The following is a 72089-nucleotide window of genomic DNA, read 5'->3' on the forward strand; positions in this document are numbered from 1 at the left end:
TTGCTCCGCGCGGAAGTTATTCAATTTCAAGTATATTATCTTCACCCTCGAATCCATTTATGAGCCAGTCTCTTCGTTCACCTGAAATCACATTCGGCCTTGCAACTGTGCGCGTGTCCCTATGACGTAAGAGCAGAATAAGGCCAATCGGCCCACCGAATCCGCTCCGCCACACAATTAGATCATGGCTGCTCTGACAATCCTCGCTTTCACTCTCCTGCTATACCCTGGCTCTCTTATTGCTTAAACATCTCTCTAATCTCGGCCTTGAATATAGTTAAGGACTCAGCCTCGACAACCCTTTTCAACTGGAAAATTATAGCTTTGTCACCCTCTTAGAAAGAAAACGCCACACATCCATCTTAAGTGTTTGAGTCCTTACACTGAAATTATGCCCTCAGGTCCCAGACATTCACATAAGGAAAAACAGCCTCCGTGCATCTACCCTGTCCAGCCACCTAAGCATCTTATATGTTTCAATAAGGTATCGTCATATTCTTCATGTACATTCTCCTAAATGCCAATGGTCACAAAGCCAAACTGCTCACCCTGTCCTCATACCTCCATATCTAGATCAACCTAGTGAACTGCTTCCAAAGCCAGCACATATTATCTTTGATAACAAGATGAGAATTTATTCACCCTTGTTGTTGACCCTTCAATTGAGGGAAACAGCTCCTTTCTATCCACCCTCTCCAAGTCCCTCATAATCAAATACATTTCCCCACTCAACGTTCCCTGCTCACAGAAAACAAGCCATGCTTATTCAACCCCTTTCAAAACTGAAATGTTCCAACTCAGGCAACATTCTGGTGAATCTACTCTGCACACCCTCCCCAAAGCAATCAAATCTGTTCTAATATGTGGTGGCCAGGACTGAAAACATTAGTCCAGCTGTGGCCTAACCAAACTCCTGTATAGCTCCAAGTTAAATTCTTTGGTTTTAGAATCTATGCCTTGACTGATAGAGGCAAGTGTTCCCTCGGCCTTCTTAACGACCCTATTAGGCTGGCCTGCCACCTTTTGGGATCTGAGGACAAGTACCCCAAGACCAAGAACACTCTGTTCCTCTGAGCTGCTTAGTGTCCTGCCATTCATTGCATTCTCAATATTCCTTCTTCCAAAGTACATCACCTCACACATATCAGTGTAAATTCCATTTGCCATCTATCTGCCCACTTGGCCAATCTGTCAGTACCCTCATATAGTCATATCATAGAAACAGGCTTTTTGGTCTGCCATGTCTGTGCCAACCAACAAACTCAAAACTTCACTAATCCCTTTTACCTGCACTAGGCCATAGTCTACTAATCTCCAGCATTTTTGATGCTTATCCAGATGCTTCTTAAATGTCGTGAGCATACCTGCTCCTATCACCCTCTCAGCAGAGTGTTCCATATTTTAAGTAACTTCTGAATGAAAAATAAACCTTTCCTCAGATCTCCTCAAAACCACTAACCCTTCACGAATGTATGCCTTCTGGTCTTAGATTCGTCTACTACAAGGAGAATATTCTCACAGTCCACCTTGTCTCCATCTTACATAATGTTGTTTACCTCAATCATATCCTGCCCTCTACCTCCTCTGCTCCAAGGAAAATAAACCGAATCTAGCCAGTCTGTTCTCTAACGAGTCTTTCCAACCCAGGCAACACCATGGTCAATCTCCTCTGCACCTTGTCCAGTGAAATTCATGTCCTTTCAACAGTGTGGCGACCAAAACTGCTCACAGTATTCCATCTGCTAAGAAAGTTGAAACAAAAGTTCTTGCTTTTATGTTCTATACTTGTTAACGAAGGTAAGCATCCAGTGTGCCTTCTTCACCACCCTGTTTCTCTGCACTGACACCTTCATGGATCTAAGGTCTTGTACACCAAGGTCGCTTTGCTTCTCAGTATTCCCTAAGGACTATTGTGTAGATTCTTCCCTTATTAGATGTCCTACTGTGCATCAACTCACATTTATAGAGTCACGGAGTCACACAGCAAGGATACAAACCTTTTGGTGCAACTCATCTGCGTTGACCAGACATCACACTATGACATCATAGAATTTGTCAGCATTTTGCCCATATTTCCTCTAAACTATCCCGCTTCTTTTTTATATACCCATCCAGATCCCTCTTAAATGTTGTAATTGTCCCAGCCTCCAACACTTCCTTTGGAGCTCATTCCTTGTGCTCACCACTCTCTGTGTGAAAAGATTACCCCTCAGGTACTTTTTAAATCCTTCCCCTCTCACCTTCAGCCTATGCCCTCTGGTTTTGGACTCACTAACCCTATAAAAATGACCTTGGCTATTCAGTCTATCCATGCCCCTCATAATTTTATAAACTGTTATAAAGTCACCCCTCAGCCTCTGACACTACAGAGAAAAAGGCTCCAGTCTATTCAGCCTCTTCATATAACTCAAACTGCCATCAACATCAGACAGACTACTGTGACAATCCTCCTCACTATCAACAACACCACTAATTTTTGTGTCATCTGTAAAATTAATAGCTACACCATTTTGGAAATGCTGGGACGAAGGGCTGAAAGTTAATGATGAAATTTGACATCTGCATGTGAAAATAGATTGTACAGGATTGGAAAATAGGCTGGAAAAGTTTAGAATAATATTTGACAAGCTGCATGTCCTGGAATGAGTCCTGTGAACATTCCTTTATGAGCCAAAGATGACACCTGTACTTGTTTTCTATACCAGCCAGCAATTTTGTCTTTCTGTATCTGCTTTCTTTGTGCTGGCTGTTTGTCATACCGTATAAGAGAGAGACAGTTTTCATTCCAAACTGCTGCTGCTGCTGTGGGACTTCACCTCAGCTCAGAATCACGAATGGTCCTAGGAATGAACCTGAGCCAATGGACCAGCCATCAATCAAGGGGCTCCTGATGGGAAGAAGGGCGTGAGACCTTTTGCTTTTCTAGAAGGGCGTGGGGCTTGTTGCTTTTACTCTTTTCTCTTCCATTTATTATTGCCACTATAATTGTTTGTTATTCCATTATAACCATTATTATTACTTCATAAACTTTCATATTTAAGCAAATTGCTGTGGTCAAGCCTTCCCTTAATTATATTTACCCGAGTCTGGAAAGAGCCACTTAGATACATATTGTGATCCAAGAAATTTTTAGGCGAAAAGGATGGGAATCAGGAAAATATTTAAGAAAGTGGAAAGGCAACCTTATTTTCTGGAAGCCTTCTGCATTCCAGGATAGAATATGGTAGACTCTGAATTTGTAGATCTGTAGCTAACATGTTGCCACAAACAGGGCATCCGAAAGAGTAGGGGGCAGTTATAACTGGAAAAAAAAGAAATAAGTAGAGGCCATGTTTCTGCACTGAGCAAGTACCCTGAACCCTTGTAGAAGTGTTAACTCTTTGTTGTGGTCTGGTTTGAATGCATCTTTGTTTATTGGTTGCTAAATGTTATCTTGTACAATTTGTCTCTTTTTACTCCCTGGAGGTCAAGATCTGGGGATACTTCAAAGTTTTAGCTTGCATTTTGGGAATGTTTGGTGATTTGAAAGTGTGGTGTGTGCCTGTATTCGCGTGGGACATGTATGATTAATATAACCTTCTTTTAAGATATCATCAGAGGTTGTGTAAGGCAAAAAAAATCTGCAAAACATTGATTCAAAAATTTGGTTTGTAAAGCTTGGTAAAAATTTACCTTTTGGAATTGGCTCCATGTTGTGTTTGGACTTGGGTAAATTTTAATTCCAGAAATTACCATACATCTGGAATTTCATTTTCCAGTCAGAGTGAACTTCCAAATAATGTTTTAACATGAGTTAATCTTTAAGTCCCAATAATAAGATTAATTCATTGCTAATATCCAAGTGATAGGGATATTGGAATGTTAAAAAAAATACGACTCCCTGTTGCAAAGAGCTTTGGAAAGGCAAATTTAACAAAGGGGCGGACTTTACCTTCTTTCAAGGAGGAGGGGAGACAGATGATGTAATTACATACAGGAGTTTACACCCATCCCCTATATTGAATACGTACTAGCTTAACACTAATTAACCCATTTCTGCTTGATGTGGAATAAGTGGGGCTTGTTCGTCTTTTTTTTAGAAATTGGAGACACTAAAGTCTGATCCCATTTGCAGAACCTCAATGTTGCAATACAATGATGAATGGGGCACCCTCAACCCATCAAGCCATCCATCAATGACGCATTTCAGTGCTGGGGATGTACTGTGGAAACATCAATTGTAGTGAGTGTCAGAAATCTCAAAAAACCGCTGAGCCCAGGTACACTTAAGTGTATAATGACAAAAACTGAGTTAAGATTCACATGCCCTGGTATTCTAAAACATTTAAATGGAATAGTTACCAGAAAATTTGAAGGGATTCTGGGAAATGGTAAAAAGCATTAACACAATCTCAATGATTTCAATACATAAAAATGGTTAGCGACTTTAAGGGAGTAAACAGAATATTGAATTTGGACAAATTTACACAGAGATATATCATGTATCTAGAATGAGTTGTCAAGTAACTTTTAAAAATGTGCGTCATCTTAGAGAACAAACAAAGTATCTTGTGCCTGAATCAAACAGAAATGTTTGACTTCTGTTTTAAAATATTACAGGATTATGTTCCATGGTCTACAAAATGCTACAGATCTCTGGAATTAGATATGGTGGTAATAGTTAATTCACGGAATTGGATGAGATGAAGTAACATGGGGTGGAGACTACTGGCAGAAGACAAAAAGAAAGTAGAATAATGGGTTGAAGCAGCAACTCAGGTTAAAATGCTACAGGTGTGAAAAGGAGGTTTGGATGAGAGCACAAAACGGATTTGTCTTGGTGATTTTCGTGTCCTTGTCTTTTCTTCTAAGAGAATTGAATTGGTGATCAAGCTAACACCGAAGGCATCAGGACCATACATAGAGAGACAAGCAAAACCTCACAGATCAATTGATTAGATCATGTGGGAGTCATGAATGTGGGACAGGTCTTGAGATACCAACATAAGTGCACAAAAGTGAATATTGCCTGAGAGGTAACAAATATGAGACTGCACTGAAGAATGGGTCTCAGACATAGACACTAGTCGAAAGGATTAGTGTGGCTTGGAAGACCACAAAACATAGTTTAAATGATAAGACACTGACATGAAATCCACAGAGAAACTGACCTTAAAACAATGAAAGTGGTATTACTGAAAGGGATATAAAAGAAATGACAATCAAAATAAAAGGTGTGATTGGCTATTATATCAAAATTTTGCAGAAATGAAAGAATATGGATTCTTGGAGGAGTAATAGTGGACTGAGTGAAAGGGCTCATTGGATGACATACACATACCCCATCTTGAGTGTTTATATTATGCATGCACTCCAGTACTTACCATGTATATTGTAGTTCAAAATGGGGTATCTGCATTTGGAGGTTGTTACCTCGCAATGATACAATCATTCATAAAATTGGCGAGAAGGGAAACATATTGAAGAAGTGTCCTCAAATCAGATACAAATAAAGAGAGCTGGAGAAACTTTGAGCCCATGTCTGATGTTATTTTACTGTTATTGGGTGAGGTGATTGGTGAATAGGAAACTGGAGAATAAAAACAAAACAGAATTTAAAAAACCTGAATCTGAATCATACTGAATTTTAGTGCACAGCATGTAAATCTATTAACTGAAAAGAATGTAGACAATATTCTGGTCACCCCAATTAGGAGGCATGACTTGCTGGTTCCATCACGGCCTTGATCATTTGTCAAGGATGGTATATATATATTTAGGGTGCAGTCCCCAAAGACCGGTGCGCTCATTAATTTGATGATACACATTATTGATATTTTATTTGTATTGATGATAGGTATTTTCATAGTAGCTTGAATGTTTTGGTGCAGATTACATACTCTTATTATACATTCCCATTCAGCTATTGCTGATTTGCATCTGCATTTGCAAGTGTAACATGCTATCAAATATCATCAGGGGAGAAATGTATAGGATGGGCTGAAGGGCTAAATGTTAATGAATATATTCGACAGCTGCATGAAAAAATAGATTACACAGAATGGGAAAATAGGCTGGGAAAGTTTAGAATACTACTTGACAAGCTTCATGACCTTGAATGAGTCCTGTGATCATTCCTTTATGAGCCAAAGATGACACCTGTACTTGTTTTCCCGTCCTTTGTTTTCTGTACCAGCCAGCAGTTTTGTCTTTCTGTATCTGCTTTCTTCGTGCTGGCTGTTTGTCACACTATATAAGAGAGAGAGAGAGTTTTCATTCTGAGCTGCTGCTGCTGCAGGACTTTGCCTCAGCTCAGTATCATGAACAGTCCAGGAATGAACCTAAGCCTATGGACCAACCATCGATCAAGGGGACTCCTGATGGGCAGAAAGACATGAGACTTGTTGCTTTTTCTAGAAGGACATGAGGCATGTCGCTTTTTCTCTTTTCCCTTCCTTTTATCTTATTATCACTATAATTGTGTATTATTACCATTATTATTATTACCATTATTATTACCTAATAAACATTCACATTTAAGCAAATTGCTGTGGTTAAGCCTTCTCTTCTGGAAAGAACCGTTTGTATACTCGCTGTGTTCCAAGACACATCTACATTCACATCCAACTTGTTAGTGTACATAACAAACACTGCTCCTATGATGCTGCTTGGCCTGCTGTGTTAATCCAGCTCTACACCTCGTTATCTAAGTAAGGGTATAAGCACTGATCCAATAGGTCCACCACAGGTCAAAGACTTCCAGTCACAAAAGCAACCCTCAAATCCAGTTTACCATCTTCTGGACCAGCCTTCCATGTGGGACATTGTCAAAGGACTTACTGAAATCCATGTAAACAATATCAACTGCACTACCCTCATAAATACATTAAATTATTTTTTTCAATAAACTCAATTAATTTAATCAAGCAGGACCTTTCTGTAGCAGATCTGTGCTGACTATGCCTGATCAATCCCTGCCTTTCCAAGAACTGAATAATCTTGCCCCTCAGAAGTTTTTCCAATAATTTTCCTATCACTGATGCCAGACTAACAGGTCTGTAATTACATGGCCTGTCTTTGTTTTCCTGATTTCTTTCTTGAGAACACTCTGCATTTTCTTTTCTTTTGAAGGGTCTGCCCTGTCTTTAATGTTCTGTGCCTAACATGTGTTTCCTCCTCAAAAAGTTCTGAAGAAGGGTTACTTGCCTCTCCCAGTTTAGACTTTTACCCTCTACATTACCTCCATCATTTTTCATCATAATTTTGCAACTTACAGAATTACAGTAATTATCCCCAAAATGCTTGACCAATAAAATCTCAATCACTTGACTGGCTTCATTCCCTAAGATTAGGTACAGCACTGTACCGTCTCTAGTAAGACTATCTCTGTACAAGCACAAAAAGCTCTCCTGGATCCAGTTTTTAAAATTTAGCCTGTCGAATCCTTTCATGATAAGACAATCCCAGATGATGTTTACGTAGCTACAATTATAACCATATTCCACTCACACCTTTCTGTGATTTGTCTACGTATCTGCTCCTCTATCTCCTTCTGAACGTTGAAAGGCATGTAATATAATGCCAGTTAAGTGACCACCCCTTTTTTCATTTCTGAGTTCAACCCAGATGGACTCATTTGAAGAACCTTATGAGATATCTCCCTCATTTCTGCAGTGTTTGTTTTCTTTATCAATAAGGCAAGGTCCCCATCTTTCTTATATTCCCCGCTATCACAATTAAAACTTCTATAGCCCTGAATGTTGAGGTACAAGTGCTGCTCTTCCTTGAATCATGTCTCAGTGAGAACAGCAATATCATATTCCTACATGCTGATCAATGTTCTAAGTTCATCCGCCTGACCAGTCAAGCATATTACATTAAAATTAGTTTAATTTAGCTTTCCAGACTTCCCATATTCTTTATCATGCCAGGTCTTCTCCACATGTTTGACTGTCTTAAAATTATTTCAGCATCTGATTGGAACTTGCTCCTAATTTTACATTTATGCTGTGACCCATCCCCCTGCCAACTTATTGAAAACCTCCCCTACAGCACAAGAAAATCTCCCAGCAAGGATAGTCGACCGGTTCTGTTTCAAGTGAAACCTGTTCAGCTTGGACAGGTGGCACCAACAACAGAAACTGTCTCAATTATCCAAAAATCTAAAACACTCCCTCCTAAACTATCCCTTTAACTGAGTGTTCATCTGACTTATCTTCCTATTCCTATACTCAACAGCATTTGGCACTGGAAGTAATCCAGAGATGCCAGCTCTATTTGACCTCTTCTTTAATCTGCCACCCAACTCTCTAAATTCCTGTTGCAGGACCTTATTTCACTTTTTAACCTATTTCATTGACACTGACATATACCACAACTACTGGCTGTACATCCACTTCCTTCAGAGTGCTCTGCAGTTGCTCTGTGACATCCCTGACCCTAGTTCCAAGGAGGCAACATAACATTTCTGACTCTTGTTTGCTGTCACAGTTCCTCTTACAATTGAGTCCCCAATAACTAAACTGCTCCCAGTCTTCTTCCTACTCCTCTGCAATGTAGCAGAGACAGACATGATAATGACAAACTCAATTGTTGCCACTTTGCAGACCATCCACCCCACCAGTATTGAACAAGGTTTATCCGTTTGAGTGGGAATGACCGCAGAGTACTCCTCGCTACCTGCCCATGCCTGTTAGCCTTCCTAGCAGTCACACAACAATTTCTATCTATGAGGCCTTTAATTGTGTGACCAGCTCACTAAACATGCCATCCACATTGACCTCGGCAGAGTGAATCTATCTGTAGCTTCAGCCAATAGATATCAACCAGGAACTGCGGCTCAATACATTTCATGCATACATTGTCACCATGGATTTCCCACAAATGACAGAAGGAACATTCAATGGGACCAATTTGTCCTGCCATTGTGATCATTACTAACAACAAACAATAAACTAAGAACAAATTACTCAATGTCAGCCACTATTTACCAAGGCCAAATTCTTTCTCACTCTGCCTCTCTATTTTTAACAAATTACAGTCTCTGGATTCATTGAAGGTTCACTCAGCTCTGCTTCTATTCCATTGCTGCTCTGACAGAGTATGATGTGGGCCTTGCACCTCAGGCTTTTATCTGGGAACTCCATTCACGCCTAGGTTTGCGCTATTCCACTCCTCTCCTGCTGAACAAGTTTGATCCGGATCCTGCTCCTTAGGCTTCTACTTGGAATGTTCACTGCTACATCCATCACTCAGTTCCACTTCTCTCCTGTTACTGCTCTGATAGTAACCTAAGGTCTTCTTCCTCACTGTCAACAGCCTTCCAATATGCCGCTGACACCAGCCCCACTCACAAATACATCCTTCTTATCACTACCTTCTGTCTCCTGCCACTAAGCCAATTTTGGATCTAACTTGCCAGGTTACCCTGGATTCCATGTGCCTTTATCTTATTTATGAGTTTCCAATGTTGTGCCTTGATGAAGACTTAACTGAAATCCTATATAAACTACATCAGCTGCACTACTGTCATCTATACACTTGGCCACCTTCTCGAAAATTCAACCAGATTTGTTAGGTATGACTTCCCATGGCAAAGCCATGCTGATGCTTCATGATCAAACCCTGCTTCTCTAAACTGAGGTTAAGTTTCTTCTTCAGAATGTTTTCCAAAAGTTTCCCTACTACTGAAATGAGGTTTACTGGTCTATAGTTTCCTTGTCTATCTCTACCACCAATCTTGAAAGTGAAAGCACATTGGTTATCCTCTTATCTTCCAGCACCCCACCTCAAAGGCAAGAAAAGAATTAAAAATTTGGGACAGGGCCTCTGTGATTCCTCTATTGTCTTTTCCAGGAGTCTGAGACACAAGTCATCTGGACATAGGGATATGATCCCTTTTAGACAAGCCAAAACCTTTAATGCTCTGGGTCCATGGGTCTCACCTTACCCTCCTGAGATGTGGCATGGCTGAACTCTCCTGACTAGGTTCATTTCCTAAGGTACACTTACCTAATAGTCTACCCCAAACTATGGGCTCCTATCTTATTAAGTTGCCTTATGTATAATACTATTTCTAATGCTCGTTAAAAACCAAATCTATCACACTTACTAGTTCTGCTTTACCTACACTGTTTCTTACCTCCACACAGAAAGTCAATAAATTTGACAGGCTTGAATACTCCTTCATTGCAGATTCTGATTTATAATACTCTCCTTTCTCGCACTTTCTCCAACCAAGGTGGCTAGGCCCCCAGGACCTGATGATATCTTCCTCAGGTTATTGACTGAGTAAAGAAAGGAGATTTCAAGAGCCTTGATCAAGATCTTTGTATCCTCACAAGCCACTCGAGAGATCCTGGAGTATTGGTGTGTAGTAATGTTGTTCTGCTGTTCCAGAATGGAAATAGGGACAATCCAGGGAACTATAGACCAGTGAGTCTCACATTGTGGTTGGGAAGCTATTGGAGAGAACTCTTGGGGATAGGATTTGGAAAAGCTTGGTATAATTAGCGACAGTCAGCACGGCTTTGTGCAGGCAGGTCATGTCTTACTAACTTGACTGAATTTTTCAAGGAGGTGATGAAGGTTGTCAGTAAGGGTAGAGCAGTGGATATTGACTACACAGATTTTAGTAATTCTTTCAACAAGGTCCCTCAAGGTAAGCTCATCCAGAAGATTAAGATTCATGGGATCAATGGTGACTTGGCCACATGGATTCAGAATTGACTTACATATAGAAGGCAGAGAGTTGTGACGGAGGGGTGTTTTTTTGGCTGGAGGTCCATGACTAGTGGTGTCCCGCAGGGATCCATACTGGGACCTCTGCTTTCATGATATATAAAAATGATATGGATGAAAATGTTGATGGGCATGTTTGTAAGTTATCAGACAATACAAAGATTGCGGGAGTTGTGGATAATGTTGAAGGTTGTCAAAGAATATTGCAGACTATAGATCATTTGCAGTTATGGGCAGAGAAATGGCAGATGGAGTTTAATTCAGATAAGTGCACTTTGAGGAGACCAAATGTTAAGAAAAATTATATAGTTAATGGCAGGACCCTGAACAGCATCGATGTACAGAGGGATTTTGGGTTCAACCCATTAGCCCCCTGAAAGTGGCCACTCAGCTGGATAGGATGGTAAAGAAGGTATATAGCATGCTTGGATTTTTTTTTGGTTGTGGAATTGAGCACAAGAGTCTTGTTGCAGATTTATAAGACTTTGTTTCAGCCATACTTAAGAGTATTGTGTTCATTTCTGGTCACCATTTTACAGGAAGGATGTGGAGGTTTTGGAGACGGTGCAGAAGAAGTTTATCAAGATTTTGCCTGGGTTAGAGGGCATGAGCTAAAGGAAAGGTTAGAAAAGCTCTGTTTTTTTTCTTTGGAGCAGCAGAGGCTGAGGGAAGACTACATAAAGTCTTTAAAAATTTGATGTGCATAGATAGGGTTGACATTAAGATTCTTTGTCTCTGGGCTGAAATGTCTAACACTAGAGGTCATGTGTTTAAGGTGAGAGGGGGAGGTTCAAAGGAGATGTGAAGGGCAGTTTCTTTTACACAGAGAGTGGCAGAGTCTAGAATACACTGCCAGGCGTGATGGTGAAGGCAGATATGAAAGGAGCAGTTAAGGGATTTTTAGATAAGCACATGAATACACAAGGAATGGAGAGATATGGTCCAAGGGCAGATAGAAGGGAATAGTTTAATTTGGCATCATGTTCGGCACAACATTCTAGGCTGAAGGGCCTGTTCTTGTGCTGTATTCTTACATATTCTATGTTCTAACTCTGCACTGTTGCATTTTCTCCAATGGTTATTTCTACCATTGATTACCTTTATAATTAAGAAGAACAAGCGAAGACCTCATTGAAATGAGCACAATTTTTAAGAGTCTTAACAATATGGATGCTGAGAGGACATTCTAATTTATGTGAAGCATTTAATTTTTTAAAAATAATTTATTCATGACATGTGGGTGTCAGCAATTATTGTGCATCCCTAATTACCCAGAGCAATTAAGAGTCAACCACATTGTTGTAAGTCTGGAATCTTATGTAGGCCAGAGCAGCTAAGGATAGCAACTTCCTTCCCTCGCAGTTATTGGTGAATCAAGTGTTGTTCCTTCCCTCCAGACAATTGGCATGGTCATCTTTAAAATTTTAAATCCATGTTTTTTATTCAATTTAAGTTTACCATCTACTATGGCAGAATTTGAACACAGGTCCCCAGAACATTCCCTGGGTCTCTGGATCAATGGTCTATTGATAATACCACTTGGGCTGTAGCCTCATATCAGTTTTAAATTATGTTATGCTTCAGGGAAACATATTGGATGTTTTATTATATAAGTGCAGTTCACTGTTGTGACTCAGAGTAGCTGCAGGAAGTTGCAGCTTGAGGCATGTTATCCTTGCCTTTACATCTGTCTTTCAGTGAAGAACTGACAAAAATACTTTATTGATCCTCAGGACCTGATTTACATGGTTGCTGACACCATTAAGGTATTAGAAGTCAAATTGTGAGTCATATGCCGATGTTTTGCTCAAATCAAGTATCAACATCAAGGGTCTATTCACACAGGTGAAAGCTCTCAAGGTTTTCATGCCCCACTAAGAAGTGACAGTGAATCTAGACAGGGGAAATAACTAAAGTCCTGCATTGGCAGTCTCTGAATTTTCATATCTCCTCAATGGGCAATAAAGCATTTAGGAAAAATGAGGTGGAAATATAGACAGAAGTGTAAATAGGAGATTGCAGTAGGGACAAAGACACACAGGTGGAGAATTTTTAAGGTAGTGATATGTACAAACACAGATAAATAATAGGGAGATAATTAAAGGCAAGAGAAACAGTGATATGAAAGAGGTACAGATAGGAAAACAGCAAGATGGAAATTCCAAGAAAGAGATGAAAAGAAAACCCACAAAGATTGACAGAAAGAGTAATAAGGAGAGAGATATGACTAACAGAGCTATATAGTTAGGTGGAGTGAACATTAGAATCAGAAAGGATGAGACAGTATAAATGACAGAAAAATGAAAAGGCTGTGCCTTACAGAGAAATAAAGCAAGGAAACTCATACTCACAAAGATATTTTAACAGAGGGATAGAGGCAAAGGAAACAAAAAATAGGAAGAGCAGAAGAGACATATAGAGTATAAATGAGAGAGATCTACAGGCAGGTACAAAAGTACAGAGATGAGTGGAGATACAGAAATTACTGGATATATGGAGAAAGGAACAAACTGAGACAAGGTGGAAGGGAGGGATAGACAGAGAGAAAGGAGAGAGAGATAAAGCCAAGAACTAACAGGATGGTTGTGAATGCATTATGCTTATTAATTTCATGTACACTCTACTCCAGAAGTTAAAGAATGACTTTGTCCATTGTGTGGCATTTCCTTAAACCTTCTCTTCTGTTCTGCCCCTACAAATCTGACTAGCATTCCACTTTCAAGTATTTATCCTAATCCCTTTTCAAAAACTGCTTTCAAATTTGCTTCCACCACAATATGTAGGCAGTGCTGTCAACTGGTTGTGCAATTTGAAAAAAGAAATTTCTTTTTTTCTGGTTCTTTGGTCTACTACAATAAATCTGCTCTCTCCAGCTGTAGACTGTATCAAATGCCAGTTTGAAAGACATGTTCTATGACTAACTCAATCAGTAGTGTGTACCATATAAAATGGGTTGTAGCGACTTGTTTCTGGACAGCTGAACAACATTGAAGGCCAGAAATGTTTTGGATTCTCTGGATTATCACCAGTCAAAACTTCCACCTGAAATGTTGTTGAATCCTTTTAACTAGACTGCCTGAATGGCAGCTGTGATCTCGCTAATAGTACAGTCACCATACGATTCTAGTTAAGCAGGAGACTCTCCAGTTCTTACAAACTGCCATGGATACATCCGAAAGATGTACAGATTGATAAACAAGTTGAGTTGCTTATGTTATACCCTCCCTGGCCATTAAGTCCTGAGGTAGATTTTGAATACGTATCCAAGCTTAGAGATAATGATGCTATTGTTTCTACATAAAGATCTCCCTCCTACTTTTCTGAGATATTTGATTATTTTAATAAGTTAAAATGACTATTTCTTATGAATAAGAGTTAAAATATTATTCACCAGCCAGAGCATTGAGTTTAAAAATTGGCAGTAATGTTGCAGTTTTATAGGACATTAGTTAGGCCAAATTTCAAATGTTGTGTTCAGTTCTGGTCACCACACTACCAGAAGAATGTGATGGCTTTGGAGAAGGTACAGAAAAGATTTACCAGGATATTGCCTGGTATGGAGGGTATTGGCTATGAGGAGAGGTTGGAGAAACTTGGGTTGTTCTCACTGGAACAACAGAGGTTGAGGAGCAACCTGATAGAGGTCCAGAAGATTATGAAGGGCATGGACAGAATGGACAGCCAGAAGCTTTCTCCCAGGGTGGAAGAGTCAGTTACCATGGGTTTAAGATGCAAGGGGCAAGGTTTAACGATTATGTACAAGGCAAGTTTTTTACACAGAGGGTGGTGGGTGCCCGGAACTCACTGCTGGCGGAGGTAGTGGAAGCAGATAATATACTGACTTTTAAAGGGTGCCTTGACAAATATATGAACAGGATGGAAATAGAGGGATATGGTCCCTGGAAGGGTAGGGGGTTTTCGTTGTGATGGGCAGCATGTCGGTGCAGGCTTGGAGGGCTGAATGGCCTGTTCCTCTAATGTAATTGTTCTTTGTTCTTATTATTTTATTTCTGCAAACTGAAACCTGCACTTTTGGTTTGGAACTTATGTAAAGCATACAATAAATGATCTATTCAACTTATGTATTGTGATAAACTGTAGTTTCCACTAGCTGTTCCCTTTACAAAACTATATAATTGAGTACCTCATTTGAAGATATTCACAATGTGAAATGAAGGACTAGTGAAAATGCACAATAAGGGCAGGGTCAAATAAAGCTCAAAACGTGGGAAACTCACAGCAGATGTTGGACCTAATCTTTAAGAAATCGTAGGCAATGTTTACATGATAAGAGCTTTAAAATGAGAAAGCACTAGCTGTTGGAAATTCACAGTAAATGCAAGGACTGGAAAATGCCAGAAAGCAGTGGAACCCACACAAGATAAAGGAAAATGTCAACCTGCCAACTGAACTCACTGAACCTCTTCCAACACAAGGTGCACAGTCTGTAAACAAACAATTTAAGAACTTTTAGAGCACTACTAATGAATTGCAACACCAAAATGCCATCACATTTTCATTAAAAATGATAAATGATTCACAAAAATTGCTAATAGGTCATAAGTTCAATAAGTTGGTCAAACAAGTTTAAAGGAGTTGTATCACTGAGGAAGTGACCTCCAGGTGCAGGGAGCCATCAAGAGACAATAGAAAATTGTAAAAACTGAAAGAATTGCAGATGCTGTCACCAGGAATGAAAACAGAGGTTGTTGGAAAAGCAGAGGTTGTTTAGTAGCATCTGTGAAGAAAGATCAGACATAACATTTTGGGTCCAGTGACCCAGTGGAAAGAAGTCATTGAGTAATCCAAGAGGCCAGAATTAGATGAACTCAAGAACATCAGCATTTCAGAGGTTTGTGGGCCTGGAGCTAGTTGCAGAGTCAGGGAACATTTCAAATATTTCAAAACGAGTATGAAGATTTTCAAAGATGCTGATATGTCAACAAGCTAGCTCATTTTGGTTGGATGGTTGGTTTTGTATTGCAGAGTTAAGACTACAGTGCAAATTCAATTCCCACATTGCTCAGGTAACCATGAAGATTACCATGTCATTGACGACTAGGTGGATAGAAGAATGTGACCAGATGCAAGCTAAGACTTAGATGACAGCCCATTGGAATAAGATCAAGTTTGTAGAAAGTAGAAATTAAGTGAACAACCAAGAAAAAAATGTAGGAAACACATAAAGGTTACAAGGTCAAAATAGCAAACATAAATAGGTCAAAGTATGCAAAGGAAACACATTTCTGGAGGAAGCAATAGAACTGGTACATTACCATGCTATATGAATTCAGGATTATGTAATACAAGAGACAGCACAGATAATTAATGATGGGGTGGGTGACAGCTTATCAAAGTAATTGTGGTTAAATCAATCGAATGAATGTAGGGACACAGAGCTTTGAGGGGAATGACTGAAATATATTGGACCATTTGCCTTAATGGAGAGTCTGGAGGTGAGATACAAGGTGCACACATACTTAGGTGCTAATGGTATTAGTGAATGCTTTAATTTTTCAGTCACTCTATGGGCATGTGGAAAATAGAGAATACATTGCCAATTCCATTGCTCTTGAAAAGACAATTATGATCCACCTTCCTGAGCCAAGCAATGGATCAAAAGTACAGATCTTCCTAACAGTTTTGCAGTTTTCTCTTTCATTTCTGAAAGCAACCACATAGTTGTGAGTCTGGACTCATAGACCAGACCATTTAAGGCAGGCAAGCTACCTTGTTTTAGGGACATTAATGAAGTAATAATAAAGGAAATTAACTGCTCAACAATTTAGAAGGTTAAGGGGTGATCTGGTTGAAGATTTCAAAATATTAACATGCAAATACTGGGTAGATAATGATAGCTATTTCCGTTGAGGATTATAGAACTGGGGGCCATAGTTTGAGAACTAGGGCCAGACCATTCAGGAGATATGTCAGGAAGCACATCTACACTTGAAAAGTAGTAGATGTTTGGAAGTCTCTTCCACAAACCACAATGAATCCAGGAGCAGTTGCTAATTTTAAATCTGAGATTGATAATTTTATATAGCATTACAGCTCAGCCATGACCTCATTGAATGGTGAAACAGATTCGAGGAGCTGAATGATTTCCTCCTGTTCTTATGTTCACATGAATTTTGAGATAATGTACGGAAGCTTTCCAAAATGAGTTTGTAATATCGATGCTGCATTCATTTGTACAAATTAAATTATCTGCCATGACGGTTTCTGATCTCATATCTCAAGATTATTAACTCACACATCTAGATTACTAGTCCAGTCAAATGACAACTCTGCAAACTTACCCTGTAACGTAACATTTTGTTTCATTTGCTCTGGTGGAAAAACGCAATGGCTGTGGGTTTGCTTAAGTAATCAGCATGTTAAGCCCACATACCAGGCTGACGTTCTGTTCATATTGCATCTGTTGACCTATTTAAATCTTTTGCAGCTGTTCTCTGATAAGCACACATCCTGCCTGTTTGTATTCTGTGTCTGCTTTCTGTGTAATTTGATAATGTTGCTGTATCTTACCAAAAGTTTCCAGATGAGCATTAAAAGCGAAAAGTGCATACAAGTTTGCAGGTGTTCAAGCATTAATTGAAATGATGGAGCAGATGGAAGACTGGGACTTGCTGAATTGCTCTCACCTAGTACCAGTACTGACTCAGGTTCTGAACGGTCTCCTTCTGTGTTGTAACCATTCTGTCACTTAAAGAGGCAGAGAGAGAGTGATTCTTCTGCAGCAAAAAAATTGTGTAAGATCCTTAATCATATGTTCAGGAGCTCAGAAAATTTTTTTCCTAATATTTTCTTTTGTGGCATTAGATTACTTGGAGTTTTCAAGATTTAAGGATGATCAAATGATTTGACAAGTTAAGCAGAAAACAAATAATTGTTTAGGGTGGGATATAGAATAAAGGAGAATATCTTTAAAATTAGAGAGGGCCATCCAAAATGATATTATGAGGTGCTTTTTTTCAGACAAGAGTAGAGATAAACTAGAATTTGATTCTCCTAGTAAGTTCTCGAGGCTGCACTTTATCTTGAAGACATCAAAATGAAGATGTTTTAAAGACATGGTTTCAAGTGTAACAGATGAGCGAAAGTTGAGCTAAGATGGAAGCAAACTATAATGCATGCAAATGGCAGTAGATATTCAAGGGACTGAATGTTCATTTCCTGTGATCATGACACTAGGGCAGTTGAGTGACAGTTTGGAAACCCAGCAACACAATAAGGAAATTACCTTGACATGCACTTGTCTACAGTATGCATCACTTCACATGGTTGCTCACTATTAGTCTGATAGACTGGCTGCATCATTGTATCAGGTTGTACAGCCATAATAATAGAAGTTCTGGAAAACATTCATTCATGCTCAGATGAGAAGCAAGCATGTTCTACTTGTTGCTTATTCTCCAAGTTCACAACTGCAGTCATCAAATGATACAGCACAGAATGAAGGTCATCCTAAGAGAGATTTATTCAACTAGCAAATGGCCCTGTGGGAGGATATACATATCAGATTCATCTTCCAAAGTTATTTTTCAACCTCCAAACCCCTTTCAGAAAGTGTATTTCAGACCACAACCTCAAATTATGGCATTTATTTCCTACATGCCACCTTTGGTTCCTTTACTTAAAATTTGAGATCTGTTAACTGAGCTTCTCTCTAACCTCTCCATCAAATCCACTCTTATTTCTGTAACTCCATCACATTCCTCCACCTTAACTCCTTACTTTTATCATTCTAAGAGAATAATTGCTGCCTTTCTAATCCATCCAGCAACTGAAAGACCTTCCATGCTGGTACCATTCTTACAAATGACTTCTATATTCTTGCTAAGACATTGAAGCCCTTCCTAATCTGGAAGAGCAAAGTAACTACTATGTTATATTCCTGTCAGCCCAGTACCATTCTGACAAATGGCATCAAAATTTTCTATACTAAAAGAAAAACCTCAGTTTTCCCACAATAGGAGATAAATGATGCTTCCCTGTAACCATAGGCCCCTACACCTTGCCCCAGTACCAGTTGGGCAATCTCCAATAGGTTTCTTTGTTCTGAATGACTGAATAGTAGTTTCTCCAACTGCTCTATAAAACTAAAGTCCCTTTTTAAATCAAGAATGTAGAATTAATGGAGCAACCAAGGCTGTGTGACACAGAAGACAAAGTAATCCTTTGCATAAACAGCAAAAGACAATACCAAGCATTGTCCTCGCAGGCAACTTCAGAGTAACAGTCACAACTTCTGTTCCATTTTATTTCACAGACGTGGCCAGATAATTTATATAAAACTAATAAAATACATTGATTATTAGCTGGAGACTGACAAAAACTAGCAGGTTTTCAGCACTCACTACAAATTGAATAGATCTGTACGTGTGAGTATTTCTGTACCCTGACATTGTAGTTCATGGTTAAGTCTTTGCTCTTTTTCAGGCTGCCTATCTCTCTTATTATTGCTTGGCAAATTTCAGTACCAATATCTATCTACCTAGCCCCCTTTTTACCCATGTATCTATTTGTCTGCCAAATGATCACTCTATTTATTTAGTTCCCTAACTCTTGTTGTCTCTTTCACTTTCCCTCTGTCCCATCTCTTTCTCAGGGTCTAAATTTCTCTCTGTTTTACACATAGCATATCTGAGATGACAGGAAAGCAATGCTATGAAAAGGGAGCAGAGAAATCATTATTTGAAATGTGTGTTGTTTTGTAGATGAAAGAGAAAAAAGAAAATATTAAGGGGACATTGTGAGAAAAGAAGTTACGAGGCATACTTGTCTGAATGATTTAAATGCAAGGGAGCCAAAGAAGGAAACAATGAGAAAAGAAGGAAACAGAGGCCAAAACAGCAAATGTAATGGAATGAAGGCATGAACAGAAAGCTGAAAGAAAGGCAAATAACCAGAGATAAAAATAGATATAAATATGAAAGAGAAACCAAAGGAATGAAAATAATAGGCAAATATTTGATAGAAGCAAAGTAAGGCAGAAAGGGAAAATGTGTTTTTGCAAAAGAAATTAAAAATGGAAACAAAAGAATCTGAAATGCAAGTTATGAAAACCAAAATGGACAGAAAAGGTGATTTTATGGAAATAGAGAAATGAAATTAGGAAAGTTATGATTAAACATAAAAAAGGTAACCGTGGCCTTTAGCTGGAGAAATATATCAATGACTTTTCAAAACACCTTCACATGGAGGTGGCAGGTGGAAAGGATTCATTATTCTTATCAACCGGCAGGAAAAAACAGAACACTATCTCAGTCAGTAGGCGTCCCAACAAAGAGCACCATGACTGCAGCTCACCCATTCTGTTAAACCACAGAGCAAAACTTGTGTACAATGACCTACTTTTGAAACCTCTCAGCAGAAAGCTGCACCATACCATTTAAACGCTCAGATCCCACAATTTCCGTTCAACCTGTTTATCAGCACAGCTGCGTGATGTCTTGTTTTTCTTTTCACTTGCAATTCAAGTATTATTTTGAAACAATATTCTTCAGAGATATCTGATCAACTTTGGGGATGATCATTGATATCAAATTTAAAGTCAGAAAACATGATCACTTTATCAAATTTGGCACTTAGTTGATAGCTTTTGGAAAAGTAAAATTACTCTTTAACTCTAATTATGGAATACCAGCAAACCTTCTCTAGACTCTTCCCTCTTCCACTGTTATTGCTGACATTTGTTGAACTTCATATTTCACTTGAAGAAAATATTCAGAGTGACTGGGGGAGCTGGGGCAGGTTTCAGCGGGGTGAATAAGAAGACAAGAGGGTAATAATTGGAAAAGAGAGGTTACATTATTATAAACCCAACTGAATTCATGCAAGAGAGTGTGGGGATGGTGGACAGGGAAAGGAACAGAAGTAGTAAAAGACATGTATATGCAACGAGGGATAGCAAATGAAAGGCAATGAGAGAGAGACAGAGAGAGAGAGAATGAGGTTAGATGTGGAAAGAAAGAGCCAAAACAAAAGGACAGTAAGATTCATTCAGAAACTTAGATAAGAAAATGAAATTAATGATAAACTGCACAAAAGTAGGAGATAGAAGGAGACTGAGGGCAGACATTGAAAAAGACACAGAGAGAGAGAGACATGTTGGATAGACAGAGAAAGAAAGGAAAAAGAGACAGAGAGGGAAGGTGACAGTGAAAGGAAGGCAGATAGTTAGAAACAGAAAATGGAGCAGAAGCATCCAACTCATTAACCTGTTCATGCTTTCTCCCAATATTCTTCAATCCCTTTAGCCTTGAGAACTGTATTTTGAAAGCCTTAAATATTTTGGCCACAAACGTTCCCTCTGGAAAATAATTCCACAGGTGAACCTTAACACTAACCCCTCACCCTAATCCTGAACCTATCACAGGCTTCCCATTCTTAGGGTGAAGAAATTGCTCCTCATCTCAGTGGCCTACCCTGTATGCTAAGACATTGAGCCCTGGTTCTGGACTTTCCAATAATTGGGAACTTACTGCTTTGCCACTGTAGTTCTGTTAGACTTTTATAGGTTTTTATGAGATACAACCATTATTCTTCAAAATGACATTGAATACAGTCACAATCAATCCAGTCTCTCTTCACACATCCAAAAAATTAGCCTGCTAAACCGTTAGTGCAATCACCCCATCGTTAGAACTTCCTACCTTAGATAAGAAGTCCAAAACTGTACATAATATTCCAGGGGTGTGTTCTTACCAAGGCCCAATAAAATTGTAGTTAGACATCTTGCTCCTGTACCCAAATCCTCTTGCTACGAAGGCCAAAATAACATTTGCTTCCTTCACCTGCATGCTTACTTTTAGCAACTGATGTACAAGGTTATCTTGTTATCATTGTACCTAGAGTCGTAGCTACATACAACATGGAACCATGCTGACCAAGTTTCCCAAACCAAACCTGTTCCACTTACCTGCATTTGGCCCATATCCCCCAAAACCTTTCCTATCCATATGTCTTTTAAATGTTGTAACTGTAACTGTATCTACCACCTCATCTGGCAGCTCATTCCACATACGAACCACTCTTTTTGTGTAAAAGTTGCCCCTCCAGTCCCTTTTAAATCTTTCTCTTCTCACCTTTAAAATAGGCCCCTGGTTTTGAACTCACCCACCCCAGGAAAATAACCTTTGCTATTTATCTTATCCACGCCTTTCATGATTTCATAAACCGCTATTAGATCACCACTCAACTTCCTACGCTCTCACGAAAAACACACCAGCCTATCCTTGTAACTCAACCCCACCAGTCCCAGTAACATCCTAGTAATTATTTTGGAACAATCTCCAGTTTAATAATAACCTTCCCATAGCCTCCCACTCTGTCACTCTTCAGGCAATAATCTGCCTTCATATTTTTGCTACCAAAGTGGATAACCTCACATTTATCTATATTATACTTCAAGCCTGGCACATTTACCCATTCACTCAGCTTTTCAGAAAATTACACAGCCATCTGTGCTTCCTCATTACGGTTCATCTGTCTCCTAGCTTCATTTTGTCTGAAACCATTTTAGTTTCAAATCAAAGTCATTTTCTATACATTGTAAATGTCTGGGGTTCAGCACAGACCCCTATGATGCTGTGCTCATCAATGCCTGCAACTCAAAAATATCAGTATATTCCTATTCCTAGCTGTCAACCAGTTTTCTACCCAAGTTAACACACCATCCCACATGCTCTAATTTTATACACAAACATAAACCCAATGCCTTATTTGGAAACTTATTGTGGGTATTCTGAAAGTCCAAGTAAACTGCTCACCCTTAGCAACTGTAATAATTATATCCTCACAAAAACAAACAAGATTTGTCAAACATGATTTCCCTTTCCTGAATCCATGCTGACGCTGTGCATTTCTGTCACTGTTTTCAAAACTGTTTTTCACTCTTATCTCTAGATTTTATTTTAAGAATTCAACCTTCTGCAATAGTAGAATTTCAACACAGACCCCCAGAATATTGCCTTCTTATCTAACAATAATGCCATTAGACCATCACTTCTTTTGGAAATGTGATGAAGGCAAGTTCCCTGTATATCTCTTTTCATGAGTTACCCTTTGATACTTTCATTGACAGCATTCAACAAAATATATATTGGAAAATAGATGGGAAATGAAATGCGAAGGACATGGGGTAAAATTCAAATATTGATGAAAAGTCAAATTAGTTTTCAAAACTTTCTGTTTATTTCTTAAACAATTAACAGGTAGCAATATATACAGAGATCGTGTATGACTTGTCTATACCAGATCTACTGAGGACTTTGTGACAATGCATGATTCTAATCTCTATTTTCATTGCAATCTGTAAGGTGATAGCTTTGACATTTGCATTAAAGGGGTTTTGAGTTCCAAACGCTTTCTACTGCCTCATAATATATATGGCTTTACAAAAATATGATTTGGGATGTAGAAATTTGCTTGCATAGTTGGATTAGAGAAACTGGGTTAGTTGATCTTGTAATTAATTGGAACTCATAGTTGACACTGAAAGAACAGGCACATGCATAATTGGTTGAATATCCTCCACTTGCACTCTAATCTCTCTAATTATATTTAGATTTTTTTTAGAAAGCGCTAGCATTGGATAATAAATGACAGACTGGTACAGGAATTGTGCAACTTTGAAATTTAATCTATTCAGACTACTGACAAAAGAAATTAAACAATGAAAATAATTATTCTAGTTGAAAAGGAAGATCAAGGCATATTTTTTTCTGATAATCTCAAGCAACACCATTGGAGAGTCAGGGGAAAGGTCAAATTTACACTAGTACAGCAGGAATGGACCGGATAAAGTTACCGATTGATATTCACAATACACTGGATTTGTCTCTCCTTCCTCTTTCATGTGTTCTGCCGTTATCCATCCACTAAGTTCAATGCTTTGTAACGATCAGTCATACCTTTTGCTGGAAGTGACCTATTGCCCAATAAGAAAACAGATGTATAACCATCAGGAGAATCATACAATGACTGAGCACTTAATGATGTTATTTAGTCCATTGTATCTCTACTCGTGCTTTGAATGAGCTTTCCAATTATTCTGTTCTTTCCCTATGTTCCAAATTCTGTTGCCATTCAAAACACTTCTGCTGTCATTAGGAAATTAGAAATTTATCTCCTTTCAAGCAGTACTCACCAATCACAACATTTGTCTGTTTAGTAAAATAGCTCTCATCTTTCCCATTGCTGACTGCTGATGCTAATCTTAATAAGTTTCCCAGGGACATAATTTACATGGCCCACAGCCAGGTCTGACCCATCTCCCGCACTTCAGCCCTCACCTCTTACTTGCCTTCCCTACCATCCCATCAACATCCACATTCAGAGGATCATTAGCTACCATTTCCACCACCTCCAGTGGGATACCACCACTCGACACATATTCCCCTCCCCTCTCTTCTCAGTCTTCAGTCTTCAGGACATCCCAGTCCACTTATCCTTCAGTGTCAACTCCCCCCACAGCCCCATGGTGTCTGCAACCGCAGAAAGTGCATTACCTGCCTATTTACTTCCTCCCTTCTCAGGTGAATCAGCACTTAACCCATACTCCACTCAATCTGAAGAAGGGTCACTGGGCCTGAAATATTAACTCTGATTTCTCTATAGACCTGCTGAGATTTTCCAGCAATTTCTATTTTAAACTTGTGAAGTTGGTAGGAAAGGAGGAAAGTAAAATTTTAATTAAATTTTAAGGTCCTGGAAAAACTTGGAAGTGCAAGTGATCTAACTGTCCTTGTGCAGAATTAACTAATTAACTTGCAGATAGAGCAAACAAATAGGGTTGAAAATCACATGTTGACTTTTACTTCAAGAGGATTCAAGATTAAAAGCAAAGATGCCTTGCTGAAACTCTCCAGGGAACATCTGGAATACCACAAACTATTCTGGTTTCTTTTCAGAGAAATAAAACCTGCCTTAGAAAGGCACAAGAAAAACCAAAATAAAACAGCTGAGCTGAAGGGGTAGTCCTTCCATGCAATTATGCTCCGAGGAATTTAGAAGAATGTGAGCTAGCCTTATTAAAACAAATGCAACTCTTACAAGTGAGAAGACATGATAGGTGTCTGAGTACACAGACATAATAAATTAAAGCACAGGAATTTACAGAATGAAAGTCTCAAGGATTGGACAGGATTAGCCATTATTGCATTAAATGGGAGAATGAGGATGAGGGAATCAAAATAAATTCTGTTTCTGTTTTTCATTTTCATCTCTAATGGCAAGGAGTTACTGAGGTGAAAACATAGACACCTTTATTGGTAAGGTAGACAAATGCCCAAGGGCCAAATCACTAGAAAGTTTATTTGAAATCAGAGCAGGTTAATATGGTATATGAACACCGAATAGACAAGCCAGGCCAAATGATCTGTGTTGTTCACTCTTCATAATTCTACCACCGTGCTGCGGCACGGCTCAGTGTTTAGCACAGCAGCCTCACAGCGCCAGGGACCCGGGTTCAATTCCCGCCTTGGGCAACTGTCTGTGTGGAGTTTGCACATTCTCCCTGTGTCTGCGTGGGTTTCCTCCGGGTGCTCTGGTTCCTCCCACAGTCCAAAGATGTGCGGGTTAGGTGGGTTGGCCATGCTAAATTGCCCGTAGTGTTCAGCGGCGTGTGGGTTATAGGGGGATAGGTATGGGTGGGATGCTTCAAGGGGCTGTGTGGACTTGTTGGGCCGAAGGGCCTGTTTCCACACTGTAGGGAATCTAATCTAAACCTCTGAAAAGGTGAGTTCCCACAATGACTTCGTAGACACTGCACATTCATTCCAAAACCCAATGTGGAATTTTCCAATTACTTGGAAAAATCTATAGCATGGCATAAATTATATATGTCAGCCAATGAATCTGCACCCGAGATTATATTTATATTACTTGGAATACTGCGTCCAGTTCTGGGCGCCCTATTATAGGAAAGATGTGGATGCTTTGGAGAGGGTTCAGAGGAGGTTTACCAGGATGCTGCCTGGACTGGAGGGCTTATCTTATGAAGAGAGGTTGACTGAGCTCGGTCTCTTTTCATTGGAGAAAAGGAGGAGGAGAGGGGACCTAATTGAGGTATACAAGATAATGAGAGGCATAGATAGAGTTGATAGCCAGAGACTATTTCCCAGGGCAGAAATGGCTAGCACGAGGGGTCATAGTTTTAAGCTGGTTGGTGGAAAGTATAGAGGGGATGTCAGAGGCAGGTTCTTTACGCAGAGAGTTGTGAGAGCATGGAATGCGTTGCCAGCAGCAGATGTGGAAGCAAGGTCATTGGGGTCATTTAAGAGACTGCTGGACATGTATATGGTCACAGAAATTTGAGGGTGCATACATGAGGATCAATGGTCGGCACAACATTGTGGGCTGAAGGGCCTGTTCTGTGCTGTACTGTTCTATGTTCTATGTTCTATGTTCTATTTACTGCTCTTGTCATCAAGGCAATTTTGGACTGAGGATACCACCATTATGCACTAGCAAAACTGAAGTCAATAGATATCAGGGAGAAATAAAACCTTTTGTGTTTCAAGAAGGCAGCTCATCATCAGCTTCCCGAGGGCAATAGGATTATTCAATAAATAGCCTTGTGAATACCCACATCCTATGAATAATTTTTTTTAAAAATCTGTTAAATGAAAATCATAGAATCATACAGTACATAAGAGGCTCTTTGACCTATTAAATCTATTTCACCAAAGCTACATTAAATCCAAACTAATCCCACCAGCACTGAAGGCTGAAGACTGAGAAGAGAGGGTAGGGGAATATGTGTCTGTGTTTCAAGAAGGCAGCTCATCATCAGCTTCTCTAGGGCAATAGGATTATTCAATAAATAGCCTTGTGAATACCCACATCCTATGAATAATTTTTTTTTTAAATCTGTTAAATGAAAGTCATAGAATCATACAGTACAGAAGAGGCCCTTTGACCTATTAAATCTATTTCGCCAAAGCTACATTAAACCCAAACTAATCTCACCAGCACTGGACCAACAGTCTTGAATGATATAATATTTTGAGTTCTCATTCAAGTACTTTTAAAATGTTGTGAGTGTACCCACTTTGACTACCCTCACAGGCAATGCATTCCAGATGCAACCACTCTAAATAAAACATGTTTGTTCGTTTTTAAAAATACCCAGCTTAAATATATGATGCATATTTCTAAGAATGTAAGTCAGTTCAATCTTACCTTAGCTTTCCAAGCAAGAAATGACACGAACAATGCATACAAGATGCTTTTGCAGAACAGGATCACATATGTCAATTTTGCTGCTCCCATGCTTTGGAATTTTTCTTCTGTGAAATGATTATATTAAAGTATATTTAGATTCTCTCAAACTTTGTGGATAAACTGTTCAAAAACAAAACAGATTTGAACTTCAGAAGTCTACTTTTAGCATCAATTTGTAAAAAAAAGTCAGGTCAACTTTTGGGAAATACCTCTAGGCCGACTTCCCTATGACAAGTTTATGTCAACAAGGCGGGGGGTCTCTGACACAGTGGTAGAGTCTGTACCACTGAACCAAGATACCAACATCCCATTTATTTCAGAGCTGAGTAATAACGTCTCTGAAACGTGATGATTAGAGAACATCTACTGCAACAGCACATCATATTTAATTTTGAACACACTGCTTGCTTTGGGGATCTTTGAACTAAAGCAACTTGTACCCAAAAATGTAAAAGAAAGTCTGAAATGGGAACACTGAAGTGTGCGAATTAAGAGTCATTAACATCTGTGATCCTTCGTAGGAGTAATGTTCAAACTCTTCTCAGAGAAATGAGCTTCATTAATGAGGCTAACATTCCTATTGCCAACTAAGAGGGAAAGTTGAAATTTGAAGTAGCCTCTTTTAAAGGGGAGGTATTCAAAATTGAGATCAAGTATGAATTTTAAGTGCAAGATCTTGAAGCAGTATTGATTTTTCCTCAACTATTACTCATTCATAAAACAAGATCAGCAAAAATAAAATGACATGATTATTTAAAATCTCCCGGCACAAAAGGAGACATTCAGCCCAATGAATATTCTCTGCAGAGAAACCAACTAATTCCAGTCCACTTTTCAAATAAATTTATTTCCTTCAAATGCTTCAACCTCCTTTTGAAATTATTGGCCTTCCCCATTTCCACTATAGTTTTCTGTATTACCAGACCACTACTTCATTCTGAATCATACACAGCCACACACTTCACTGCCCCTACCCTATCCTGATTATTTTAATATTAGCTCATGGAAACAGATTTTCTTTACTTGCCTTTTCAAAATCTGTAATAATTTTGTCCTACTCTGTCAAATCTCTACACACTCTCCTTTTCTTCAAGGAGAAAGGTTTCTTCTTGAACTTATTAGATAAAATCTTTCATCACTAGAACTACCATGGACTATCTCCCCTGCATCTTTTAAAGGATCCTCCCAGACTTTCTAAAATGTGTTGTCCAGGTACAGGTAAAACTAGTCAGAAACTCACCTTTACTAACACCACAGGCTCCTAAAAGAAAAAAGACACACAAGCATTTAACATCGCAATACTTTATGGGTCAATTAAGTAGATGTAGATAGGCAAAATTGTAAGTCCCAATGCCTTATCAAATCATTAAGTCTTTTAAGTGAACCTCTAATTTGATATTTACTATGACAATTGTAACCCAGGCTACATTTTTCTTGAATTATCTATTGAATTGTTTTTAATTGAATGTCTGGAACTATACAAATTCTTTGTAACTCACAGAAGATGATGATGAATTTCACTCAAGTACCTACCAATGCTGATGGTTATATTTGCACTGTGTGTCTGTTCCTTTTTTGAAGTGTAATGATTCACTTTGCACTCAATAGTTTGAGGCTCGACCAAATCAGCAGCTTGCAATCGTAACCGACTGCTGATGCTGTAGGATTTTTTCCCATCCTCTGGCTTGGAATTGAGGTCAGTCAGAATCTCTGCATCATTGTCCAGCAAAGGCTTGTTATTAATGATCCAGGTGATCTTGATATTGTCTGGGTAGAAGTTAGATATTAGGCAAACCACAGTTGCCTTCCCCTTCTCATTAATCTCTTCTGGAGAGGGCAGAAACATAGTGATTCTAGGATCTTTAACAGCGCCTTCTGTGAGGGAATTAAATAAAAATTACTACAAAGAACATGGATGAAGATGAAATTGTTATGTGAATTTTAAGAAATAGACCTTTCGATCTTACCCAGAATTGTTAAATCCTTTGCAACTTTCAAATGAAGCTTATTAATGTTAACTATTATGAAAAAATTATCTAATCATATTAGAAACAGGAACATTTTAAGTGAATTATCCAGGGATAGCAAAAGATGATAATCAGAATATTTTCTTGATCCAGTTCTTTCTGTCTCTTGCCTATGAGTTTTCCTATTAATCTGAAAATTTTTAACTAACTTCTGATCCAAAATGATATCTTATTTTTCTTATTTACTGGACTCTCATTCACTATATTTCATTGTCCAAGGAACTTACAAATACCACTTTTGTCTGTTACTTGAAATGTGACCTTAAATATAATACAACCAGCCATGGAATGATACAGCAATGAGGGAAGATATTAGACAAATTGGTGAGCTGTGGCATAGTGGTAGTGACTGGACCAACAGATTAATGTCCTGGATGGAATTTGAACTCAGCTAATAACACTGGAAGACAAATCCATTTCAGAAGTAACGACCATGAGACTATCATTGATTGCTGTGGGAAGAGAAGACAATGACTTCTCAGGATAGATACCTGCTATCTTTATCTAGGCTGGTCTACATGAGACTTCAGACCCATTGCAATGTGTTTTCATCTTAGGTTAATTCTCTGAAATGATTTAACCAGCCATTCATTTTGATAGGCAATTTGAGACAAACATAGAATACAGAATTAGACTAAAGAAAAGTAAAGAACATGATTCATTTTTGGTAAGATATTGAAATAATCACCACTCTACTGTCCTGAAAAGCCCCGCAAATGAAATTCAATCAAATGTCCATAACTTCTTTTATGGAGTTTACTTTTTCTTTATTTGTTTTGGTATGCAAGCTTCATTGACAATACCAAAAATACTACTCACCTCAAATTGCTCTCAGATGATTGAGAGTGGCTGCCAACCATTTTAAAGGACAGGTGCCAGCCAATCACATTGGTGTTAGACTGAAGTCAGAATAATTTAGACAGTGTACACATTTCAGATGCCCTTCCCTAAAGGACTGAATTGAGCAAAGTGTGTTATGAAGACAATCCTAAACTTTCAAGGTCATCATTGCTAAGTGGGACTCATATTTAATTCCAGAATTGCAACTTATTTCATTTTAAATTTCTCAGATACTGCCACGGGACCTAAAACCTTGTCTCTGAACATTTGGCCTGGCACTTCTATTTGTCCACAACTAAAGTTTGAATTTGGTCAGAATAATTGCACTGGGATCTTCCCCCTCAGATTTGCATTTCTGTTCTATGGCTGCAACTAGTATTTCTTTGAAATTTGCTCATGGGGATGTGGGTATTGCTGCCTGGGCCACAGAAGCAGGTAAGAGTCAAACACATTGGAATGGGCCTGGAATTACATGTACACCAGACCAGGATAAAGATGACGACCTTCCCTAAAAGGCAATACTGAACCAGATGGGTTTTTACGACAATCAGCAATAGTGGGCAATAGGCTAGCTTTTAGTTTAAGGTTTGGTCCTTACATGAATAAGGATGTAATTCGATGGCGGCAGTTCAGATAAAGTTCATTTCAGAAATAAAAGGCTTGTCTTACGAGGAGAGATTGAATAGTTTGTGCCTACACTCGCTGGAGTTCAGAGGAATTAGATGGGATCTAGTTGAGCTACATAAAATACTCAGGAGGTATAGACAAACTCGATGCAAAGTAATTGTTTCCCTTTGTGGGAAAATCTGGAATGAGAAGTCATGGATTTAGGCCACAGGATAGCTGTATAAAATAGTGATGAGACAGAATTTCTTCTCTCGTAGGATCATGAATCTGTGGAATTCACGATCCTAGAGTAAGGAAAACACTAGGACAGTAAACAAATTTAAGAGGGGAAGAGATAGACATATTTTAAATAGTAACAGGTTAAAGGGCTATGGAGTGCAGGCAGAAAAGTTGAGTTGAGGCCGAGATTAGCTCAGCATACTTATGTTAAATGGCGAGGCAGACTCAAGGGCCTGAACTGCCACTTCCTAGTTCTTCTGATCGTATGTTCTTATCGAGTTCAAATGCCATAATTTGCCATGGTATTCTAAATATTTGTTAGTGTTACTGCTTACTTATGTCAACACTTTATTATTGAGAGCATTATAATTGTATCAACAACTTCAATTTCTATTTCACAGTCTCTGCTTTGAAGAGAATGATCCTAGTTTCTTTCATACTTTTACAAAATGGAAGCCTCTGCACTCTGGACTCATTCTAGTAACCAGCTAGATACCTCCTGCATGGCCACGACACCTTACCTAAATTGAGGTGACCAGGAATTTGACATTATGCTGAGGAGAGGTGTAAACCATGCTTTGAGGGGCAAATACATCCGCATTTAGCTTGCGCTGTTCATGAAATAAAGATTTCACAAGGACGTCAGCAGTAGGCCATGTCGAGCAACAACTTAATACTGGGTCAGAGATATTTTGTACACCTTACCAAAGCCTTGGCCATATGATGTTTATCAATACGAAAAGAGAGTTAGATAAATCGAGATAGAGACCCAATAGACAGGCATGGAAAAGTTAATGGAAGGAATCCCAGAGTTCAGGTCCCAAATTTTTGAACATAAAGCTCCAAAAGTAGGATACATAGAGAAGGAAATGCACGAGAGACCAGAATTAGAGATCACACAGATTGTATGTTCTTATTATTACTGATCCTCCTTGCATTTGAAACACTTCATGATTTTGAACACTTCCATTAAATCTCTCATTTAGCAGCCTCTGTCCTAAGGAAAACAATCTCAACCTCTCCCGAGTGTCCACGTAATTAAAATCTTTTGAATATATCTCCCATTAACATTTTTAGCCATAAGGAGATCCTAAGTATCCATTCATCCTTGGTAAAACTCTGGTATTTTAATGAAATGATGGAACAAATTCCGGTGATGAGTGATTACTTCCTGGCCTTATATTGTTTATTCTGGTTCATTAGAAAGGACTTCCTTGGGTTTGTTTGTTACTTTTCAAAAGCCGCTGATTAAGGGTTATGGCTGTTATCAACTTAATAAGCATGAATTTGGTTTGATTTGTTTTATTGTTGTCACATGTACCAAGATAGAGTGAAAAGTATTGTATTACATAAGGGATGATTCGTCTGATAATAGAGTAAAGGGTAATAGAGAATAGGGTAATAGAGCAGAATGCAAAACATAGTGTTAAAGCTACAGACAAGGTGTGGAAAAAGATCAACTCTAATTAAAATGAGATGTCCATTCGTAAATCTAACAACAGCAGGGAAGCAGGTGTTCTTAAATTTCAAATTCATGGGTTTGCTATTTGAAATAATCATGGCAAGTTAAGAATTGTCTTTCTGTTGCTCCTCCTATCACCCTAACAGCTATTTCGACCAGGAGATCTGCTGTCTTATATGACCCTATTGATACTTTGGTAAAAATGTATATTTTCAGATTGGTCATCAGAAGAGTCATAGAGTTATACAATTCTGAAACAGACACTTTGGCCCAAATTTTTCCAAGCTGGCCACGTATCCTCAACTAACAAGTCCAATTTGTCAGCAATCGCTTCATATCCCTCTATTCTTTTCCTATCCACATACTTGTCCAATTATCTTTTAAATATTGTAATTGTACTCACCTCTACCATTTCCCCTGGCAGCTGTCTTCTATATATGCACCACCCTTTTTTGTGTGAAAAAGTTGCCCCTCAGTTCCATTTTAAATCTGTCTCCTCTCACCTTAAAACTGTGCTCTTCATTTTTGGACTCCCATACTCTGGGGAAAAGATCTTGGATACTCAACTTATCTATGCCCCTCATGATTTTATAAACTTCTAAAATGTCACCCCTTGGCATCTTATGCTCCAGGAGCATAAGTCCCAGTCTATCCCTATAATGCAAACCTTCCAGTATCAGCAACATCCTTGTAAATCTTTCTTGCTCCCTTTCCAGTTTAATATTATTCTTCCTGTGGCAGGGTGATCAGAATTGTACACAATACTCCAAATGTGGCCATACCAATGTTTCACACAGCTTTAACATGACATCCCGACTCCTGTACTTAGTGCTCCGCACTATGAAGGCAAACGTGCCAAACGCCTTCTTCAACACCATTTGCAAGGAACTAGGTATCTGCACCTCTAGGTTTCCCTTTTCAATAACTCTGGGTCCCTACCATTAACTGTGTAGGTCTGCCCTAGTTTGTCTTACCAAAATACAATACCTCACATTTATTTAAATCGAACTCCATCTACCATTCCTCGACCCAGTTGATTATGACCACGTTGAACGCTTTGATAACCTTCTTTGCTGTCCACTACACCATCAATTTTATTGTAATCTGCAAACTCCTTTAATCATGCCTCCTATTTTCTCATCCAAATCATTCATATGAGTAACAAACAACATGATCCTTGCAGCACACTGCTGGTCAAAGATCTTCAGTCTTGTAAAAAAAAAACCTCTACCACCACCTTTGTGTCTCCTACCATCAAGCCAATTTTGTACCCAATTGGCTAGACCTATCCAGATCCCGTGTAATTTAATCTTACTAATGAATCTACCATGCAGAACTTTGATGAAGGCCATGCTAATATCCATGTAGACAGCAACTACAGCTCTGCCTTTGTCTATTCTCTTTGTCACCTCTTCAAAAAAACTCAATCAAGTTTGTGAGGTTCAAATTCCTACGCAGAAAGCCACGCTGACTATCACTAATCAATCCACATCTTTCCGAATGCATGTATGTCCTGTAAATCAGAATCCCTCCCACAACTTACTCACTACTGATGTCAGGTTGGCCAGTTTGTAGGTCTCCAGATTTTCCTTGCAAACTTTCTTAAATAATGGCACAACATTAGCCACTTTCCAGCACCCCACCCATGGTTATTGATGATACAAGTACCTCTGCTAGGAGCCCCACAATTACTTCCCTAGTTTCCCATAATTTCTTGGGACACACCTGATCAGCCCCAAGGATTTATCTGAGCAAGGGTCACGGGACCCAAAACATTAACTCTGTTTTCTCCTCCACAGATGCTGCCAGATCTGCTGACCTTTTCCAGCAACTTTGTTTTTGTTCCCAATGATTTATTTATCTTTATGTTTTTTATGGCCTCCAGGGACTCATCTTTTGTAATATGCATTATTTTCAAGAGATCACTATCAATTTGCTCGCATTCCCTTGTTTTGATTTCCTTCTCCATAGTAAATACTGATATGAAATACTCATTTAGGATTTCACCCATCTCCTTAGTTACTCTTTTGTCCTCAATACATCCTACTTAGTTTATACTTGCAATAATTCACAGTGTATTTCTACCAATAGTTGCAGGAAAATTTTGCCTCCTGAATGATGTATATGGTGAGATTTTTCAATTCAACAAGATGCCAGATTAAAAATGCAGCAAAGTTCTCCTGATAAATAAAAGGTGTATGTGTGTGTCTCCCTCTGTGTTAGTCATGAAAGGGTAGAGTCTTGCATTGAATAGCATTTAATAGATTGATTGTGAGCAGTAGGAATTTCAGCGAATAGACTCACCAGTTTACGGCATCTCCACTTGAGGCTGAATGCAACAATAAATATGCTATTCTCAAAGAAAATCATGATTACAAAGCCAGCTTTAAACTAAGAGCCAAATGATAAATTGAACCCATGCCGCTGCCCAATGGAGATAACTTAGGAACAATTAAAGTCATGCAATGCTTCTAATCCTTCATCTATCTGCAACTACTAACATGCTCTCGGTGCCAAATGTAATAATTATTTGAGCACAGTGCTACAGGATGATGTTAAAACAGTCAACTATTTAAAATACTGTCTTCAGAAAAGATTCTTAAATGATAGACTTACATCCTATTAAACTTAATTTAAAGATGGTCAGAAAATACACTACAACATCACATTTTGCATTTCATATAAGGTATTGAATTTCAATAAATAAGGGATGCTCCACAGCAATCTTGACAGCCAACAGTTAACAACCATACACCTAAGCGTATTGAAATCTTAAAGAGTTGGTCAAACTAAGTGGATAATGTGGTATGGAAATTTAGGGGCTATTTTCCAGAATTGAGTATCTTGGCAGTTGAGAACATAGCCTCAAAAGGTGGAGAACTCAAAATTGAGCAAACTCACCCTGAACAGACAAAGACATGGGGATGGGGGTAATGAGGGAAATTGCAAATTTGGATTGTAGTTCAACTTCAAGAATTCTGGAGGAACATCATAACATTGAGTTGAGGAAATGTAAAACTTTCTACAGCAGGGAATACCTGAGATGTAAAACTTCGCACTTAAAATGAAAGCAGATAATGAGAGGACATAGGAATAGAAGGATAGGTTGATAAAGTGAGATAATAAAAAAAACCAGGAGGATGTGCATCTCGAGGATTGTGTTCAGTTTGGCATGACATGTTTCACCAATTTCTGGAAATGAATAATCCACAAGATCTATAATCCATCTTTGGGGAAGTGAGCAAACATCTTGAAACTTCCTTTTTAACAATGCTCTTAATATCCCCAAAATAATGGACTCCAGCAGTTAACAGGGCAGATCGCCACCAACTTCTCAAGGACAAGTAGCTCTGGCTGATAAATGTTAATTTTTCCAGAGATCCTTGCAACAGGCAAACAATCAAAAATGCTCTTTCCATTATTCATATCAAAGTCACATATTAATACTTCCAATGAATTTTAAACTTGATATTGCCGGCCAGAAATATTTGTCTTAGAAAAACAGCAGAATGCTTAACTTCCAATTCCCTTACGTATTTGAAAAACAAAAAGCATTGCCACATTTTTTAATTTGCAACTCACCCAAAATGGTCAGTTTAGACCCTTCGCGAAAGAAATAAGCATAGTTTCCAGAGCACAGTGTTTCATTCATTTTTAGCTTTCATTATTAGAAGGATTGAGTTCAAGAGCTGTGAAGTTATGCTCCAACTTTACAAAAGCCCAGTTCGGCCACATCTGGAGTATTGTGTCCAGTTCTGGTCACCTCATTACAGGAAAGATGTGGAAGCATTGGAAAAGGTGCAGAGGAGATTTACCAGGATGTTACCTGGAATGGAGAGAAGATCTTACAAGGAAAGGTGGAGAGAGCTAAGGCTTTTCTCTTTAGAACAATGAAGGATGAGAGGTGACTTCATAGAGGTGTACAAAATGATCAGAGGTATAGATAGAGTAGACAACCAGAGACATTTTCTTAGGGTCGAGGTAGCTCTAGGGTAGGGGGTAGGGGACATAGTTTTAAGTGAAAGGAGGTAGATATAGGGGAGATGTCAGAGGTAGGATCTTTACTCAAGGAGTGGTAAGGATGTGGAATGCTTTTCCGGAGAGGGCAGTGGAGTCGGCCTCATTAGGGGCATTTGGGCTATTAGCTAGGCATGTGGATGATAGCGTAAGGTAACAGCGGAGGTTAGGTAGACCTTAGGTCTTGGTTAAAAGTTTGGCATAACATTGTGGGCCGAAGGGCCTGTACTCTGCTGTATTGTTCTATGTTCAATGTTCTATTCTGATTACAAAACTGTTTCAGCTTCCAAAAAATTGGGGAATTTTGGATTCATAATAAAATTAACTTTTTGATAGCTCTAAAAACCCATACAGGAAAAAAAGCTTTCTTTAAAATAGCTTTCCTTTTATATAATTCTACAATCAATGTTGACCCTTCTCTGTCTTTCAGATCTGATCCATGTCCTAAATGCATTGAATGCAAAAGGTATTTCAGCAAAGAAATTAATATCTCAACTCTCTTTCGTAGCAATTTTGACAACACACATTTTCCAAGTGAACCCAACATTTGTTACTTGTTACAATCAATTTAGAGCCACTTCAAAAATAATATTGAGTTCCAGAACACAGTGTGAAACCCTTTTCAGAAAACATTACAAGACAAAGTGTTTTTTTTAGCCAGTCTTGTGATTGGCCATTGTTAACTTGAATGATTGTTTATTTCATCTCATTAAGTTAATTTTAATCCACCGCCACATTAAAAAGATAATAATTATAAAGCAGGAAAGGAGATCTATCAGTCAATAAATCTTCTAAAGACACAAGCAACTAATTTTACTCAACTGTCTTCTTTCTGCATTGCCTTGTAAATATTTTTCAATAAATCATTTTTATGCCCAGGTTCCATTAAGCAACATTAAGCACCACAACACATTCCATATCAATTCAATGTCCTCCATGAGAAATGACTCTGCTAGGTCTTTTATCAATTAGCGCAAAATCAGTATCATTGGTCACTGGCCATTCTGCCATAGTAAGCTTTCTGGTTGTTCATGCAAGATCTTAATTTGTTTTGAAAATGTTGATTAAACCCCCCCAGTTGTCCCTTACTGATCTGTAGAGAATTATAGCAAATTTCAGATTCACACAGTGTCTCATGTCTGGCCCCATTTTAGTAAATCAATACTGTTCCATATCCAAGGCTTGAAAAACAATCTAATGCATTTTGTTCAAAAGTGAACACATTTCTTCAACTGTGACCCAACCACTGATTCCTAAAAGTTGACCAAAATTTATTTTCTTAACTCATCTTAAACTCTTAATGAGTGACTTTCTGCACCCTCAACTCTTCCTCCCAGATATTTTGAGTATTTAGGAACATCATTGTCCCTCCATCACAGTCCTATGTTCTCTTGAAATTGCAATTGTACATACAAGTTAGACAAATCAAACTTTTGTATACTAGGCAATTATCACCTATCAATTTCTGCCTGGTCATTGAACCCTTTTTAAGAAATAATGGAAATTCCAGAAAGATTTGGGAACCTCACTCCAGCTATCATTAGCATTATTTTCATGTATTGGCAGCAGCAGTATTAAACTACAGGTGTTGAGTTGATAAGAAATATTTCACCACAGTTTCTTGACACAACCTTACACAGTTGGATCATAAATTCTGAGCCTTTAATTCTCCAGATACACCTAAATAAAGTCATTTGTTCAATTAACTATTGTATTGCATTCATTCATTCTTCCATATCTACATTTTTCTTTCCATCTGTCGCTTTGCATTTCTGGCTGTCCACATTGATCTTCATCTACCGCCACCCAGACTCACCCCAACATTTAGTTATTTTGTTTGCTGCTTCTTTAATGTAACAATTATTTGTCTTCCTGATTTCCTGATTTCCTCACTTTCTCCCAACTGAAGAGAGCAACTGTTTCACAGTTTCAATGCTTCTTGAGACTAAAAAGCAATAATTTACTCAAGACTGTTAACTTATTGCCATCACTAATGTATGATAATTGGGTACTTCCTACTTCTACATCGTCGTGTTACAAAACAAATAATCTAGTGTTCTGCCAATTTGAACAGCATCTCCCATTATTATTTGATGTTAGTCTTCTTGAAGTTGACTTCAAACATTTGCAATACCATCTATCCACCTGCAGACCTGTTAACCCTGCTAATTCTAGAATATTTTTTCTCAGAATTCTTCATAACTTCTAATTTAATTCTACACTCAAGGTTAATCAGGTAACCTTGATTCCATCACACAAAAAATGTCCAACTTGCATAAAACCATTAGGACTGACCCTTCTCCAAAATGTACTGGCTGCATTTTCCCAACCACTCTATACTTAACAACAGTACCAAAATGTAACATAAGTAAATAGATATACAAATATGCAAGTGATTATACAGATTTCTAGACATGCATAAAAAGGAAACAGAAAGAGAGATTTGTAGCTAGTGGACAAACAGATACATAGAGGATCAAACGAATAATGGATATTTGAACATTTATATGCTCACAAACTCATTAAAAATAATCAAATTTATCTCATACCCACAGTACGAAGTATCAGCAAAACACAGGACTAGATGTTTCTATTAAAATATTTCGCCACTCTCTTTTACAGTCCCTTCCTAATCTATTAAAGATTTTAGATGAAAGGGGATGAATAGAGTAATAAAAATATCCACAACAGGAACCGGCCCCCCCATCATTCAGGTCCATGTCAATGTCTCCTGCAACTCTCCTTATGCCATTCTACTACAATATGTCTCCGTTCCTTTCTCCTTCAAGAATGTATCCAGTTTCCACCTTAACTGCACCTTAAATGCATCAATACTGTTCACTTCAAAATGTTTGATAGGATAGCTAGCCTTAATGTTTACAACAGGTCTTTGGTGAAGCCTCTCCTGAATTTCTGATTGGTTTTATTACCAGTTATTTTATATTTATAGCCTCTGAACATGGTCTCAACAGCAAGTCAAAGTTAAACTATTTTGAAACTCCTTTCATCATCTGAAAAAAGCTGTAGGCTTACTCCTCACCTTGCTATTTTCCACAAAGTGAACCCACATAGTTGAGTGATAATGGGAATGGCAGATGCTGGAGAATCCAAGATAGCAAAGTGTGGAGCTGGATGAACAGCAGGCCAAGCAGCATCTCAGGAGCACAAAAGCTGATGTTTCGGGTCTAGACCCTTCATCAGAGAGGGTCTAGGCCCAAAACGTCAGCTTTTGTGCTCCTGAGATGCTGCTTGGCCTGCTGTGTTCATCCAGCTCCGCACTTTGTTATCTCACATAGTTGAGTGTTTTTTTTAAATTCATGCACAGTTTGAGGGCATCACCAGATAGGACAGTATTTATTGTCCATTCCTAATTACCTCGAGGGCATTAAGAGTCAATCACATTATTATGGAGTCACATGTAGGCCAGCCCAGGTAAAGGGCATTAGTGAACCAGACGGGTTTTTCCTGACAATTGACAATGGACTCATGGTCACCATGAAATTCATAAAGCAGAGTTTTATTAAAATCATATTCCACCATCTGACATGGTGGGATTCCAATGCATGTCCCCAGAACATCACCTGGGTTCTCTAGATTAATAGTCCAGCAATAATCCCACTGGGGCATCATTTACCAGTTCAGCTGCAGCCAATGTTAACCTTTGTTATGTTTAAAAATTTATCCAATGTCTCTACACTGGCACAGTTAATTAAAATTACAATATTTAAAAGACATTTAGACTGGTACATGGGTCGGAAGGGTTTTGAAGGATATGGACCAAATGTAGGTAAATAGAACTAGTTCAATTTTGGATATCTGGTTGGCATGGACAAGTTGGGTCAAAGGTCTATTTTTATACTGTTTGATTCTATAACTTTAAATATTGTATATTTACTAGAACTGCAATTAGTCCAGTTGAATATGATACTTTTTTGTTGTATTGCCTTGCATTCTTGCTCAACATTCAGAGACCAAATTCAATAATTCTGTTGTGCCTATGTTATCTCTATTTCTGCTTATGTTAGGGATCTTCAGTTATGTTGTCTCAAGGCAATGAATTAACACATTTCCTCAAGGGCAATGAATTAACACATCTTCCACTGTAAAGATCATACTTATTTTACCAAGTTCCTGTGTTTCAACTCCCTCAACCAAACCCTGCATAAAATTATTAATTTAAACAACTTTCTCGAGCACAGGGAATATAATCACTTACCGAAAATGACCAGCTTCGTCCCATTTCCAAAATAAGCTTCGTTACACAGTGGTACCAAGCTGCAGCAAAACCACGCTCAAGTCTGTGTTACTAAGTTTATTCTGTTGAAGTTCCTATTATAGTTCCTAACTGGCCTTAGGGGGCATAGGATAAGTGGTGACAATTCACTCTTTAGATCCTCTTTCACTATTCAATTACATCATGATTTATTGGTATCTCAAATCCATTACCCCACCAGGATTATTTAACCCTTAATATCTTTGCCTAACAAACATTTACCAATTTGTAGTTGAGATATTAAGTAGAGAGCCAATCTCAAGAGACTTAATGGAGCGACAGAATTCCAAATTTTCACATTCTTCCTCAAAACAGCCTGTCTCTAATTTAAGATGCTGCAAACTCCTCCTTCCCTCTCTATCTAACTGAACATGGGTATCAGTATCTTTGTATATAGGTTCTCAAGTTCTCTAATGAACTTAACAGTGATTATATCACTGTTTATTGTTTTATACATTTACTTAGACAATGTAACCAGTGCTGGTCATGTCACCCTCATCATAAAATAATATGCTTATTCTCTTCTAGGAATGAGGTTACAAGTGGCATTTTCTCTGGACTAGTTTTGCAGAGACCCACGTAATGACTTGGGAACTTAGGTTTCAATCTGACCAGGGGTGATGACAGAATTTGAATTCAACAAAATCTGGAATTGGAAGTCTAGAGATGACCTGAATCCATTGTAGTTAAACGTCATCTGGTTCACTAATGTCCTTTTAGGGAAGAAAAACTAATCTGCCCTATAGGCCACAGCAATGTAGTTGACTTTTTAGTGAATTACAGCCCTTACAGGGCAGGCAAGTCATTCAGGTACAAGCGCAAATTGTTATTAGCAGTAAATGGTGACCTAGTAAGTCAGGTCGCAGGCCCCATCATTTTTTTTTCTAAAATCTTGACTTTACCCCTCATCATTTTTAAAATTGCATATTGTCATGGATTCTGATCAGCACTAGAACTGAAATAAATTAGACTGACCTAAGAATGTTACCTTAAATTTACTTTGGTACTGGGACTAAGTTAACAGTCTTAGGTAAGTCTACTTTTGGTTCAGTTCTAGTTCTGATCAGAATGTTCACTTTATGTTCACTATGTTTATTTTACAGGCCAAAGTATAAGAAAAGCGTAGCCGAATTGAAGAGAATGTGGAAGACTCGGCTCATTAATCATCAATAACAGACACACTGGAAAAAAAGATAGCTGACTTACCAAGAACTGTTAATTTGGTGCCTGGCCCGAAATTACAGTGACACGACTCCGTCACATGCAGCCTCAAAACGGCGTCAATTTCTAGTCTGCGTGGTGCCATTCTAATTAAATGATACCGTTATCAACTCCATGAATCCTATTCTAATCTGCATGATTCCAGGTTAATCGATCGATGCTGCAATTACCTGTAAATCGTGTTCTAATCAATTGGTTCCATGTTTATCTCCATGTTGATCTCTGCCGATCATTTTATTATCAACGGATTCCGAATGAGTGGGTACAATTATAATTTAATTGTGTGGCTTGATAAACATAAGTTAAGATTGCGTAGTTGTATTCATGTATTGAACTGATTAGAACAATCACCCCAACTATGCTGAATTTGCCCCAGGATGGACCAGGCATCCTTCCCTTGTAAATCAGGAGAGGGTCAATGCCGACGCAGGAATTGAATATTGTTGTGAAGTGATAAATAGATGTTGTCACCGCATTACATTGAGTGTTCTTGAGGTTATTGGCACGTTTCGAACAGTCTCTGACGTTTTAAATAGTCCAGATCTCAGGGGACTGCGAATGTATATCGCTCGGTAAGAATTTAGAGGAAGAAAGCCTTTTTCTTACCTGATACCGTTAATCTGGTGCCTGTCCCGAAGTAGGTTATTCTACATCAACAGTTCATATTAGGCCAACACCTTCGACCAGTCATCTAAAAGTGGACTGTTGGCGCAATTACCAGTTACTGGTCAAGTCAAGATAGCACATAAAAGATAGTGGGACTCAAAAAAGGCTTTATAACAGAGGAGACACATTCGAATTCTGCCAAGGAAGTCGCATCAAGTGGTGTAAGAAATGGTCGCGCGATTCTTCGCCAGGTTTGATCGGGAGAAAAAAGACAAGCAGCGTGCTGGAGTTGGGATAAAGAGTGATCAATGCTCAGATAAAATTACACAAAAATCATGCATTTTGTTTCGTTAGAAGTGCCTTGCAGTTTCGTGGTCCTTCACTGAACCACTTTGATTGAAGTAGGATAACAGCTCCTTCACCTCGTTACCACTGCTCTTCTGTTGAGCTTGTTTCCAGGTTTTTGTACAGCGGTTGCATTGGATTTTATCATAGTGGTCCCTGTTGTCCCCACAGTGAAATGTTCTCATACAAAAATAAAAGTGGGGTATGAAAAGTATTTAAGAGCCTCTTAAATGGCTCTGCCGAGCTTGAGTCGTGATGTCATTTGGGATTGACGTGCTGGCAATTGGTTAGATCATGGTGGACTTCACCAAACTCTTCTGTAACTTGATACGTAAGAATACGGGGAGGACTCGTCAGCAACGACATGGAGACTTTAGGATGCCATGTTACACCAGAGCTTGTTAATATGGATCAGGAAACCAATAATTTCATGAGGCAATTGTCTCCCCTAACATGTACTATACTGTTATCACTTCAACTGATCTTACTTGCAGATGCAGTCCTATTCCTATTATGTATTCCCTGTTACGAATGTAATTCCGTTCCTTAACGAGATGCTAAAATATTGAAATATACATGTACCTCGGGGCTTACAACGTTCTATTTGGTTTTAATTGTAATATAATGAACACATTGCATGACACTTTCTTTAGCTTTGCATCCATTGTTCCTCTAATCGCTGTCGTATTAGTACAGTTACGCAACTAAATCATGCTGACTTGCTTTTACCTGATTTTGTATACTGATTTCTTGCTCAATATTGAATATGATTGCCTATGTAACCAATACTGCAATTATTCTTCTGGAATGTTAACAAACTATTATTTTCTCCATTTGCGATTTTAATATTAACCCATTATTACATTGAGAACTTCTAAGACTGGAAAGGAATTAGGTTCGACAACATGTGTTTAATGCATACAGGTCTGGAATCTATTTCATAGAAAGAAACATGGTGGCATTGGGCGAGGTGCAAAAATGATTTTCAAAGACAGAAACTGAATGGCTGTACCTATTGGGAATCAAAGTTCAGATTGGCACACCTATTTCCTGGAAGAGACAAACTGGTGGTGACGGCACGTTTGTCAAATGGTTTGTTAGTGTCGGCGTAGGGAAAATGTTGAGAGTCCAAAATATGTAAATAAACGTTGGTATAAAATAGTGAGTCTATATAATAGACGATGCAACTGAGAACATGTACAAGCATGCTCCAGATACTATAAACCTTTTTTTAATACTTAAGGCTTATTCCCAACATGTTTTAGTTGAGTAATGTAGCTGATTACAGCCTACATACACGACCGAAGGGTGAGGTGGTGGTCGGGTTGGGGGTGGTGTGGTGGTGGAAGCAACTGTAAAATTCATTGAAAAGTATTGTGACTTTTGTTTTATTATTCTTGCGTGAGAGTAGGCCATCGTTGGCAAGGCTGCATTTGTTGTCTCCCTCGGCCAATTCAGAGGATATTGCTCTGAGTCTACAGTCACTTAGGGGCCAGACAAGGCAAGGATGGCAAATTTTCTTCCTTATAGGATATTAATGAGCCAAATGATCTTTATGTGTATATTGACGTTCGACAGTTTCAAATTCCATTTGTTTAGCAACTGGAATAATCATGTCAGTTGTGATGGTACTGAATGCCTGGGCAGATTAAATAAGTTGAGTAGCCTATTCCTGCTTCTAATGTGTATGTTCGTATTTTTGTATATTATTAAGTTAAATGAGCTTTATGAAAGTAAGCTGTTGTTGAAGAATGCAGCAGCGACAAAGGACTTGCAGTGGTTTTTGACAAAGGGTCCACGATGGCTCCACAGATTTTTGAAAGATCTCAATATGCCTTATCATGTTTACCTCAGAAATTATTGTTTTATTCTTTTTAAATTAAGTAATGGAATATTCCATGAAGGCATGCTCAAAAAGTGGTGTGAGTTTTTATCAATGTCAGAACAGAGTGAATGAATCCTGTGAATGAATTAAAAATAAAGAATAGAGTGAATCTTTGAGTGAATTAGGACATGGGAGCCAAAACATTGGCACTGACTCTGAAATCCTAACCAAAATCAATTAGCATTAACCTCACAACTATTCAAGTGAGATTTATTTACTTACTGGCTGACATGTAATGAAATAATTCATATGATATTTGTCTTTCTCAGAAAGATAAGTACAACCAGATATCTCAACAAAGAATGTGCACTTATTTTACATCTTTCGCATCCAGAAGGGTTTTACAGCAATGATTTACTTTGATTGTTCTGCTTCATTTCAGGGGGCAGGCACCAATTGCGCACAAATGTTCCCACAAGCAAAACATTGATCGTTGGTCAGGAAATCTGATTTTAATAATGTTAGTTGAGGGAAACGTATCGGCCCCAAAACAGCTGGCAGAATTTGTCCTGCTCATCATCTAACTGATGAGACACATTTTCTTCCGTTGAAGATGTCAGAGAGACTTTCAATTTAAGATCTTTTCCTAAATTAAATCACTTTGAAGATGCACGTAGTACTGAGCTTTTGGTAGTGTAGTAATACAATCCTCTGACAGTGCTCCACCTCCTTGGCACTAGCTAGCCAAGAGAAGTTAGTGGTGATAGATTGGGGACAGTCCACATCACAGTAGAGAAGATGTTGGAAGTAATAGAAGCATGAAGGTGAATAAATCTCCTGCTCCTGACCGATATATCCAAGAATCCTGCAGGAATCTAGGGAATATTTTGCAGGGGCCCTGGCTGATATATTTCCGTCATTGTTAGCCATGGGTGAGGTTCTGGAAGACTGGAGGGTAATGATTGTTGTGCCTTTATTCAAGGAAGGCTGCAAGGCAAAATCTGGGAATTATAGACCAGTAAGCCTAACATCTGTGATCGGTAAGTTACTTGAGAAGATTCTGAAGGACAAAATATACATGCAGTTGGAAAGACAAGGTTTGATTAGGAGTAGTCAGCATGGCTTTGTGCGTGGAAGATCATGCCTCACAAATTTGTTGAAATTTTTTGATGAATTGGTCAGGAAGATTGATGAGCGCAGGGTGGTAAATATAATCCAAATGGATTTCTGTAAGGCCTTTGATAAGGTTTCACACAGCAGGCTGTTCTAGAAGATTAGATCGCATGGAATCCAGAGAGAGCTGACAAATTGGTACATAAAAGACTTGATAGTAGGAAGCAGAGAGTAATAGTGGAAGGATGCTTGTCAGACTGGAGGCCTGCGTCAAGTGTGCCTCGGGGTTTGGTGCTGGGCGCATTGTTGTTTGTTATCTATATCAATGATTTAGACGAGAATTTAGGAGACATGACTAGTAAGTTTGTGGATGACACTAAAATATCGTGGACAGTGAGGAAGGTTATCAGAAATTGCAACAGGATCTTGATCAGCTGGGGCAGTGGGCAGAGAAATGTCAAATTGAGTTTAATATAGATAAGTATGAGGTGGCGCATTTTGGAAAGTCAAATCGAGGTAGGAATTTCATGATGAATGGTAGACCCTTAAGGAAAACGGTGGAACATAGGGACCTTGGAGTTCAGGTGCACAGTATCTTTAAGTGGAGTCACAGAGAGACAGGGCAGTGAAGAAGGCTTTTGGTACACTGGCCTTCATCAGTCAGGGCATCGACCATAAAGGTGCGAACAAACCGAAGTGTTTCGGGTTTGGTGACCCTTCCCCAGAACCCATTTAGCACTGTCCACAATATTTTAGTGTCATCCACAAACTTACTAATCATGCCTTCTACATTCTCATCTAAATCATTGATATAGATAACAAACAACAATGGGCCCAGCACCAAACCCTGAGGCACACCACTAGACCTTCAACTCTGACAAGCATCCTTCCACTATTACGCTCTGCTTCCTACGATCAAGCCAAACCAGTTCTGAGGCTTTTCAGCAACTTTGTTCCTGATTTACACCATCCACAGTTCTTTTGGTTTTTATAGAAGTTGGGAGGTTATGTTACAGTTGTATAGAATGTTGGTGAGGCCCCACTTCGTTTATTGTGCTCAGTTTTGGTCATCTTGCTATAGCAAAGTTGTTATTAAACTGGAAAGAGTGCGGATGAAAATTTACAAGGATGTTACCAGTATTCAAGGGATTGGGTTACAGGCAGAGATTGGACAAGCTAGGACTTTTTTAAGAGCACAAGAGACTGATGGGGGATATTATAGAACTGTAAAAGATCACGAGGGGCGTGGATAGGGTGAATACATTCAGTCATTTTCCCAGGGTTGGGGAAACGAGGACTAAACAGCATCTGTTTAAGAGGAGGAGCAATACATGGGAACAGGAGGGGCTTTTTTTTACACAGAGGGTGGTACGCATATGGGATGAGCTGCCAGTGGAAGTAGTTGAGGTATGTACATTGACAACATTCAAAGGTATTTAGGCGAATACATAGACAGGAAAGAAACAGAGGACATGGGCCAGGTGCAGCAAAATGGAATTAGACTGGATGGATATTTTGGTTGAATTGGACCAGTTGGGCCAAAGGACCTGTGTCCATGCTGTAGGACCCTATGACTCCAACTATACAATAAACACAAATCTCCTCCAGTGTCGAAATAAGGCTACCTTGTCTCCTGAGCAACGTTTGCCTATCACGTGTGTAACAAAAACAATTTTGCATCAATTTATGCCATGTGAGTTAGCAAGGTAACATTTAAGGCAGAGATGTCACAATGCAGGTTATAATTCATTATGCCTAGCAACAAGAGCAGAGATTGTCACTCAAATCAGTTCAAAAACTCAGTCAAATACTCATCCGTCATGGAAAGGTCAGAGAAGATAGCAAATGGCTTTATGTGTTGCCCTTTTTTCTACGAATTTCTGGTTAATAGAAGATCTAGAACCCTTTAGTACTCAGTGAAGCTGGGAGTGCGTCGCAGGAAGGCAAGAATTTGCTTGGTACAGCTGTAAAAAATAATCGGGGCTGAATGAAAATCAGGGACTAAAAGAAGTTGAATCCACTTTGCTAAACGGCTGCTATCAGCTGGTTCCAAGCAGCTGGGGTTAGGTTTCTCTTAGAGCAGCTGGAGAATTGGAATTGTGCCACTGATTGGAGCGGCTGGCGTTCAATACTTGAATATCAATGAGATACAGCCTGGTTGAGGAGCAGTAATTGCGCCTGTGTTAAGAAGCCGAGTATTGCTAGGTCATTACGCTGAGGCCCAATCTAAGAAGCAAAACGAATGCGCTGGAAAAGATCATCGGGTTAAATGTGGGACCAAATCTGAGGGAAGTTCGGACTCCTGTGCATTTCGCTGAGGTCCGTAACCCTGAAATTCGGGAAGGAGTTTTTAGCTGGGGAGCAATCTAGCTCTGTAAAGGAAAAATAATAAATTTCCTTGTGACAGAGGCAAACGTTTCACGAGATTTGGTGACCGGCAGTGTCACCAACATCTGGCTGGGTTGCCAAGAAATCGATAGCATCTGTTTTGACTCTTGGAGACAGTAAGGACTGCAGATGATAGAAGCCAGAGACAACAAATGTAGAACTGGAAAATCACAGGTCAGCCAGCATCCGAGGAGCAGGAAAGTCAACGTTTCGGGCTTTCCAGCTCTGCACTTATTGAATCTGTTTTGATGTTTGTTCGCAAATGGAATCTTTTCATAGAAGCCTGAAATAGCAAATTTTGTCAATTTTAAACAAAAAAAAATTACTGCTCCCGAATCAGGTGGTAACAGAAATTTGCTACTCTCATCTCGGATCGCACGCAGCAAGTTTTACTTCAGAGAAACTTAACGAAGTAGCTACAATGGAGGCGGAGTTCTTTGTTTCTACTTGCCCAGTCAAACCTGGTTTTAGCCAATTAACGAGTTAGATGTAACAGCGAAAGCTGAGCGATGTGTCAGCAATGTGTCAATAATGCCCGTGAGACATCATTTCTCTTTCTAGGCCTCAGGTCTGTACTTGTCTCCCGAAAATTCTTGGCCTCTGCTCTCCCTTGGCAGCACAGTAATATTTCCCTTCATTCTCTGCATTTGCCCCAGTTATGTTCAAATTTATGTTTTGCATATCATTTCTTATCGCTTGGTACCGATCGGATACGCCTTTCTCTTTCTCTATGTTTCTATTATAGATGGATGAGCGGAAAAGCATTTGCAGTCCTCCACCTTTCTTCTGTTGCTACCAATACATGTACTGTAACGACTGACACTGTCGGCAGTTCAAGCTCACGTTTTTTCCCCGTTCAACAGATAGTTGAGTTGGCGATTGTAAGATCCGGTGTTCCTGAGATATCGTATCTGCGTAACAGAATAAAAATAGGAACTGATGTTTTTATTTAAAGGTACCGACAATGCTTTTGAAAGCAGGCAATTAACGCGTCAGTTATTAATGTGTCTAAGTTATAGCAAACGCATGCAGTGAATAAGGAGGAAGTTCATCGCCGATATCCAACAATTGCCCTTCCACAATCACCACTCTACTGTTAAATGTTTTAAAAACCTTTCCCCAATCATTTCACCGCAGTGCAATTCCTAACATTTTCCAATTTCTCTGAACATGACCTCAGTAAATTCAGCGGGAGGGCCAAGTAACTTACATGGCAACAGTAAAATAATAATTCATTAATTTGGACCGAAGTGCATTCTATCCCAAGTTCTGTCTCCTGATTTTCTAGTTGACCTATAGAATATCATCGGGCGATTATGTATTCAGAATATGCTAAGCTGGAAGTAGCTTAAGCAGACCTGTGAATCTGGTCAGTTCCTCTGCTGTGTACTTAAACACTGACCGAAGCTTCCTAAACCCCACCCTCACCACCGAGATGACTGCATTTAAATCACATGATTACAACCAAAGCACCAATCCAGAGTGTCATTCAGTGCAGAACAAGGGAAGTTCTGCGGGACTTGAAATGACAAGTCCTGAGGAAACGCTACATTGTCGGAGGGGGCAGCCGGGAGGTTCTGTGCACCTTTGAAGGACTCATACATACAGAGTATGCTGCGGTGTCGGAGGAACAATGCTGCACGAGAAGATCAATACAAAGGGGACAGACAGTAGGAACTGCAGATGCTGGAGAATCTGAGATAACAAAATGTAGAGCTGGATGAACACAGCAGGTCAAGCAGCATCAGAGGAACAGGAAGGCTGACGTTTCGGGCCAAGACCCAAGCTACAGAACAGAAGCAGTTATGGGTCCTCATGCAAAAAGCTAGCACTCAAGGTCAGCAGGTAATAAGGGAGGCAAATGGAATGCTGGCCTTTACATCAATGGGAACGTGGTATAAAATTATAGAGATTTTGTAAAACTATACAAGGCACTAATCAGACCACAACTGGAACACTGTGAACCGTTTTTGACATTTATCTAAGGAAAGATATACCGGAACTGGAGGAGGTCCACTCGGTTGATACCAGACATGAAGGGATTGCGAGTAGAGATTTATGGATTAGGCCTAAACTTGTCGGAATTTAGAAGAATGAGAGGCAATCTTAATGAAACACACAAAACTATCCAGAATTGAATTGATAGAATAGAAGAGGAAAGATTATTTGACCCTGTGGGAAAGTTCAGGACCAGAGGGAATAATCTCAGAATATGGGGATGCATATTGAAGGCAGAGATGAGGAGAATTGTTTTGCCTCAGAGAAAAGTGAATCTGTTGAATCTCAACAGTCATTGGATTGTTGAGGCTGGGCAATTAAATATATTCAATACTGTGATAGGCAGAATTTTAATTAGCAAAGGAATCAAGGACTGTGGAGAAAATGCAGGAAAGAGGAGTTGACAATTATCAGATCAGCCATGGCCTCACTGAATGGCAGAGCAGTGTCAATGGGCTGAATGGCCTACTTATGCTCCTACACTTTAGGGTCTTTATGGTCTATGATTGGTGACAACAGACCATCCATCTGCTATGACAGAGTCCATCTACACTCTATCTTATGCAATTTATTTTAAATGAGTCCTTGGGTGTGCCTCTTTTCCTGTTTCAGGAAAGGTAGAACAAAATTGGAGACTGGAAACCTTTTGCATTTCTATTCTGGCAATGGTGTTCCGATTAATAAATTTGAATATGCCTCGGCTTAACAATATACTGTACAAGGGAAAGTGTGAATACAGATAATATCAAAGTTGCAGTTGAATGACTCCTTTCAGAATGTGCTACTTTGTATTAGAGCATGTTTAATAGCCTTGTGATTGTTGGTGCACTCTCCCTTTGATGCATGAGCTGTGGAAAAATCGATGAGCTTTGTTTTCTTTTGATGTTTGAATGCATACAGTCATTAAAAACAAATACAATTTGAACATCCCATCGTGAGTTGCTTGAGATGGTAGCAGTAAGTGGCTTTCTTCAATACATCTATCACCACTATACTTTTTCACCTTTGAGCTATACCTCTTTCGTCAACACATTCTCATAATTATATATTCTCATGTACTTAAGTTTAAAATTCTAGCTTCAGTCTCAAATTTCGCAACCTCAAACTGAATGTGATATTCTAACATACTACAATCATTCAGTCTTGATTTTTGTTGATGTAAGATCATGAATAAATCCTATCTTATTTCCATATCTGACGAAGTTTTGACCCAGGTTGGTTCCAGAACATATTGCTCTAACAATCTGTCCCAAATACCTGCTATGAATTCTTCCTACTTTGGGCAGTTCGATTTGCCCAAGCTATGAAGATTAAAGCCTCCCACTGCTGTTGCAGTACTTTCTCTGTAAGTCCCATTTATCTATTGGTTTTGATTGCATCATCCATTATAGCTCAAATCAAAGGATCGAAGTAACACTGTCGCTAGTAATGTTTTCCTTGTTTCTTATCTCAAACCAAACATTTTTTACACTTTAATATTCTGAATAAACAAGATTTCCTACCGCAGTACTCTCATTATTCTTTATTGGATAATCATCTGACCATCCTGCCTACTTTTTAAAAATACTTCCAATGGTCAAAACTCAGGCATTTGCACTGCCTGATTATTTCTCTTTGTTTTTTTTACCTTGCATCCATCTCTATTTATTGGATATCATATCGCTGTACCCATCGTGATAAGAATTGTGAACATAATTTAAGAAAATTCACTTCTAATTATCACCCCTGTTTACTATTTTCATCTACTTAAACCTGATTGAATGTACATTTCAATGCAATCCACATTTCTTTCACGTCCTAGTTATCAATAACTGTGTTGCTATCCTGTTCTTATTCGTTCATATGATGTGGGCATTGTTACCTAAGCCAGTGTTTATTTCCCATCCCTTGATGCCTCGAAGATGGAAAACTGTCTTTTTGAATGATTAAAGTCCGTTTGCTGTAGGTAAACCCAAAATGTCATTGAAGAAATGGGGTGGCATGTAAAAGATTTTGACCCGGGACACTGAACGAGTGGTGATTTATTTTCAAATCACGATGGTGAGTAATTTAGAGGACAACTTGTAAGTGATGGTGTTCCCATATCTCTCCTGTCCTTCTTCCAGTTAGTAACAGTCATAGATTTGGAAATTGCTGTTTACGGCACTTTGATGAATCTTTATATTGCACACACTGCTGCTGCTGAATGTCAATAGTGAAGAGATTTTTTTGTGTGTGTTTCTGGTGCCAATCAAGTGAATCACTTTTATACCAAACTTTCTTTATTCTTTACTCATTAATACGATGAGGGCTTTTTTGCAGGTTCATTCATCCAGACAAATGGGGAGTATTCCATTATAGTCCTGACTCGTGCTTTGTAGTTGGTGGACCAGATTTGCAGAGTCAGGAGGTGAATTACTTGCGGTAGGATTCCTAGACTCCCAAATCATCTTGTACTCACACTACTCGTGTTTCTAGTCCAGTACAGTTTCTGGCCTTTGGTAAACCCCAGGTTATTGATAGTGGGGGCTTCAGTGATAGTAAAGTTGTTGAATATCAAGAGGTGATGATTATATTCTCTCTTTTTGGCGATAAACACTGCCCACACTCGTGAGATGCCATTGTTACTTGCCACTTGTCAAACCTAAGCAAGGCCTTTCTCCATGTGGTTTTGAATCTGAGGAGTCGGGAATGGTGCTGAGCTTTGTGCAATCATCAACGACTATCCTCACTTCTGACTTTATGATGGAAGCAGCAGAAGAAAGCTGGGTGTAGGGCACTACTCCGTGGAACTCCTGCAGAGATGTCAAGGAGCTGAGATTTCTGACCTCCAACAACCACAATCTTATTCCTGTGTGCAAGGTATGACTACAAACAGTGGAAAGTTTTCAACCTGATTCCCAATGTCTAGACCTTTGCGAGGTCTCTATGTCGCCACTGTTGGACAAGTGCAGCCTTGATGTCTTGGGCAGTTACTCTCACTTCCCCTGTGGAAATCTGAGCTTTTGTTAATGCACTATTTTGCTGCTCCTTCTTCTTAATCTTCACTGATGTGAGCACCTTTCTCTACCACATCCCTCCACCCTGTTATTTGGCTTACAATTCTCTTTGAAGATCTCGTTATTCCATTCACTGGGACACCGATTGTGTCTGTTTAAGATCAAGGTTGCTCAAACTACAACTCTCTCTTTTACCTTGGCATTCAACACAATTACAGAATTTGCCACAATCAGCATTCAGTGGGTGACATTGACAGGAAACATAACTAGGTCAAAACAAAATACTGTCGCTGGCAAAACAGATCTGAAGTTAGAAATCCTATGCAAATAACTGGCATCTGGATTCCACAAAGGCTGCTGACCATTTAAAAGCACTGGATAGGCATGCAATAGGATGTTCTCAACCTTCCTTGAGAGTTTAGTTCCTGTAACAGTTAAAAATCTGACACCATTAAAGACCAAGAAACCAGCTTTGTTGGCATCCCAAACACCATCTTCAACATTTATTCCTCCTAACAATGATGCACATTGGCTGCAGATTTCGATAAGGTGCACTTTAGGGAATTATTAAGTCTCCTTGTGCAGCATCTTCCAAGCTGGCAATCTCAACAAACTCCAATTGAACATGGACAACATTTTAATGGAAATGCAAACCTGAAAGGTCCTGTCCAAGCTACTCACCATTCTTACTTGGAACTATAATGCCATTCTTTCACTGTGACTAGTTCAAAGCATTGGAAACTCAGCATGGTGCCCCTTTGCTACATGGACTATAGAATTTCAAGAAAATGGTTAACCTTTAACTACTCAAAGACAATTAGTTATGGGCAATAAATGTTAGCCTAACTAGTGATGCCCTTGAGCAGGACATAAATGAAAGGTTTTGTCAGGAACCGGGACTAACAAATGTGGAAGAGAGAGTTATATTATTTTATTTTGTGACAATTGACAATGGTTTCATGGTCATGATTATTGAGGCAAGATTTCCATTCCATAATTCTTAATTCAATCAAAGTCTCACCAGCTGCTATGGCAGAATTTGAAGAATAATGCATCAGCATTTTCCAAAGTGTGCAATTCTTTTCCCAAATTATTGTTTCTAAAATTTATCATATAACTGATGTTAATGAGCTTGTAGTTCACGGATTTATCTTTGCACTTTTTGCATAAAGGCTGTAACATTTACAGTCATCCCACCCTCAACCATTTCTCTAACTTTGGTTCCAAAATAATGGCCAGTGTCTCCGGAATATGCAGACTCTCTGCTGGTTCCGGAGCCACGAGTCAACACAAGCACATATCAAAACATCTGAAGAAGCATCACTGGGCTGAAAAGGCTAACTCTGTTTTCCTTTCACATATGCTCCTGAACTGTTGACTTGCTCAAGCAATTTCTGTGTTTGTTTGTTCCAGATTTGCAGTATCTGCCGTATTCTGTTTTATGTTACCATACCAAACTCTCCTTTTGTCTAATTCTAAATCCTCAAAATATTTGAAATATCTCAGTTTTCTACTATGACGTGGGCAGTATCTTCTTCTTAAGTAAAGACTGATGCAAACTATTCACTCAATACGTCTGTCATATTCTCCCTCACGATGCACAAATCACATTTTTCCTCTTACCACCCTTTCACCACAAAGTTTACATATGTATAGAAAATGCTTAGATTTCCTTAGTAACTTATCAAATCTACTATTCTTTATTCCCTTCTCTTATGTATTTTGTTTTACAATTCCATTCTGAACCTTTTAATGCCATGTTCAGTCAAGCACCTCGCTCCCGTCAGTGTCCCAGGTGATGCTCTGATTCACACTATAGAATGATAAGTTCAAAAGCTTACCTTGTTGATAGGATAGAGAAACCTTGCAGCGGCAAAATAAAGCCCCTCATCAGCTGGCATTAAACATCCAACAAACAAGTTCAATTTAACCTCCTTCTATTTTTGATATTTAATTTTTATAATCAGAAATTATCCAATTACATCCCATTACCAGGCATTGAGATCCAGGTCCTAAACTCCACCTGCCTAAAACAAAAAAAAGTCCCCTTGCGCCATCGTTATAGTATTACTAATATGCTTAGATTAGTGCCAACTGATTCTCAACCCTCCCACTAATAGGAAGAATCATTATCTGCCTTCTCTATTCCAACTCTATTTGATTTTGTAGAGGTCAATCAATGATCATCTCAATCTTCTCTTCTCCAAGACTAGCACAGAAATGGGAGTAAGCCATTTAACCCCTCGAGCCAGCTCCACCATTCAATAAGATAATGTCTGATCTGCGGCCCAACTCTGTATGCATGCCTTTGGCCCATATCTATTGATACCCTGGCTTAAGAAAGTCTATCTCCACCGTTTAAGGAAGAGAGGTCTAAGCCTCCACTACTCTTTGCATATGGAAGTATTTTCTAACATCTCTCCTGAATGACTTGGGCTTACCTCTTAAACTATGTCCTCTAGTTATAGAATCTTCAACAAGTTTATACTTATCTATCCTGTCTTTCCTTGTCAATATCCTGAAAACCTCAATTAGGTCTCCCCGTTAACCTTCTAAATTCTACAGAATAAAGGCTTAAATTGTTCAATCTTCCTTCATAACTTAACCACTGAAGGCAAGGTATCATCCTTAAAAGCCTGTGCTGAACTCCCTCCATGCCCAAAACATCCTTCCTAAGGCATGGCATGCAGATCAGCTCCAGCTTCTGCAATCTATCCACACACCTGATGTCTTCTGTCCCCAGAAATATTCTCCATAGCTGTATTGTTTCAGACACAATTTTCAGTGATTAATGCCATCGACCCCCATACTCTCCCCACCCCAAACACATGCATATACCTCTAAGGTGTAGTGCTGTGGCCAGAACTGGGCATGGTATCTAGGTAAGGCTGGAACATTGCTTTTTAAGTGTTTGTTATAAAGTCCTGGCTTTTGTACTTTTGACATGTGTTTGTAACAAAGATGATTCCTTATATTTTATTAACTATTTCTCAATCTGTCTTGCCAATTGTATGTCATGTGCTCTGTTTTAAATAATGGAAGAGGCATAGTCTAACTGCATATATACTTGTTACATAACAAAACATGTAACATTGTGTGAAGTTTTGGGCCTCATATCTCAGGAAGGATGTACTGGCCCTGGAGCGGGTTCAGAGGAGTTTCACGAGAATGATCCCAGGAATGAAATTTTAACATACGAGGAACATTTCAGGACTCTGGAACTACACTCATTGAAGTTTAGAAGGATGAGGGATCTAATCGAAACTTACAGAATACTGAATGGCCTGGAGAAAGTGGATGTTGGGAAGATGCTTCCATTGGTTGGAGAGACGAGAACCAAAGGGTACAGCCTTAGAGTAAAGGGAAGATCTTTTGGAATGGAGATAAGGAGAAACTTCTTCAGCCAGAGAGTGGTCAAACTATGGAATTCACTGCCACAGAAGGCTGTGGAGACCAGGTCATTGAATACATTTAAGACTGAGATATATAGATTCTTGATTATCAAGGAGATCAAGGGTTATGAGGAGAAAACAGGAGAATAGGGTTGAGGAACTTATCAGTCATGATTGACTGGCAGAGCTGACTTGATGGGCTGTATGGCCTAATTTCTGCTCCTGTGTCTTATGGTCTTTTAACATATCACGTAACATCAGTCAGCGTTTCCCTCTCTATGCACAAATACCACAACTCCTCTGCTCCCATACGCCTTATAGAACTGCATTCTTTATTTAGATTGTCTGTCCCCATTCTTCAGAAAAATTGTATTTCATAAATCTTCGTATTTCCTCATACCTAATAAAGTTGTTTGTAACGCTTGACCAGGTGCCGGTTTTTTTTGGGAGGTGGGAGTGGGAAATGTTGTGCTACACAGGACGGTGCATTCACTCCTCACTGCATGCCATTCTACGATTATGGCTTCCACCTGGCCCGCTTTCTATCAGTCTTCCAAACCGTTCATTGTTGTGTAGATGGACGATCTCGGTGTAGACGTTTACATGCAAACACGTGAAGGAAAGTCGGAAATTGACATCGAAAAGAGACAAACGGAAACGATAGCTCTTGAAATGGTTATTGTCGTGCTGCATAACAGGTTTGAAATACTATGATCACTTGCAGCGCAGAAATAGATCGCCGTATCACTCTGGTCTAAAGTGAGAATTTTTAGAATGGACGTTTTCGGATTGCGTCTCACCACATCGAATCGCGTCTCGAATCCTGCCTCGAAGGTCGGTTTATTCCCAGATACGTCGATCACCACAAGATGCAGGCCCTGTCCAGTATACTGCCGGTACCAGAGCATTGTAATGGAATCAGTGTCTTCCTGTTGACAGGTTAGCGCTGCGGTATCCCCTCGGCCCACAGTTAACACTCTGGGAATCTGCGACACTGAAACACATGCACAGCAGTCTGAAGTGGAAAACAAGATACAGGATTCCGTTAATGTAGCGACAGTAGTGAAACGGGTGAAGAACGAGGGCTTCTAATAAAAATGATCTTAACAAATCATACGGTACACAAAGGAAGTCATTTCGCCAAGAGTTTGTTCCAGCTTTTTGCATGAGCTATCCAATAAGTTCCAATAAAATGTCCTCCTATAGATACCATGTTAACTAATGGAAGAGACATTATCTAATAAACATATACACGTTGAATAAAGAAATATTGGTGTAACATAATCCAACACTTTGCTTCGAAAAAGAGTGATAAAAGTCAAGAAAACAAGGGGAAAATGTTACATCGATCATTGATCGTATAGAACTGAACTTTGTTTCAATACGAGAACAATGGTTTAAAGTTAGCTTACGAAACATCAGCAATGGAAAGACGAAGAGCAGGAGATTCATCTGCATCTTTCTAGGGAATCTAATTCATGGTCCAACAGGAGAAGAGACACAAAAAAACAAATGGGGTCTATTGTTAAGGCATCTGTGAAAGCTGCAACGCCCCAACTGGAAATGGCGTCACGGATGTGACGAGACTTCCTGACGAAAAGCTGTGTACGGATGTGAATTAATGTGATGTCGAGTTAGCTCAATGCTCCAACTTCTATTACCTTAGGATGAGCGGCTTTCTGAGAGGGAAGAATATTTACTATTTCAGATCGGCCTTCGATTTGAGGCATTAACTGAATTTCTCTCTCCCTTGAATTGGGAACACCTATTAAGCACTTTCAGTACTTTTGGAGTTAATTTCAGATCCTTACTGCTTTTGGCTTTTATCTTTGCGGATAATTTCCTTTCTTCTAACTGCCATCTGTGGGGAATTAGTGAAAGCGCATATCTGCGAATCAATGCGTTCAGTAAAGTCCGGTAAGTTTCCGAATGTATTTGCCCGATACAGGACAATGAGAAAATTACCAAATAAAAATACTGCCCAAGTGAAAAATCCCACTGATAGCCAATAAATAAATGATTGGATATCTTCACAGTGTTGAAGAATGAGTTGAATGGGAAATTGCTTGAAATGGAGATATCATTACTATCTGATATGTTGACAGCGTGATTTGTAGGTGGAACTAACAAAGGCTGGCAGAGAAAGGTTGTGCGGAATTGCATTGACCCTGCTGTAAATTCTGTGCTGTTCCATGTGATCTGAATGGGTTCAAGTGTATTACGTTTTACCAAAAATGAGAAATTTGAGTTTGATATGTTTAATTTGACTGCAAAGATAATACATATGGAAAGCAGAATATTTTCCTAAACTGTGTTCAAAGGCTTTTGGGAGCCCTTGCACAGGAGTCACCTCATGGTGCCATTCTGGTACAGGGTAAAAGAAAACAAAAAGATAACAAAATTGTTTTTATTTACTACGTTTGAGATGTTAGAATATGAATTCATGACGCAAAAATACAACGTTTTTGAGAAATAACATATGGTTAGGGTTAAAGTATTCTTGCCAAAGGAAAATCTTATTTGCTTTAGAAGCATTATGACAGCACGAATGATCTCTGGAATGAGAAGCTTGACCTGCAACGAAGGATTTTATAAAATTTTGCTCCCTCATACTGATAATGGAGAATAATGAGAGATAGCTTCCTACTGAGAGGTGAACACCAAGAGGATGAGTTTTACTGGGTGCAAAGTAGAAAAGCTGTCATCTTTACTTGGTCTGGCCTATTGGTGACTCTAAACCCTCAGCACTGGCTCATTCTAAACTGCCATCTGACAAGACATCCAGTTCCAGAAAAATTAGGGAATCTCAATATATTCTGTTGCCAGTGATGCCTATATTCTGTTCATCATTTAAAGAAATGATTTGCGTGTGAACATAAGAGTTACGTTTAGTACGTTTGCAAATGATATCAAAATTGGAAGTAAGATAGACAGCAAGGAAGGTTACCTCACAGTACAACGGGATCTTGGTCAGATGTGGCATTGGGCCGAGGAGTGGCAGGTAGAGTTTAATTTAGGTAAATGTGAAGTGTTGCATTTTGGAAAGGCAAATCAGGGCAGGACTTACACCCTTAGTGTTAAGAAGTGTTGCTGAACAAATTGCAGGCTTATAGTTTCTTGAAAGTGGACTTGCTGGTAGATAGAATAGTGAAGGAGGCGTTTGGTTTGCTTGCCTTTATTAATCAGTATATTTCGCATAGAAGTTAGGAGGTCATGTTATAGCTGTACTGGATATTGGAATACTGCGTGCAGTTCTGGTCTCCCTGCTTTTGGAAAGATGTTAGAGCCGTAGAGACACCATTAAGCGTAAGTGTCCTGCGCTGATTTGCCTTTCCAAAATGCACCACCTCACATTTAGCTAAATTAAATTCCTTCTACGACTCCTCAGCCCATTGTCTCATCTGATCGAGATCCCATTGTACTCTGAGGTAAGTTTCTTGGCTGTCCATTATGCTTTCAATTTTGGCTTCAGCTGCAAACGTGCCACCAATACCTCCTATGTTCATATCCAAATCATTTATTTAAATGACAAAAACCAGTGGACCCAGCACTGATCCTTGTGGCATACCATTGGTCACTGGCATCTAGTCTTAAAAGCAACCCCCAACACCATCTTCTACCTTCTATATTTGTGCCAGTTCTGTATCCAAATAGCAAGTTCCCTCGGTATTCTGTGTAATATAATCTTTTGAACCAATATTCCATGAGGAGCGTTGTCTAACAACTTCCTGAAGTCTACATTGATCATATCCACTGCTGTTCCCTCACCAATCGTCTTTATTATTTCTTCAAAAACCTCAATCAAGTTAGCAAGCCACGATTTCCCATGCGCAGTCATGTTGACTATCCCTAGTCAATCCTTGCCTTTCCAAATACATGTAAATCCTGTCCCTCAGGATTACTTCCAACAACTTCCCCACCGCCAATGTCAGGCTCACCTGTCTATAGTTCTCAGGCTTTTCCTTACCACTCTCTTAAACAATGGCACCACGTAAGCTAATCTCTAGTGTTTTGGCACCAAACCTGTGCCTATCAATGATACAAATATCTCAGCAAGGTGCCCAGCAATCTCTTCCCTCGCTTCCCACAGAGTTCTAAGGTACGCCTGATCAGGTCCTGGGGATTTATCCACCTTTATGAGTTTTAAAACGTTCAGTACTTCCTCTTCTGTTATATGGACAGTTTTTCTCGATGTCACTGTTTATTTCCCCTAATTCTCTATCTTCCATATATTTCTCCGCAGTAAACACTGATGCAAAATACTCGTTTAGTATCTCCCCCATTTCCTACAGTTCCACATATAGGTGGGCTTGCTGATCTATTCTTTCGCTAGTTTGTTTTTGTCATCAGTGCACTTGTGGAATCCCTTTGGATTTTCCTTCACCCAATTTCCAAAAGTTATTTCATGTCCTTTTCTCCCCTCCAGAATTCCTTCTTACGTATATTCCTAATGCCTTTATACTCTTTCAGGAATTCACTCGATCCCTGCTGTCTACACCTGACATATGCTTCCTCTTTCTCTTGACCAAAACCTCAATTTCTCTGGTCATCCAGCATTCCCGATAACTACCAGCCTTGCCCTTCACCCTAACAGGAACATACTGTTTCTGGACTCTCGTCATCTCATTTGAAAGCTTCCAATTTTCCAACCGTCCGTTTACATGCAAAAATCCACCTCCAATCATCTTTTGAAAGTTCTTGCCTAATGCCGTCAAAGTCGTCTTCCTCCAATTTAGAATTTTAACTTTTTGATCTGGTCTATCTTTTTCCAACACTATGTTAAAATCTAATCCATCTTGTGAATCTTGAAAGGGTTCAGAAAAGATTTACAACGATATTGCCAAGGTAAGAGGCTTTGAGCTACAGGGAAAGTCTGAATAGATTGAGGCTACTTTTCCTGGAGAGCGTCGGAGGCTGAAGGGTGTCCACATCGAGGTTTATAAAATCTTGAAGGGTATGGATATGGTAAATAGACAAGGTCTTTTCCCCTGGATGGAGGAGTCCAAAATTAGAGGGCGTATATTTAAGGTAAAAGGGAAAATTTTAAAAGGGAACTAAGCAACCCAGGTCTTCACTTGGGGGGGAGGAGGTGTAAGTGCGTGCATGGAATGAGCTGCCAGATGAAGTAGTGCAGGCTGGTACAATTACAACATTTAAAATGCATCTGGATAGGTAAATAGGTTAGAGAGATATGGGTCAAATGCTGGTAAATGGGGCTAGAGTTATTTCGAATAGCTGGTGATGTGGACCGAAGTTGGACCGAAGGGTCTGTTTCCGTGCTGTACATCCCTATGAGTCTAATTAAGAACAAAAAAAGTGTCAAAATATCTTAATAATCGATTGGGGCATTTAGCGTTAGCATAAACTTCTCCACAAAAAGAGTTGTGAATTTTTGGAATTCTCATCCAACGAGATGCCTAGTCATTTATTTTAATCAGGACCGAATTTGGTTGATGTGATAGAAGGGAGGTCGAAGATAAGTGCAGGCAGGAAGAATTTGGGCGGCGAACAAACCACGATCTCAATGAATGGCGATGTTATCGTGAAGAGCTTAAAGGCATCCTCCTGATTTGTAGTCAGTCACTGAGTTTGAACTTAGATACCAGTCCCAGCATTTGTATCAAATCTTGTATAGTCGATCGGATCTTGACAATTATTCTTTCTTCTGCACTGAAGTCCACAGAGCGACGTACAGTGCAGTTAACAAAGGAGATTTGAGATTTTAAAGGACTATACTTGGGGATCTTGGCTTGCTGTACTAGTGCAACAATGTTCTTTATAGTTCAAATACGTACTGCAGTGAGAATGAAATGTATATGATTTCGCATTGCCATCTGCTGTTGTGGTAATGTATGGCCTATAGACGCTGCAGATTGTGTCATGTGACATCGTCAAAATTAGGTTGATAGTTAAGCGTTCAGTACATGTTTGCTTTTCTGCAACTCAAAATTCGTCGGCGCTCGTTGATACTTGAATTTCGCGAAGGAGACTACTAAGGGAAAGCACTTTTCATTTTATGTTGTCTTTCGTAGTGTAATGCCACGAAGCATTTTTCCACGTCCATAGAAATGTGGGAACATACAAGCGTGAGCTGAAATTAACGTCCTCGAACCATTCTGTAGTTAACATATACAATCACTATTTATATCATACATCGATTGGAGCGCATTGATTTCAAATCTTTACAGAGCTCAAATAAAACTTTCTGGAATGTTCAATTGACGCACCGAACCACTACTTTTCTGCTTCGATTAGCATTTGTAACTAGGTTCTGTGAATTAGGGCGTAACAAAAAGTCTCTCTACTGATTAAAAAAGGAAGCAAAAAGACAGGAAGTTAAAATCTGTTCGTTTGGCATCTAAAAATGTTCGAATACATCATACGGGATGTGATAGCTGGAACTTAGAAAACAATGGCGCATTAACCAACGCCAGCATGAAAGGAAAATCGAGTTTTGAAGAACAGGACTTTTTTCAGGATGAAATTGGCACAACAGTTAAAGTGGATGTACTGGCTTTTAGTTAGATTTTACACGAGATCAATAAGTATAATCAGAACACGTGATCTTGGAGGTAATATAATAGCATTAATGTAGTTTTAGTTAATGAGCAGAAAGCAGAAAATATGTGTAAATGGGTTACTTGCAACGTAGTTGGCGATGACTTAGGATACTTACACAGGCTAAATGAGCGGGCAATAACTTGGGTAGGATATACTGTTGAAAATTTGAATTTATCAAGGATGTTAAGAAAAGTGGAAATGCAAAGTATTTCTTAAATGATCAGACAACGGAAAATGTTTATATGAAAAGGGGCTTGGGTTTATATATGTACATAAGTGTTAACACTCATAACAGAACAGCTTCATTTCCACCACCAAGTCGCTCATGGAATATTCTTGATAATTAACAAGCGTGTGCAGCAAACAGTTAGGAGCAGACGTGATATGTTGCTCTTTCTATAAAAAAGAGTTGAGTCCAAACGTAAAGAAAATCTTGCTGCAATTAAACAGAGGCTAAAATCTCCCCTCCCCCCACTGCATCCCAAAACCAGCCCAGCTCGTCCCCGCCTCCCTAACCTGACCTTCCTCTCACCTATCCCCTCCTCCCACCTCAGGCCGCATCTCCATTTCCTCCCCACTAACCTCATCCCGCCCCCTTGACCTGTCCGTCCTCCTAGGACTGACCTATCCCCTCCCTACCTACCCACCTGCACTCTCCTCTCCACCTATCTTCTCCTCTATCCATCTTCGAACCGCCTCCCCGTCTCTCCCTATTTATTTCAGAACCCTCTCCCCACCCCCTTTCTGATGAAGAGTCTATGCCCGAAACGTCAGCTTTTGTGCTCTTAAGATGCTGCTCGGCCTGCTGTGATCATCCAGGTCCACACTTTGTTATCTAGGCAAGCATATACCTCGCTTATTGTGCGTTGTTTTTCATCCTTATTGAATTTTAAAAATCATATTTACCACCCAGGATTCAAAAACAAAGATTTTCGGAATTCCGTCTTTGTCCAATGAGCAGAGGAAGCCTACATTTTGGAGGGATGAAATGGGAATTTCATTGACGCATACAACATTCCTAAAGAGCTCGAACCACTACCGACGTTCATGGGAGATGAGCGTCTCTGGATAGGCCAGTATTTCTCACCCTTCCCTAATTGCCCGGAGGGGATTCTGAGCGGACCACATTTTTTAGGCACGAAGTCTCATGTTGGCCACGCCAGATAACGATTGTAGACATAGTCATACATGAGGGTGGCACGGTGGCTCAGTGATTCGCGGCAGGATGGGGTGGGGTTTGGGGTCGATTCACACTTGGGCCACTGTGTGCGTGGAGATTACACGTTCGCCCCGTGTCTGCGCGGGGTTCATCCGCACCGCCACCCCCCCCCCCCCCCCCTCCCGCCTCGCCGTCGAAAAATGTGCTACTTAGATGGCTTGGCCATGCTAAATTGCCCATGGTGTTTGGGAATGTGTAGCTTAGATGGGTTATAGGGGAATGGGTCTGGGTGGGATGCTCTTATGCCGCCTGTGGTGTTTCTTTCCTCATTTCCTCACTTTATTCCATCTGTTCTTTCTTCTGCAAACATTTGCAGTGTAGTTTACTTAGCATGCTGAAGCGAGAGGAACTTTCAGGCGGCAACGTGTTGGATACATGAGTTGTCAGCCGTTACTCTGCGACAGTTTTTGTCAGGTTTCCGAATGACTCCGCAGCGCTGTGTCGCATCCTTGGCTGCACAGAAATAATTTGCCTCGTCTGCGGGGCCAACATCGCTAATTTTCAGGATAGACATCCTATCGTTCATGGCTCGTGTGATCTCAAATCGGATTTTGAAGTCATCTTCATTCACCGCTTCATCGCTCCTGTACTGATAGCCGATGAGTTTGAAACCATGTCCAGGTTTCTGGCGATACCAGAGCATGTTGCTACGAACTGTCTCATTCTGATAACAATTTAGCACGGCCTGTTCGCCCTTTTGAACGGATCGCGAAGGTGTCCACTGATGTATCACATCGGCTAGCGGACAGTCTGAAACAGAAGCGACACCTTTAATATTCGACCCAATTTCAGAAATTTCTAATTGAGTCTCGGCGTATAACTAGTACAACCGAGGGCGCACCTGGATAAAACATGTTCAATATCTAACACTCGTTTATAACAACACGAAAAATCTAATGTTTAAAGGCCTTGGCAAAGGTAGCTTGCAATTAATCAACAAACTACGGGAATATGTTGTTACACTGAAAACATCTGATTCCATTAAATACTTTAGCAACTAAAATAATGTCAATCGACTGTAAATAGCAAGTACGGATTGCGAATGCACAAACTGCGGATGTTAAATAAATGACTTTTCTCATAATTGCGCAGTAATACAATGTGTCGGTGGCACAATTAAGTTTAGCTATTCGATGTCCTGAAGGTCCTCAGTGCAAAGCCTAAAACGGGTCCATATATCTTACTCGGGGTCAAAACTAGAAGAGAGAAGGAGAGCAATTGTATGTACATGGTGAAAGCTACATCACTGAGGATGGCGATGGCACTGATTATGAGTCACAGGCAAACGGAATCGTCAGAGCCGGAAATTACGTCAGTGAGAAAGAACTAACATACTGCTCTGAGCGCCCCTGATATCTTCGGGAGGTGGGGTGGCTTTTCTGAGCCCACGAATAATCTATCAAATGAAGAATACATTTGAAAGGAGCCAGCCAGTGTGCGCAGAATAAATTGAAGAGCATTGCGATCATGAACACTGTTCACTTCAAATATTAGCCTGTAAGCAGGGGACGCTCTCCAGACGTTTTCGAAAAAAAAGTCCCTAATAAATTATACGTCCAACAGAGAAAACGGGCGGAGCGTCAGTTGAATAAAACCTCGGTATTTACGATCCGACAGCATATAATAATTAAGTACGTACTCTGTGACAGGGCAGTGTGTTTTTAGTCCCTCTCAAAATGTCTCCCTCCCTCAATAAGGGACTTTCAGATACTCAGCCCTCCCACCAGCTCACCATCCAGCCACACACACACATTTCCAAATCCACTTCTGCACGGACTAAGGCAATGGCTTCGATTATCGAACAGGGCGACGGATAAATGACCTCTGTTTTGAGCAAGAACTGGAAAAGTTCCATTTGTGATCCTTGGAGCGGAGCAGATTGAAGCACCATGTGTCAGAATTGCATCAAAGATACTTCAGTTGCGTCCCGGCATTGAAGGAGATGGAATGATTCTCTTTAGAGCAGAGTGGGGAAATCAGACAATTTGACACTTGATACTGTCTCTTCAATAGAGTATTTATGCGAGCATTTTTTCCACTCCAGGAGTGGCCCTCCAGAAAATAATGGCAGCAGTGCAATCTCAATTTACAAGACGCACTGCAGCAACTATCCGCTTCGACAGCACTTTCAGACCTGCGAACTTTTTCACCCCGCAGGACAGAGGTAGAAAAGGAAAAGCAGAAGGGACGCCTCATTTTTCAAATCTGATACCGTCCTGACTTGGAATTGTGACACTTCCGCTGAATCAAATTCTGAGACTATCTAACAGCCTGGTGTGTGCATCTGCACACTTTAACTGCAGTTGCTTAAGCAGACAAGTAACCACCACCTCTCCAAAGCATTTAGGGTTGACCAGCAAAGCCTTCCCTTCCAGCGACGCCCAGATATCGTGAAAGAATTTTTAATAGCGTCTGTTAGTAGATTACTGGGAACCAGGATAACTGATAGAAATGTCGAAGTGTCAGGCGAGATGGTGTTAAATGCAGAAGAAAGAAGCCGTAGAATCACTACAGTGTGGAAACAGGCCATTCTGCCGAACAAATCCACATCGCCCCTCTGAAGAACATCCTATCCAGACCCTTCTCCCTTTCCGTGCAAACTCACCCAACCCAAACAATTTAACATGACCAATCCGTTTAAACCTGCACATCTTTGAACTGTGGGAGGAAACCGGAGCACCCGGCGGAAATCCACACCGACACGGGGGGACGTGCAAACTCCGCATAGACAGTCGCCCGAGGCTAGAATATGGGACCCCGACCCTCTGAGGCAGCAGTGCTAGCCACTGAGCCACCGTGCCGCCCTATTCTTGTCACTTGCTCCTTCTCTCGTCTAAGACTTCAATCTTACAACTTAGAGCGTTTAGCTGAGTGCCAGCAGAAATTTTCGACTAACTGAAAGCAAAACTAAAAATCCTTGACCTGTGTGAGCCTTGACCTCTCCCTCACATGCTTCTTTTACAGTTATTTATAAAAAGTTTTATTTTAAAACAGTATACAACTCGGTACAAGGGTGACAACACCCCCCTGCAAGAGAAGCAGGACAGAACACATCTTGCTGAAACGCACAATACGTCAAAACTGTGACTGGCTAGTCATCACATATGCAAGCTAATCTACGCAATTTCGAGACAAGCTATCTAACGTGTTAATGCCCTTTGGGAAGAAAACGTTCCTGTGTCGTCCGACCTGCACTTGATACTATATGTACAACAGCGTGGTTGACTGTTCTCTGCAATGGCTTAGTAAAGTCTTCAATGTAAGGACAATTAAGTACGTGCAGCACGTGTTATCTTTACTAGATATGCCTACAGGCGATCAAAGTGTTAAAGGAAAGTCAGGCAAATCCGTCTAAATTAATGAAAATATAGAATGTTCTACTTGAAAGTATTACTGAAGTGGGCTGAACAGTAAACCCCAAAAATGAATCAGATTAAATATTTCAACTAGAACCCAATTTGGGAAAGAATAGGTTATATGACAACTGGAAAAAGAAGAAGATAACTATAGGCAGACTGTTTAAAATACTGTGCCATTAAATCTAACGGGCAATTCAAGACAAGTGACGAAAACATGAAAGTCGTTGGCACAGGTTGAGAAAATAACGTAGATGCCTTTAAGGAGAAGCTGGTCAAGCAGATGAGATAGCATTGGCTAAAAGATTTCCACATGGGCGAGTCAAAGAATAATTAGAAGTGGATGATGTTAGACTAATTAGTACTTCTTTCAAAGAACCAATACTGGATTCAATTTGGCTATAAATCCTTATTCAATGTGGTATGATTCCATATTTTTAATAAGTTAGGCAAGTTCTCTTTTGTTTTAAGCAGAGAAAGTTTAACTTTCCCATCTGACAAATTGGGTTCGCGAGGACTAAAATCTTTACTACGCTGAACTGCAAAATGCTTTGAAAATCCCTAAAAGACACCCAAAGTCTGAATTGCAATGGGTTAACTGTTTACAACACCTGCTTGAACGTCATCTGGAGAGAGGCGTGCTTGTAACAAATTTCTGGAGATAGCTCAATTTCGTCTTGGATGAATAATTTTTAAGCCATAAGATTAACCATTTCTTGTTTGGTGGATTTCGTCCTCTTTGATACTAGCAATAAGGGGAATTTTAAACAGGTATTGAAATTCATCAATTTGTTTGAATATGTAAGTAATTGGAAACGATATGGAGAAACTAATAGCTACAGACATGTTCCTTAATCAGGGGCCATTGATTTAGGGTGACTTGAGAAAGGACCAGAGCAGAAGATCAGCAGAATTCTCAACGTCATTTTTATATATATGTATATATATTTGTTTTTTGAAATGCATTGGCGGAAAACACATTGTAACCAAATTTAGTAGTAGTCTTTAAAAAGATAATTAGAGAATTATTGGAAGAAATGTTTTTCGTGTTGTTGAGAGATGTTCAGGAGAATGACTTAATTAAGGACCTGTTATATAAAACAAATTTGAGCATTATGAATTGATTGGATTTTTCTTAGTTGTGTCATTCTATGACTGCATGATAATCAGCCCATCTCTCATTGCTATTGCAATTGTGCATACATCTAATAGAATAAACCTTGGACATTGGTGAAGTACAGAACAGCAGTTCGAGGCATTTTTGAATAAATAACATCCATTCAAATAGTTTTCGGTTGTTCAGAATTTGAATACCACTTAAAAATATATTTTGTGAAGCATTTGCCTTCCAGTCATCAAGAAAATTCTCAAGAAATACCAGGTTAAATGTAATTTACCCTATCCTTTGACATTTCGATCAAGTTGTCCTTGTAATAATGTATTCACATAATTGAAAATTGAAGAGATAAAAAACGATAACAATTAAAACATATCATAATGTTTACTATTTGTTTAAAGTTGCAATCTGTTTTTTGATGTTAGGCATTTAGCAAAAGGTAAACGTTTTGACAGAAGAACGGCAGATCGATATGACAACTTGATGTATCAATAATAGAGGCAGATACAAAGATAGACATAATCAGTCAAATACGTCGACAGACAGACAGATAGATGGACAGAAAGATAGTGACAGAGGTTTAGAGAAACTGCCAGGCCAACATATACTCTGAATCACTTAGGGTGTTTTTATTTTTGTTGTTGAGCCCTTCCGTGCAGCTCAGTCAGTGTGTGTAAACGCCAGTCGCGGTATTGCACGGCCGTGTGATTCACCCATCGGCCAAAACACTCAAGACAGAAGTGAGCGTTTTCAGCAATGGAACTGGTGGTGAAACCGTCCACCACTCAATTGGGAGTGATTGTTCTCGTACAGGAATAGACAAAGTTCTGATGCTCGCGACCACGAAGCCATTGACATCAATAGACGTTCAAGGTAGCATTTTTGCGTAATGACACTCCATACTGATTGGGGTCCCTCCGTTTTGGAATATGGAAGTGGGTGTCTGCAGGGTCAACACGACGGCCACATCTGTAAAACAGGAAATGTTGAAATCGACGGCCTTGAGGAAGCACTAATAAAAGCAAGACTGGCAGGGTGAGGGTGAGAGTGGATAGATTTAAAACGGACCTGAGGGACAACTTTTGCAAACAGAACATGGTGCGTGCATGGAAAGAGCTGCCAGAAGAAGTGGTAGAGTTAGGTATAATTACAACATTCAAGGTCATTTGGACAGGTACATGGATAGCAAAGGTTGAGAGGGACTAGGCCAAATGCAGGCAAATGGGACCAGTACAGTTTAGGTGGTCGGTATGGACAAGTGGAACCAAAGGTTGTGTTTCCACACTGCATGACTTTATGACTCCACTTAAACCTATGCCCATCGTTTCGAACTCCCCTACTCAAGGGAAAAACACTTTTATATTCTCCTTAGCTATACCACTCATGATTTTATAAACCTATGTAAGATCACTCCTCAAACCTCTTCCTCTCCAGCCATCCAGCCTCTCCTTATAATTAAAACCCCTGTGCCGATAACAGTGTTGTAAATCTTTTCTGTACAATTTTCGATTTAAAAATATCCATTCTACAGCAGACCAACAAAACCTGTATGCAGTACTCCAAAAGTGGCCTCCCTACTATCCCATACAGCTGTAACATGATAGGACCAATGAAGGCAAGTATCTTCACCACCCTGTATGTCTGTGCCCCATTTTCAAGGAACTATATACGTGAAACCCTAGGTTGGTCTGTTCCACAACATTCCCCAGGGCCCTACCATTAACTGCGTATGTCCTGCCCTGGTTTGTTCTGCCAAAATGTAACATCTGGCATTTATCTAAATTAAATTCCATCTGCCACTCCTCGGCCCATTTGCCCAGTTGATCAAGATGCAATTGCACTTTTAGATAACCTTCTATACTGTTCACTATATCACCAATTTTAGTGCCATCTAAATTTGCTAACCAACCTTCCTATGTTCTCATCCAAATCGTTTATACACAGGTCTCCAGTCTGGAAAACACCCCTCTACCACCATTCTCCGTCTCTGGCTGTCTAGCCAAGTTTGTATTCAATTGTCTACCTCTCCCTGGATCCCAGGTGATCTAACCAGCCAATCATGCAGAAACTTGTCGAAGGTTTGCTAAAGCCCATGTAGACAGCACCTGCCGCTCTGTCCTCATCTAGTCCTCAGAAACTTCAACCAAATTAATGAGACATGATTTCCCATACACAAAGCCATGCCTACTGTCCCTCATCAGTCCTTACCTTTCCAAATGCATGTAAATCCTACATCTCGGCATCCCCTCTCCAACAACTTACCCTCCACTGACATTAGGCTCACTGTCCATAATTCGTGGCTTTTCTGAAATAAAGGCAAACATTCACAATTTCAGTCTTCCAGTATCTCAAACCTTCCTTTAGATTATACAAATACCTCTGCAAAGGGCCACACAACATCTTCCTTAGCTTCCCACAATATCCTGGGATATATTTGATCAGAGCCCGTGAGTTTATCATCTATATCAGTCTTACTCCCTCCAGTACCTCTTCTTCCGGCATGTGGACTGTAGTCAAGACATCTCTACTTAGTTCCCTGAGCTCCCGCGCTTCGATGTCTTATATCATATACCTACCGTTGAAGAGTCGATGACACTTCTACTGGCGTTGCGTTTGTTTTTATTTGACCTGTTTGCCTAATCAAACTATTCAGACTTGTTATTACACACCTCCCGAGCCTAATGTCTGTTGGTTCAGAAGTAAAGACAGTATCACTGCGCTGCAGGAGGGCCGACAATTTTTTTCTCTCTCTTGTTATTACTCCACTTGTATGGATTCTACATCTTCTGAACAATGATGATTTCTTGTTATTGTAGTTATTCTATCCATTGAACAAAACTACTCCGTCGCCCTTTTCTTCCTGCCTGTCATATAGAACATAGAACATAGAACATTACAGCACAGTACAGGCCCTTCGGCCCTCGATGTTGTGCCGACCTGTCATACCGATCTCAAGCCCATCTCACCTACACTATTCCATGTGCGTCCATATGCTTATCCAATGACGACTTAAATGTACCTAAAGTTGGCGAATCTACTACTGTTGCAGGCAAAGCGTTCCATTCCCTTACTACTCTCTGAGTAAAGAAACTACCTCTGACATCTGTCCTACATCTTTCACCCCTCAATTTAAAGCTATGCCCTCTCGTGCTCGCTGTCACCATCCTAGGAAAAAGGCTCTCCCTATCCACCCTATCTAACCCTCTGATTATTTTATATGTTTCAATGAAGTCACCTCTCAACCTTCTCTCTAATGAAAACAGCCTCAAGCCCCTCAGCCTTTCCTCGTAAGACCTTCCCTCCATACCAGGCAACATCCTAGTAAATCTCCTCTACACCCTTTCCAAAGCTTCCACATCATTCTTATAATGCGGTGACCAGAACTGTACACAATACTCCAAGTGCGGCCGCACCAGAGTTTTGTACAGCTGTAGCATAACCCCTTGGTTCCGGAACTCGATGTCTTTTCTAAAAAGCTGTATATCTCTGAATATTTAGTTATTATTTTTGATCAATTTGAATGCATCTATGCCACAGGAGGTGAATCTTGTCG

At 39.5% G+C, this 72089-nt stretch overlaps 1 long non-coding RNA gene and 3 gene segments (V, D, J or C); all 4 read right to left on the reverse strand.

The window, feature by feature from the left end:
• Nucleotides 1–22966: 22966 nt before the first annotated feature.
• On the reverse strand, nt 22967–42833 carry LOC125447850 (immunoglobulin kappa constant-like). The segment is given in 6 exon segments: nt 22967–23656; nt 26911–27017; nt 28193–28213; nt 28486–28827; nt 41624–41724; nt 42245–42833. Coding segments are annotated over 5 exon segments (597 nt in total).
• Nucleotides 42834–56354: 13521 nt separating this feature from the next.
• On the reverse strand, nt 56355–57801 carry LOC125447851 (T cell receptor beta variable 29-1-like). The segment is given in 2 exon segments: nt 56355–57298; nt 57696–57801. Coding segments are annotated over 2 exon segments (462 nt in total).
• Nucleotides 57802–64415: 6614 nt separating this feature from the next.
• On the reverse strand, nt 64416–65954 carry LOC125447664 (T cell receptor beta variable 29-1-like). The segment is given in 3 exon segments: nt 64416–64813; nt 65248–65327; nt 65815–65954. Coding segments are annotated over 3 exon segments (618 nt in total).
• Nucleotides 65955–68966: 3012 nt separating this feature from the next.
• Nucleotides 68967–72089, reverse strand: part of LOC125447852 (uncharacterized) — a 4090-nt gene continuing 967 nt past the window's right edge. The window contains exons 2-3 of the long non-coding RNA XR_007246617.2: nt 70799–70841; nt 68967–69505 (exon numbers count right to left, since the gene is read on the reverse strand). This is a non-coding gene — a long non-coding RNA (uncharacterized LOC125447852). The remainder of the gene's footprint in view (nt 69506–70798; nt 70842–72089) is intronic.

This window comes from Stegostoma tigrinum, chromosome 39 (genome assembly GCF_030684315.1).
Source record: "Stegostoma tigrinum isolate sSteTig4 chromosome 39, sSteTig4.hap1, whole genome shotgun sequence".
NCBI lineage: Eukaryota > Metazoa > Chordata > Chondrichthyes > Orectolobiformes > Stegostomatidae > Stegostoma > Stegostoma tigrinum.